The 72,089-nt window shown below is 42.3% G+C and overlaps 1 protein-coding gene across 1 annotated transcript; it reads right to left on the bottom strand.

Moving 5' to 3' along the window:
- Positions 1–28,684: 28,684 nt before the first annotated feature.
- On the bottom strand, positions 28,685–60,917 carry kif18b (kinesin family member 18B). The gene is made up of 16 exons (XM_008113223.3): positions 60,816–60,917; positions 56,982–57,318; positions 49,043–49,200; positions 45,860–45,964; positions 44,816–44,926; positions 42,671–42,868; positions 40,693–40,869; positions 39,120–39,194; positions 36,198–36,313; positions 35,844–35,967; positions 33,959–34,068; positions 33,479–33,702; positions 32,810–33,359; positions 31,686–31,784; positions 29,770–29,861; positions 28,685–28,991 (listed from the first exon to the last, which is right to left on the bottom strand). The coding sequence occupies exons 2-16, from the start codon at positions 57,304–57,306 to the stop codon at positions 28,954–28,956; spliced, it is 2,502 nt and encodes an 833-aa protein (XP_008111430.2). The 5' UTR covers positions 57,307–57,318; positions 60,816–60,917; the 3' UTR covers positions 28,685–28,953.
- Positions 60,918–72,089: the final 11,172 nt, after the last annotated feature.

The following is a 72,089-nucleotide window of genomic DNA, read 5'->3' as shown; positions in this document are numbered from 1 at the left end:
AAAAGGTTATGGTTTCTAAAAGGTCCTGCCTTTCCAAAACCCTCGCTGAGCAAGAGTTTGATCTCCAAAGTTATAACCCAATGCTCAAACTCATGTTGCTGACATCTTTATCTGTATAAATAAGTTAAAAACTGGGTTGTTGTATGTCTTTCGGGCTGTGTGGCCATGTTCCAGAAGCATTCTCTCCTGACGTTTCGCCCACATCTATGGCAGGCATCCTCAGAGGTTGTGAGGTATAGGAGCACTGGCAACTATCATTCCATACCTCACAACCTCTGAGGATGCCTGCCATAGATGTGGGCGAAACGTCAGGAGAGAATGCTTCTGGAACATGGCCACACAGCCCGAAAGACATACAACAACCCTGTGATTCTGGCCATGAAAGCCTTCGACAACAAGTTAAAAACTGATAAAATAAAGGGATCACAGACAGCTAAATAGTTTTTGATCAAAAACAGGAACAGCGACGGCATTGTCTGTAGCTTTAAACAGTTCTTCCTTTGTGCACGAGGCAGGACATTGTGGGCAAGCATAGAGATACTGAGTTGTTTGTTCTGCTTCACAGTCGCACAAGGTGGAGGATTCTTCTAGGTAGTACTATTTTGCCAGTTTGTCTTTTGACCTGCCAACTCCACTTCTGAGTTTTTTCAGGGTTCAGTCTTATTTCTGTTGCAATTGGCATTAACTTCCCATTGTAGATTGGGGTGTGGGAATGCAAGCTAGCTTATAGAGCAGGGGTCCCCAAACTAAGCCCCGTGGGCCGGATATGCCCCTCCAAGGTCATTTATCTGGCTCCTGTCCTAAACTTTAGACTCAGGGTTGACCTAAGTCTGAAACAACTTGAAGGTACACAACAACTATCCTAATTTTAGACTATTTCTTCATAGTCTGGCCCCCCAACAGTCTGTGGGCCCGTGAACCAGCCCTCCACTTAAAAAGTTTGAAGACACCTGTTATAGTCTATCAACAGGTTAAGGTTTAAGACATCCTGTGATTATTCTACATGTCTCATTCAGTGCTACATTCACCTGCTTTGCATGGACAGATTTATGCCATACTCAGGCATACTCAGCATTTGAGTCAGACAAGGCCAGGGCTGACGTTCTTATTAATTTTGGGTCTGCATCCCATGCGCTATTATTAAGTTTCTGCAGGATGTTATTGTGCACAGCTACTTTATGCTTGGTGTTCGCACAGTGTTTCCTAAATGTTAGTGTTCGATCTAAGGTGACACCATGTGGGGGACATGGAAAGAGTCTCCTTGAAGACTTAGTAAATGCTGTCGGGCATCCCCTGTGCATAGTTTCTTGTAAACGGCTAATTTTCCAATTCAAAAGCATTGCTTTACAACTTTGAGTAGGAAATGCCACATTTCAGTTCACTCATTTTTCCAACTATCTTCCTTTCTTCAATACCTGGAATTCCCTCTCAGCCTTTCGCAGGAGGGAATTCAGGGGTTTCTGCCTTTCAGAAGAGGATCAAAACCTGATTTTTAGGATTGGGCTCAATACTTTCAAATAATTGTCATTCATTTCCCTACATCCATTGTACTCACATGAAAAACAGCTGGTGATTTGTATGCTAGCAAGATGTTAATCTGCTCTGGCTTTCAGACTGAATTGTAAAGGAGCGATGCACAACAGCTATTTTCCCCCCTCAAAAGATTTATCACCTTTGATAGTTCATTTCAATCAGGCTGAAACTCAGATTAGATTTACTGACCCACTATCAAGGGTGCCACTAAGTGCAATTGAGCTATATAAGCCTGACTTCTTTACATTTAGTTGTTACCTATTTATGACATTAGTTCTATATAGCAAGCCTGCCATATTCACTGGGGTAAGGAATGGAGGAACCCTGTGAAAATGGAAAAAAACCTGCAATTTCTGGCACTAAATTTTTTTTCTATATAATTAAATATTATAAGAATAGCAAAGAAAGAATCCAGCAACATACAGATTTAGCATATATATCTAAAAAAGAAGGAAAGGAGGGAGGAAGAGAAAAGGCTATAAAGGAATGGATAAACACTAAATGTAGCCTGATGGGGACTAAGCTTGCTCAGAAGCAACACAATATTGTCTTACTGTTGAGAAGCTAGGAAAAAAACTGGACCAGAGGGGAAAAGAAATGGAACATCACATAAGAGGGGAAGCCTGGTTGGCTCCCTGAAAGTGAACACACCACATTGCACCAATTGGTTGCGGAGCTTACATCTGTATCTCCCAATGAAATCGGTCCCCTACACTGTCTGGTTAGGGTGGGTCGAACTGCATCAGTTTTGACCTGACCATGAACTGTTGGTAACCCTGGGAGAGAGCATGACTGGGCAGAGATGAGGCTGTGTGTGATTTATTATGTGCTAGAGGATTTGTTAAAGCATTGACCACCACGCTCACCCTCAGCAGGAGTTCTCCTGGGGATGCCAGTGTCTTTCTGACCCTTAGATTTTTCCACTACAAAGAGTATTCATAGTTCCTGGAACATCATACAGCCTGTTTTAAGGTGAGGGAACTATCTAAAAGAAGTTATTGTACAAAAATGATTTGTATGCAGGGGCACTGGCTGAAAGCAAGGATTGTGGCAGGATTGTATGTGTGTGCTTTTGAGACAATTCAAGGAAAGGCAAGTCATGCAGTGGTGCTGGTGGTATCAACATAAAGTGGAAAATTGAGAAAGTCCAGCAGAATGATTTGTACTGTTTTGGAATTAATTTAAAGGAGGGGTGTACAGACTTTTTGGTCTTCAGGAGCCAGTCTCCAAGTATTTCAGGCTGGCATGGAGCAAGTATGTCACAGTGCCAAGTTACTGTGGAAGTTTAGATTTAGTGCCGCAGGGTTCTATCCTGGGCCTGGTTCTGTTCAACATCTTTATTAATGGCTTAGATGAAGGGTTAGAAGGCATAATCCTCAAGTTTGCAGACGACATCAAATTGGGAGGGATAGCCAATACTCCAGAGTACAGGAGCAGAATTCAAAAAATGAAATGCAAAGATACAGAATACTGCCTCGACAGCAGTACGGGTGAAAAAGATCTTGGAGTCCTCGTGGACAATAAGTTAAACATGGCCCAACAATGTGATGTGGCGGCCAAAAAAGTCAATGGGATTTTGGTGTGCATAAATACCCTGTTTCCCCTAAAATAAGACATCCCCAAAAAATAAGACCTAGCAGAGGTTTTGCTAAATTGCTAAATATAAGGCCTCCCCCAAAAGTAAGACCTAGCAAAGATTTTGTTTGGAAGCATTAGGAAGAACTTCCTCACTGTGAGAGCTGTTCAGCAGTGAAACTCTTTGCCCGGAGTGTGGTGGAGGCTCCTTCTTTGGTGGCTTTTAAGCAGAGGCTGGATGGCCATCTGTGGGGGTGCTTTGAACGCGATTTCCTGCATCTTGGCAGAGGGTTGGACTGGATGGCCCATGAGATCTCTTCCAGCTCTATGATTCTATGATTCTAAAAGTTCTTATTTTCCAACTGGTGTATCCACTCAGCAATTTTAATGCAATCTCCTTATTAAAATAACTAGATGCTCCCAGCTATTGCAAATGTCTAGTAACATTTTACAGGCAGAACCTCTTTTACCTGGAATTCCAAAATCTAAAATACTCCAAGTATGACCACATAGGTGGCTGGGATAGTGACACCTTTGCCTTCCGGTGGTTTAATGTATCCAAACTTTGTTTCATACACAAAATTATTTTAAAATTGTGTAGAACATCAAATTCAGGCAATGCGTATAAGGTGTATATGAAACGGAAATGAATGTTGTGTTTAGACCTGGGTCTCATCTCCAACCTTATGTACGGAAATGCAAATAGAGGTGTTTCAAAATCTGAAATCTGAAATCTGAAATCCTTTGGTTCCCAAGCATTTCGGGTAAGGATACTCAATCTAGATTATAATTTCTGCACATCCCATGGTGTCACAGTCCTATCTTATTTTCAACATTTTGTTCTATCAGTCTCACATCACAGTCACTCTGGGACCAATTAGCAATCACTTTAACGAAGACATAAAAGCAGCTCCAGAAGACAATTCTTGCTTGTAACAACCTGGGGCTAGATTTGAACTGCTGACCTGAAAGTCCTCTTAACCCAGGATCGGATAACATGACTAACATTGAGCTGGGCCCAGAGGCTGGAGCTTCCTCAGAGTTGACTTCAGATGGACTTTGAAAGGAAACCTACCAGGGGACATTCTCCAGGGCTGGCTGGCTAAGTGCCATATCTCGTGGTGGCCTTCTCCTAGCTCACCCGGCCACATACCCCCCACGGTTTGTAGGACCAGCCCAGGAAAGGAGTTTGGGAGTCACTGTGACATCAAAATCAGCTCAAGGGAATCCGAGACACTAATGAGGATAGAGAACACACAAGGCTTTATTTATTCCTAGCCAAAAATTGAAGCAGGGAATGGCCTCTTTTGTTTTTCCTCTTGGGCGGCAGAACTGGTGGGAGCTGAACGAAACTGCCAGGAGAGGGAAAGGTGAGATTAGGAAACTGAGTGGGACGTGGGATAGATACTAGGAATCCTCTCCACTGGGCATTTTAAACAAGGACAAGAAAAGGACATCCAGTGTCTTGAGACCAGCTATATAACTATATATCTAATTGCGGATTGCTTTAGTTCTTTGAATTGTGTTAGTACAAGTGAGAAAGATTTTGCTCTTGATAGAATGGCAATCACATCCTTCTTTGAATGAGTAAAGGGGATCTGAAATTAAAGAAAAGATACTATAATTAACTGATAAAAAGCCTCATTTTTAATATTTACCTTTGACATTAATTATGGCATAAGTATAGGCACCATCATGATGTAATGGTATCTGCACATTGCATTATATGCCAGTGTAGATGGAATCAATGTCATTATTTGTTCGAAAAAGCAGCCTTCTTCAAGCCTCCACTAGTTATTTGTTATGTATATAATTCGCATTGCTTGCTGTATTGTATATGTGTATGTTGGTATGCAGTTTTCCTTAACTCTTTGTTGTGGGAGGGGTTGCAGACCATGCAATAAGATCTGGGATTTGTTCAGGACTCAGACTCCATTTTAGGAACAGTATGCTTAAAAACTGAGGGTTTTAAAAACAGACAAAAAATCCCAGGACTTCAGAAGAGGACCACATACAGGCCTGTTGGTCCTGGGATTTCTGCCTCCGTTGTCCAGACTTGCTGCTTTGTTCTGAGACTTAGAGGCTCTCAAGATGGTCACCATGAGGCTTCTGCCAGAAACCTCAGCAACTTTTTTTTTTTTTTTTAAAAAAAGCCCGGGATGTGATATATGGATATGAGGATATACAGATCTCTCCAAAAGTTCTGTACTTGGTCCTGGCCAGAAAAATTGTGTCCTCCGAACGCTTCATGAAGTATCTGCCAGACAGATTTGGTTGTGTAGTTGTGGCATGGGACATTAGGGTGCTGTGTCTGGCTGTTTCTATTGGCCACCCGCATGACCTTGGCTCTCACTGTTTACATTCCTCTCCAGCACATCCATGTCCCATTAGCCAGTGTAAGGTTTTGCCATTTACTAAACTGTACCCATGTTGTCAGCATACACCCAATGAGGATCCAACACATATAACCTGGCAACATCATCCTGTTGTACCTTGGCACAAGTACACCATGAAACCTGTCTGCATATATGGCCATACAACAAGATCTGACTAATTACAGTAATGATGACATTCTGTTCCTGGTTTGAAAGTGTCTGTTCCTGTTTCATTATGTACTACTTAATGTGAAAGTACTTGTTGCACCCCAGGAACTTCATTTTTCTGCCACAAACTTCATTAAACAGGTGAAGGACAAAGTTCCTCCTCCCGGGACAAATTTTTGCCTTCTACTCAAGTGTCAACTTCTTTTTAGGAGCCAGCTGAACAGGAACAAACATCTAAAACCCAGGAACATATCCAGACAAAAAAATCTGTGATTTCCAATTGCACGGACATACGGATATGCAAACATCCACATCTTCATCCAAAAACAGCAATATTCCCACATCTGGAAATCTCGCATTTTTTGCCTTTTGTAGTGATTGCTACAGTTTACAGAGAACGGCGTCTGGCCACCCTCCTGTTTGCTGCGGGAACTCCTGGGATAAAGGTACTGTCTGGATGGGCCCTGACTCCACAGTGACATATATCCCTTTGTCAGCACCACAGGTGTTGAGGACACTCGTGGCCATCGGCAGATTCCTCTGGTGATGATTTTTTGGTCTTTCTGCTGAATTGTGCAAAGGCACTCAGTGAAGGCCATGCCATCTCCAGAACTTTATAGCTAACTACCATGGTGACAAGTAACAATGCCTGGCAGGACTGAAATGGGTTTGGATCAACTGGGCAGTCTGATGTACAAATCAATCCCCACAAAGCCACCGGTATTCAAATTTGGGCATATTGGGTATTTGTGCCCAATTGGGTCCAGTGAATGAAAATACATCCTGCAGATCAGATTTTTACATCATGACAATAACAAAATTCCAGTTATGAAGTAGCAACAAAAATAATTTTATGGTTGGGGGTTACCACAACATGAGGAACTGTATTAAGGGGTAGCAGCATGAGGAAGGTTGAGAACTATTGATCTACACACAGAGGCAATGATTTTGTTTCCATCCCCTGAAGATTTGTATAGTTGACACTTCATAAATCCGCTCTTGGATCTCATCACAGTAAAGATAGGCAACCTTTTAACATTTTCAGAGAAAAAGAAAAAAATGTTGAATTGATAGCACTGGAATAATCTTTTATATGTTTCATCTTGAATATCTTTAAAGGTACATTTATTGAAGTGGTTCTCAACCTGTGGGTCCCCAGATATTTTGGCTTTCAACTCCCAGAAATCCAAACAGCTAGTAAACTGGGTAGGATTTCTGGGATTTGTAGGCCAAAACACCTGGGGAACCACAAGTTGAGAACCACTGGTTTATTGGGATGATTTTCCTATCTCAGCTTCTAGACAAAAATCAACATTTTTCTCTTTACAGAAAAATCAGGTGGGCATTCAATGCAAAGCTTCATCTTATTCTGACATAAATTTCTACCAGCTGATACCAGGACAAAAACCTAAGCTACTGATTGCTGAAGCTATCAGCCGTTTTGAGGGGACCTCAGATGGCTTCAGTGGCCGAGGAAGTGGCACTGACTTCACCTTCACTATCAATGATGTGCGTCCTGAGGATGAAGGGGAGTGTTACTGTGGGCAACACTACAGCACACCTCTGCAAGACTTAGCAGGACTCCTAACACAATAAACCTTGGGATCCAGAGGCAATAAGCACAACAAGTGATAACAATTCAAGAAATAAATTTATTAGAGAAAGAGACATGGTGACAAAAACAGAAGATTGAAGAGCCAAGCAGGTTCTCTTCAATCCATTGCTGGGAACCCCTTGAACGGCAACCAGAACGATCCCAGGCTGGCCACCGACATGCAGCATTCTCCCAGTCTCAGCCTGCATTAGTTCAGTATTAGGCTGAGATATAAGGATTTTTCTATCTTACTCAAGCCAGGAGGCTAATGGATCACATCAGTTTTACATCAGCCATCTGGACTCCCTCTCATTCCATTCCAATTCATTCTTAACAATGAAGTAGGCATAAGAAAGGAAAAAAGTGACATTTTCCCCTTTAAAAGATTTCATTCCTTTAGGGTCTCTTTTTAAGGGGTAATGGGTATGGAAAAATGGGACGACTGTGCACCCCACCTAGCTTGCCTCCTCGAGATAACAATAGTCTTCCGCGAGTGCCCCCTCTACTCCACCCCCTGGGTACACAGTGGTCCACTTCAAGCCCATTCGCCATCCGCCCTATTTGGTCAGATGAGGATTTGTATAAACTCCTTCAAAACAAAACTAGCCTGATTCCAAAGAATTGAGAAATACAATCTTTGGCCTGATATTATCCAACTGCCTGCCCTTGTAGCCTACTTGCAGGAGGGCTATGGCCACTTTTTCTTGCACAGACAGATGAGCTGGTATCCAAGAAGGCACTCGAAGTTTAATGTGTTGTAGAAGGTTTTCATGGCCAGAATTACTGGGTTGCTGTGAGTTTTTCAGGCTGCATGGCAATATTCCAGTAGCATTCTCTCCTGACATTTCTCCTACATCTGTGGCAGGCTTCTTCAGAGGTTCTGTTGGCAATGATGCAAGTGGAGTGTATATATCTATGAAATGTCCAGGGTGGGAGAAAAAACCCTCGTCTCTTAAAACAAGTGTGAATGTTGCAAATTAGCAAGCTTGAATAGCATTGTGTGGCCATGAACCTGTAAAGTCAATCAGTGAGAGTATCTGCATAGAGGTAGCCTGGGTTTTGTTGCCTGGAGGCATCCTCTGTTTGGGAGGTGTTAACTGGCACTTGATAGTTTGCTGTCTGGAGTTCTCCATTTTCTGAGTGGTGTTCTTTGTTTATTGTCTTGTTTCTGGTGTTTTTTTAAAAATGGCATCCAGATTTTGTTAATTTTCATGGTTTCCTTTTTCTGTTGAAATTGCCCATGTGCTTGTGGATTTTAATGGCTTCTCTGTGTAGTCTGACGTAACGGCTATCAGAGTGATCTAGAATTTCTGTGTTGACAAATTAAATCGGATGTTTGTTTCGAAGTTGTTGCTGTGGTCCAGGAACTTGTTCAGTTTTTCTTCTCTGTGGCTCCAAATGGTGAAGGTGTCATCAACATATCGGAACCATACAAGGGACTTTTTGGTGCTGTTTCCAGGGCTTTTTTCTCAAAGTGTTCCATGTAAAACTTTCTATGACACGGTTAAGAGGTCTCCGCGTGGCTGTTCCGTCTTTCGGTTCAAATAATTCATTGTCCCACTGGGAGTTGCTTGGGGCCATGCAGTGTTGAAACAGGGCTGTGATGTCTTCTGGGAAATTCCAATTGATGAGTGTTGGTTTTTCTGGTGATTTGATTGGTTTTTTTGCATGTTATGGGATCCAGGAGTAGTCTGATTTTTTTTCTTTGTGTTGTTCTGTTTTCATGATGACTTTGGCATTCCCCTTGTCTGCTGGAAAAATGATGATTTCTGGATCTGAACTGAGGTCTTTGATGGCTTTTTTTTCTTTTCTTCTTATGTTGCTGGAGGGACGCTTTGCTTCCTCAGGATCCTCAATGTTACCCTCTTAACTTCTGCCGCTTCTTCCTCCTTTTGCTCAGATGAATACTTCGCCGCCTAAGGGTTGCCCATCAATCAGATTAATCATGATCTGCAAATTATCCAGTTTAGAATAAAGTAGGAAAACGGTACATCCGGGTCACTGGCCTGGGGGGAGGGGAAGGTGAGAGCGTTTTCGCGGGAGGAGGCCATGGAACTGCTCGAGGCAGGGGAATTACTTTTTCTGGGCTCCACTGGTTTGTTCTCGGAGGTATCGTCAGGAGAAAGGATTGTTGTCTCGTCACTTCACTTTCTTCAATATTTGCCAGTCGGCGCACAAATCCAGTCTTGAGATCCTTTGTGATGGGATGGCGTTCCTTCTGGTCTTCCTCGAACTTCCCAAGGCCATGGGGCTTCTTGGATAAGATGGGGGGGCTCCTGTTTGGGCCTTCGCCTCTCCCTCTCCTCCTGCTGCTTCTTCACCTTCTCCCTCAGCAGTTTGGCTTGGGCCGCTTTTTCTGGGGCCAGTTCCCACAAGGGGCGCCTCTGCCTGCTCGGCCGCGGTTTCTGTGCGGGTGGCACTGGCCACTTGACGGGGGCTTCTTCCGGGTCAGGGGGGCGTAAATAGATCACCCTGATTTCTGGAATCAGCTGGCCGGTGCTCAGCATGTCATATGCTTCCATTCCGCTTCCCAAAAAACAAAAAGAAAACTCAAAGCAAAAACAAACAAAACTCAAAACAAACAAAAAAACAAAAAAACAACAACAACAACCAAATAATAAATAATATAAAGAAAATAATATAAACAAAATAAACAAAATAAAAAGGATACAAACCAATAAATACAAATAATAAAATAAAATAAATGTATACTATATACTAAAGATTCTAAACTCTAACAAATACTACAAATAAATTTACTAAACACCAACTTAATAATAAGAATAAGAATAAATAACAAACACTATGAAGAAATATATTCAAAAAACAACAAACTCAATAACAAAAACAATTAACAGTCTAAAAAGTAACAAACAAACCAATTATAAAAACAAACAACAAATACTACTACCACTAAAACAACAACAACAACAACAACAACAACAAAAAGCAAACCAATAAACAAAAACTGAACACAAATACCGGGAAGCGCAATAGAGGCAAGGACAGAGGCTAAGGGCAGGCAGGGCAGGGCAGCGATGAGCGGAGGACGAGGGCAGAATGAGGCCAGAGGAAGCTGGAAGAGGCCCAGAGGCAGCAACCGTCCAATCACCTGGGGAGACATTGTGACATCAGAGGGAGGGAGGGGGAGGGGAGGGGGAGGCATGGTGACATCAGAGGCGGAAGGGGTCTGCTGGCAGGGGTTCTTGGGGAGATGACTTGGGCATGTATAGAGGGTTGTTTTGTAACAAGTATATTACTATATCACCAAGTATTTGCATTTTGAAAGGACCGACGCTGGATCTACACTGCCCTATATCCCAGGATTTGATCTCTGAGCAACTGTCCAGAAATCATGAATTTGGACAGAAGTCATTGGACAGTAGCAGGGCCATAGCCAGAAAAAAATGGGGGGCGTTGAAACTTTTTTTTAGTAAATCATGAAGGCTATTTATTTATTTACAACATTTATATCCCGCCCTTCTCACCCGAAGGGACTCAGGGCGGCGTACAAATTGGCAACAATTCAATGCCTGCACATAATTAAAACAGCAATGAAAATCCAATAAAACAATTAAAACAATAGAAAAATATAAAACATATGATTAAAATCCATTCCTCCAAAATCCTCGTGCTGTAGCCGTAAATCAGTCCAGGGTCGTCTTTTATCATTGAATCTTTGAAAGCCTGGGCACATAGCCATGTTTTCAGGGCTTTTCTAAAACTCAGAAGGGTTGGGGCGTGCCGTATTTCTCTGGGGAGGGTGTTCCACAGCCGGGGAGCCACCACCGAGAAGGCCCTGTCCCTCGTCCCCACCAGCCGTGCCTGTGAGGCAGGCGGGACCGAGAGCAGGGCCTCTCCAGATGACCTTAGGGATCTTCCTGGCTCATAGGAGGAGATACGTTCGGACAAGTAGATTGGGCCAGATCCGTTTAGGGCTTTATAGGTCAAGACCAGCACTTTGAATTGGGCTCGGTAGCATATCGGCAGCCAGTGGAGCTGGCTTAACAAGGGGGTGGTATGCTCCCTGTAAGCTGCCCCAGTTATTAATCTGGCTGCCGCCCGTTGTACTAGTTGGAGCTTCCGGGCCGTCTTCAAAGGCAACCCCACGTAGAGAGCGTTGCAGTAGTCCAAACGAGCTGTAACCAGAGCGTGGACCACCGTGGCCAAGTCAGACCTCCCAAGGAACGGGCGCAGCTGACGCACAAGTCTTAGTTGTGCGAAGGCTCCCCTGGCCACCGCCGAGACCTGGGGCTCCAGGCTCAGCGATGAGTCCAGGAGGACCCCCAGACTGTGAACCTGTGTCTTCAGGGGGAGTGCGACCCCGTCCAGCACAGGCTGTAACCCTATTCCCTGTTCGGCCCTACGACTGACCAGGAGGACCTCTGTCTTGTCTGGATTCAGTTTCAATTTGTTCACCCTCATCCAGTCCGACACAGCAGCCAGACACCGGTTCAGGACCTGGACAGCCTCCTTAGTGACAGGTGGGAAGGAGTGACAGAGCTGGACATCATCTGCGTACAGATGACACCGGACCCCGAAACTCCGGATGATCTCTCCCAGTGGCTTCATGTAGATGTTGAACAACATGGGGGACAGTACTGAACCCTGCGGGACCCCACAAGTCAATGGTTGTGGGGCCGAGCAGGTGTCCCCCAATGACACCATCTGGGACCGACCCTCCAGGAAGGACTGGAGCCACTGCAGAACAGTACCTCCGAGACCCATCCCAGCGAGGCGTCCCAGAAGGATACCGTGATCGACGGTATCGAAGGCCGCTGAGAGGTCCAGCAGAACCAGCAGGGACACACTCCCCCTGTCCAGTTCCCGGCGTAGATCATCGACTAAGGCAACCAAGGCTGTCTCGGTACCATGCCCCGGCCTGAAGCCAGACTGTGCCGGATCCAGAAAATCGGTATCTACCAAGAATGCCTGGAGTTGTGCGGCCACCACACGTTCCATGACCTTGCCCAAAAAGGGGAGATTGGAAATAGGCCGAAAGTTCTCCAATTGAGTGGGGTCCAGTGATGGCTTCTTCAACAGCGGTTTGATCACAGCCAATTTCAGGCTCGCTGGAAATATGCCTTCCCGAAGGGAGGCATTCACCACCACCTTCACCCACTCGGCCAATCCCCCTCTGGCTTCTCTCACCAGCCAGGATGGGCAGGGGTCTAGGATGCATGTGGTAGCCCTCACCTCTCCAAGCACCTTGTCCACGTCCTCAGGCTGAACCAATTGAAATGAATCCATCAAAATAGGACAAGCAGGTGCTCGTGTTACATCCTCGGAGACTGCCGTTAATATGGTGTCAAAGCCAGAACGGATCAAAGCGACTTTGTCCGCAAAGAACCGAGCAAATGCTTCACAGCGGGCTGCCGAGTTGTCAGGGATCCCGTCTTGAGGGACGGGATATAACAAACCTCTGACAACTTGGAACAGCTCCGCCGGACGGTTCTTTGCCGACGCAATATTAGCTGCAAAGAAAACGTTCTTTGCAGCATCTATTGCCGCGGCATATGCCCTAAGATAGGAACACAGCCGTGTTCGGTTTGGCCCGCTTGGCTCCGAACGCCACACGCCCTCTAGTTCCCTCTTCTTTCGCTTCATCGCTGCCAACTCCTCAGTAAACCAAGGAGATGGTTTAGCTCGGGTACTCGAGAGGGGACGTTCTGGAATGATCGTGTCTATTGCCCTAGCCGCCTCCTTGTTCCAGAGGGTGACCAGAGCATCGACAGAATCACCAGCCGAGGTGGCGGGGAATTCCCCAAGAGCCGTCAGGAATCCATCCGGATCCATAAACCTCCTGGGGCGGACCATTTTAGGTCCTCCACCCCTGCAGAGGTTGGGGGGTGCAATGAGTCTAAACCTGATCAGGTGATGGTCGGTCCATGGCAACGGAGCGATGGTGAGCTCCTCCACACCGCCACCTTCCTCCCATCCCTGGCAGAAAACCAAGTCAAGTGTGTGCCCCGCTCTGTGGGTAGGGCCAGATACTAATTGGGACAGCCCCATGGTTGCCATGGCGGCCATGAAGTCCTGAGCTGCACCGGAGGGAGTGGCCTCGGCATGGATATTGAAGTCCCCCAGCACAATGAGCCGTTGGGACTCCAAAGCCAGGCCTGAGACCACCCCAGCTAGCTCAGGCAGGGAGACTGTAGTGCAGCGGGGTGGTCGGTACACTAGCAGAATCCCTAAACTGTCCCGGCTCCCTACCCTCAGATGAGCACACTCAAACAAGGTAGACTGCGGGATGGGGCACCTGGTCAGGGGGATGGACTCCTTATAGACCACTGCAACCCCTCCTCCCCTCCCTCCAGATCTTGGTTGGTGCTGCACGCTATATCCTGGTGGACAAAGCTGGATAAGGTTAACTCCCCCAGCCTCGTCCAACCAGGTCTCAGTTATGCATGCCAGGTCTGCCCGCTCATCCAGAATGAGATCCTGGATGATTGCAGCTTTACCGTTGACAGACCTGGCGTTCAGCAGCACCACCTTCAGATCGGAGGGTCCGCCAACCTGGGCACCCAACTTTACTATGTCAGGAGGTCGTTTTAGATCTACAAGCACTCTATTTCTCACCCTAGGCCGAATTAAGTTATGCCTCCCTTTCCCGTATCTCCCCCTCCCCTGGATAACTTCGATGGGGGCCCCCCAGCTGCTAAATGCACACCCTCTCCCTACATGGTCTACCATAGTGGTAGACTCACTTTCACATCCGAGGATCATATTACCGCTGCTTCCTACTCCTACCTCCTTGAGGGTTATATTGATGTTCTGATTGGAAGCAGTAGTATACTAAGCGTAAGGAGATAGGATGTTAATTTCTTTACCCCAACCCCTATAAAAGTGCTCCAGTGCTTCAGTGTTGTTTGTATTATCTGTGGATGGTAATTGCACTGGCCCAATAGCCTCTAACCACTGCCCTCCTTCCCACCCTCCTATTAGCCTCCCTGACCCTTAATTAATACCCTAGCTACTAACACACCTTGATCACTACAGATGTTGACTGTGGTTATAGCGACCACAGTGCCAAAGTGCTATAGTGCTTAATTCAAGTCCAAAGGAGGGTCCAGCAATAGGTATTTGATGTTATCATAATAAATATTTGATGTAATATAGGTGGTAAGCGGTTTAGTTCATAAAGTGCAGTGCAGCAGTTCACTTCTACTGGAAAGTGCTTATTGGTGTCCCTTCTACACTTAAAAGTGCTTTAATGACGACAACACTGTCCCCCCAAAGTGTTTGACAAACTTCTGGTTTTTAAAGTGCTCAGCAGGCAGCAGCTCAATAGGACAGAAGCTATACAAAGTTCTTCCCCCTCTGTTCTTATTCATTCCAAGGTGAAGTGAGGGAGGGAGTGAGGCTGCAGAGCTATAGCCAAAGGCAGGATGGTCCCTTAAAGTAAACTCCACTGCCCTCTTCCTCCAAGTTGTTTCTGGAGTTTGCGAAGTTCCCCTCCGTTCTTATCAACTCACCGGCGTGGAGTGTGGGAGGGAGGCTGCAGAGCTGTAGCCAAAGGCAGGATGGTCCCTTAAAGTAAGCTCCACTGCCCTTTTCCTCCAAGTTGTTTTTCCAAGACTAGTTCCATAATGCAAAATAATTAGAAATCAGGCTCCATCAATAAACTTCAGTGGACACTCTGGATCCAGGAAGGGCTTCATGAGAACCACCACTCCTCTTGATGTTCCTCCAGCAGCAGCAAGGGTGTCCCTCTGGGCAGCTAAACAGTAAATCCCAATTGGATAGCCTCCCACGAAGGTCTGCCTCCAGGGGCAAACCAGGAATGGGCAACTTGGAAGTCCCTGAACAGACTCAGAAGTGGAGTGGGCAGATCAAAAGACAATCTGGCAAGATGGCACTACCTGGAGGAATCCTCCACCTTGTGTGACTGTGGAGCAGAACAAACAACTCTGCATATGTATGCTTGCCCACAATGCCCTGCCTCATGTACGGAGGAGGAGTTGTTTAAAGCTATGGACAATGCGGTTGCTGTTGCCCGCTTTTGGTCCAAAACTATTTAGTTGCTTGTGATTTCCTTCCCCCCCCCCCTCCCCATCATTTTGAAATGTATTTGTTGTGCAATGCTTTTGACACGAAATAAATAAAGTGGACACTCATGGGGATTTGGTTAACCAGTTAAAATTTATGAGTAAACTAGTTTAAAAAAAAAAAAACCTGAAAATGTTCCGGAGGGGTTGAACCCCTAACACCCCCACCTCCCTTGGCAACAGCCCTGGACAGCAGATATTGTGGGATTTTCTGCCTTAATATTCTGGGTTATATGGCTGTTTGGAAGGGCTGATAGCTCAAACTTCTGCACCATGTTGGCTCTCTGGCTGTGGTTTGCAACCCTTTATTGGTGATGTCTTCTTTTGGCATGCCTATGTCTTGAATTGGCAGGCAGAAATCCAAAGGATTCACTATTTCCCTGCATTTATAACTAAAGAGTGTGTTATACATAACACTCATTCCATGTGGCAAATTCATCCCACATCTCTGTCCAGGATACATGTCAGGGCCTTGACTTTGTTTCCAGCATCCTCTGTTCTCTCTTGCTCTACTATCGCTGAAGAGTTCTTGAAACTTCATGTCCAAGCACATCTGGTCAAGTCCTCTCTTGGGGAGCGTGGCTGGCATCTGTGAAGAACGCCTGACAGATGGCAAAAGGCAGCCTGTCTGGTCAGTTTAAAATTGGACAGTTGCTCTTGTTAAAAAAAAGTCCATTCCCACAGCCGCATCAGCCAGTGTGTGGCCTCTTTAGAGAAGATTATCTCTATCGCCTCCCTTACTAACACCTTGGTTGATCTGCAGAGACATGCTTGGTAGAAAAAGAGAAAATATAAATACACTGAAGACGTCAATCAGCTGGATGGTATCTTTGAAGTGACTGGCTTGATCAATGGTCAGGGATGAGAGGAGGTAGAGTCCAACAGTATATTGGCAACAGGTTGCCAATCCTTGATTAAAACCAAAGAGGAATCACAGCAGCCTATTCTGGCCTCCCAAAAACTCCATCCCTTTTCTGCTCTCTTCATACCAGCAATATCTTGCACCTTTTTGCCACTTAGGGTGCATCTTTTTTGTTGTTTATTCATCCAGATGCTTCTGACTCTTCATAATCTCATCGACCAGCCCACGCCAGAACTCCCTCTGGGCCGTGGCCACCCCAGCTCCTTCAAGGTCAAGCCAATCACTTCAAGGATACAATCCATCCATCTTACCCTTGGTCGAACCCTCTTCCTTTTTCCTTCCATTTTCCCCAGCATCATCATCATCTCCAAGCTTTCCTGTCTTCGCATGATGTGGCCAAAGTACTTCATCTTTGCCTCTAATATCCTTCGGGCTTTATTTCCTGGAGTATGGACTGGTTGGTTCTTCTTGCGGTCCAAGGCACTCTCAGAATTTTCCTCCAACACCACAGCTCAAATCTTCTATCTTCTTTCGCTCAGCCTTCCTTATGGTCCAGCTCTCGCATCCATAGGTTACTACGGGGAATACCACTGCTTAAACTATGCATACCTTCGTTGCCAATGTGATGGCCCTACTCTTTACTATTTTACTGAGATTGGTCATTGTTCTCCTCCCAAGAGGTAAAGGGTGCTTCTACTATAGAATTAATACAGTTTGACACCACATTAATGGCCATGGCTCAATGCTACAAAATCATGGGAATTGCAGTTTGTTGAGGTATCGACACTCTTTGGCAGATAAGGCTCAAGACCATATAGAGTTCCAGTTCCCATGATTCCATAGCACTGAGCCATGGTGGTTAAAGTGGTGTCAAACTGCTTTTCTCTTCCCTAAGCCAGTTCCCTCCAAAAGCAGATGACTCAGGGCGCTTCCAGACAGCACCAAATTATGGGTTTTAAACGGATGTAAAAAATCCCAGGACTTCAGAAGAGGTTCACATACAGACCTGATAGTCCTGGGATTTCTGCCTCCGTTGTCTACACTTGCTGCTTTGTTCCGAGATTTAGAGGCTCTCAAGATGGCTGCTGCGGGACTTCCGCCGGAAACCTTGGCAGCTTTTTAAAATGCGGATACATGGATATGCGGATCTCTGCAAAAGTTCCGTTGTTTGTTCTGGCCAGAAAAATTGTGCCCTCTAGATGTTTCATGAAGTATCTGCCGCACAAACAAACCTCATGGGGTAGGACCACTTCTGCCCAAGTCAGCACTGCACAATGAAACAGTAACACACACTTTCAAGCCAGGAACAGAACGGTGTCTTTATTGACACTTTTTAGAGCCTGGCTGTCTGGCTATCTGTCCAGACAGTTTTAGTTGTGTACTTGTGGCATGGGACAGTAGGGCGCTGTGTCTGGGTTATACATGACTTTTTCTATTAGCCACCTGCCTGACCTTGGCTTTCACTGTCCTCCAGCACATCCATGTCCCAACAGCTAGTGGTTAAGTTTTTGCCATTTACTAAACTGTCCCCATGTTGTCAGCATACACCCAATGAGAATCCAACACATATAACCCAGCAACATCATCCTGTTGTTCCCTGGCACAAGGACAGCACGAAACCTGTCTGCACAGATGGCCATACAACGAAGTCTGACTAATTACAGTAAAGATGAAATTCTGTTCCTTGTTTGAAAGTGTCTGTGTCTGAAAGGTGGGGTTTCCCCTTTGCCGCTTAACCCTTTCTCTGCCTGCCTTCCTGATCAGGCAGGGAGGAGTGTCCTGCAGAAGTATTTTTTAATATTAACTCTTTACAAGGATCAAGTTGTGCAGGCCTGCTCTAACTGGATAGAAAATAATTAGAAAAGTTACCAATGAAATGCTTTTGGATTATCATTAGATGGCAGTCACGAGTTGCTTGCAATACGGAAAGTTTCATTTGCTTCTGTCTGGTGGGAGTACAAATCAGACCTCCTGGGGAGCCACAGTAATGATCATTTTCTTTTCCTGTCCCCTTTACCTTATCAAGCATTATCATCTTTTCTTTTCATATCTTGTATTGTCTAAAGTGTGACAGCCTCAGGGTGCATCTACACTGTAAAAGTAATACAGTTTGACACCACTTTAACTGCCAAGGCTCAATGATATGGAGTAATTAGGGGTAAACAGTGGCGTATGACAGCCCCATTGGTCATGGTATTTTTTATCTGCTGATTCCAAATATGGCAGCAGTTTTCCCTATCAGCTCTAATTATTGAGATACAGAGCATATGTCATATACCCAGAGCTGTCCTTAGGTATTTTAATGTAGTAGGTAAAGGTAATTTTTGTGCCCCCCCCTGCAGCGCTGGGGGGCAAGGCCACGGGGGTGGGGAGGGTGTGGGGGCGGGGCGCATGGCAAGGCCAGGCCACACAGGCCGCATGGCAGCAAGGTCCAGGCCATGGTGGCAAGGTCCAGGCCTCAGTGGGAAGAGCCAGGCAGCGGCGGAAAGGGCCAGGGCGCATGGGAGGCATGGCCAGGCCACACGGGCCGCATGGTGGGGGCAGGCTGTGTGGGCCGCATGGTAACAAGGCCCAGGCTGTGGCGGCAAGGCCCAGGCCGCAGTGGGAAGGCCCGTCCCGAAGATGGAGGCGGGGGGTGGCGCCACCCTCCCGGGGGCCTCGATGGCACCCCGGGACGATGGCGCCACAGGCAAATGTCTAGATTGCCTGGCGGTTGGACTGCTTCTGCATATACCAATCTTTATCTGCTCACCTATAGAATATCATAACTAAATCTAAGAAACTAGGGCGGATGCAGTCAATCCAGTGCAATTTTCTGAATCAGAGCCCCCGATAACCCCAGAAACAGGCCTAACAACCAAGAAACCAAGAATTTTTGTTGTTGTCGGGCTGTGTAATGTTTGGGGACAAACCAGAGGTGGATAATTGTATGTAAGAAGTGTTGACCTCAGAGGTACCATCCTTTCATTCTTAGCATAGCCTTCGCTAAACTGCCCAGGTCATTCTTTTGCATCTCGCTAAGATTGATGCATCTTTGGATTCTAGTTAATCAGAAAGTAGATCATGCAATCCTAATGTCTGTCCACACATGACCTAAAAATATCTCAAACTTTTAGCAACGGGCTGTGGTTTCATTGCAGACAAATGAATTTGGTCAGGGCTTTCTTTCCTGGGGGTTGTTTAAATCCACTGACCTACCTAAAAGGAGAATGAAAAAGAAATGTTCTGTAAATATGATGTAGGGAGTATGGAAACACAGCAGAGGAAAAGGCAGCTCTTTGGAGAGAGATGAAACAATATGGCCTGCTGTTGCACTGTAGTCCTGGAACACCTTTTCACCCAACATCACACAATGGCCAGATAATCCAATAAGTAAAGGTTTATTAATGAATAAGTATAAAAGGAAAAAGGCAAGTCAAAAATAGCATCAAAAGTACAAAAAGAAATTCCCAACGAGATCAAGAGTTCACCAGCTTTTGAACCTAGACATCAAAAAGCAATCCACAGAAACTTGAGTTAACACATAGCAAAATAATCCTCGAGAAGGATATTGTTCAAAAGTTATATCCATAAACATGAAAACAGGAACACAAAAAGGCAAAACCTACAAGAACATGAAGTCACAAACAGGAAACAAACCAAGAATCTTGAAAGACGGGAACCAGGAACTTAGGACTAGAAACCTGGAGCTGTTTCCCCTTTGTACAGTGATCTTCCCACTAAAGGCCTGAGAGCCCAGAAACCACTTAAAAGGCCTCAATCCCTCCCATGACGTCACTTCATGCACACCTGCTTTTTTTCTCTTTATCTCCAGGCCTCTGAGAAAAACGAGTTTGTCTTTGTTTTACATTCTGCCTTCTGATTTCAAGGTGACATTCTCCTCTGAAGGCCACTCTGGCCTATTCTCATGGGAACTGATAGCACTTTCTCCTGTTGCCTGGGAAGGGCCTGGAAATTCAAAAAATTATCTCCTGGCTCCTACTATCTTCCACAGACTCTTCAGGCATTACAGGTTGCAACCCTTCATCCCCTTCCTCATCTTCAGATCACTCCAAAAGCTCATCCAGTGCTTCCCAGGGCACACCTTCAGGTATTGTTGAAACCGTTTCTAGCAGCTCTAGCCAGAATAAGCTTTGTCTTTAATCCAGTGGTTCTCAACCTGTGGGTCCCCAGATGTTTTGGCTTTCAACTCCCAGAAATCCTAACCAGCTGGTAAACTGGCTGGGATTTCTGGGAGTTGTAGGCCAAAACACCTGGGGACCCACAGGTTGAGAACCACTGTTTTAATCTGACAACAGTTAGAACAGAGCTATCGAAACTGTGAGTCATGACACATCTGTGTGTCAGCTGCAGTGTGTAGGTGAATATATAAGGATAAACCTTGTGAGTTTTTATAAAAATAAGCAAGAAATTGCATATTTTTAAAAATATAAATGAAAGTTTTTCACAAGATATATGTTTGTCTTCGAATATTTCATTTATTATAATTTATGTGTGCGTTCGTATCTCTTACAAGGGGTTGGGTAACTTCTGGCTTGCTAGTAAAATGTACTGTGCTGTGGAAGGATGCATGTCTAAAATATATGTCACCAGTATGAAATGTTTGGAAAGCTCTAATCTAGGGGGGCACACATTCTTCAATTGTATATTTGAATTCAAAAACATAAGAGGTTCAATAACTAATGTCAGCCTTGTGGCTATTCCATTCCATAACCCCAGAATATTTTCACCTCTTAGTGTTGGGGTCAACAACTAGAAACCCTTGAGCATGGGTCAAATGTGGTCCCATCTGGTTCTATCTCCCCTTCCCCAACTGTCAATCCCTGAGGTGTGTGAATTGACAGCATTTAATGACAATGGGTCTTGACAGAAAGCCACTCTGGGACAAGGGTTTGAGGCTTCGGCTCTCCAAACATCCAATTCCCTTTGCAGACTGGAAAATGAGGATGTGTATTTGCTACAGTGATTTTTCACAAAAGAGATGTAGAATCAAACAATTCCTTGCAGACTCCCCACCTCTTAGATCAGTGGTATTCAACCTTCCTAATGCAACGACCCCTTAATACAGTTCCTCATAAAACCATAAAATTATTTTCATTGCTACTTCATAACTGTAATTTTGCTATTGTTATGAATTATAATGTTAATATCTGAACTGCAAGGATGTATTTTCATTCAGTGGACCAAATTTGGCACAAATACCCAATACGCCCAAATTTGAATACTGGTGGGGTTGGAGGGGGGGGGTGATTTTGTCATTTGGGAGTTGTAGTTGCAGGGATTTATAGTTTGCTTACAATCAAAGAGCATTCTGAACTCCACCAATGATGGAATTGAACCAAACTTGGCACACACAACTCCCATGACCAACAGAAAATACCGGACGGATTTGGTGGGTAGGAAAAGTTTAGGAAAAGTACTTTACCTACATCAAAGAGCACTGTGGACTCAAACAATGATAGATCTGGACCAAACTTGGCACAAATACACAATATGCTTAAATTTGTACACTGGTGGAGTTTGAGGAATACAGACCTTGATATTTGGAAGTTGTAGTTGTTGGGATTTATAGTTCACTTACAATCAAAGAGCCCCTTGAATCCCACCCATGATCGAATTGGGCCAAACTTCCCACATAGAACCCCCATGACCAACAGAAAATACTGGTCTTTGGCAACCCCTCTGACAAGCCCCTTGCAACCCGCCCCCAGGTTGAGAAATGCTGTCTTAGATATTCTGCACCTGCTCTTATGGCAGGTGCTGATTTCTTTTAAGCTAAATGGGTTAAGATACTCCTAATCCTAACAAGCAAGATGTAGCTAGCTAGGCTTTCCCACTTACTAGATTTATTTTAAATTAGAATAAAAGCCCAGCAAGCAGCAGGAGGGTGGGTTGGTGGGGTAAAAGGGCCTACAGACTGAAGAGCGTTGTCTTTTCCATAAAATTATGTAGCCAAAGCAGAATGATAGCCCAAAAAACTTGAGCCCCCAGTGGCACAATGGGTTAAACCCTTGTGCTGGCAGGACTGCTGACCGAAAGGCCGGCGGTTCGAATCTGGTTAGCGGTGTGAGCTCCCATTTGTCAGCTCTAGCTCTCTATGCAGGTACATGAGAGAAGCCTCTCACAGGATGGTAAAACATCAAACATCTGGGTGTCCTTTGGGAAACATCCAATTCTCTCACACCAGAAGCAACTTGCAGTTTCTCAAGTCGTTCCTGACATGAAAACAAAGCCCCAAAAACTTACCTGGAAACTTACTCTTTTCCCCAAATTAACAAGATAGCAATTTTATTCCAAATGAAGATAAAGGGGAGTGGGCATGGAAATTTGCCTTTTACTTATCTTATGTATAAATTGACTTCATATGTAAGTTGAAGGAAGAGTTGGGGATCAAATTTATGAATTTTAATATGACTGATAGATAAGTCAAGGGTCATTCCATGGAAAGCACCAATGGCACTTCAGGGGGTCAACGTCCCCCGGCTGCCAGCATTATTTCCCTGTCTAGGGATTCAAAAAAAGTCAAAAGTGGTGCCATAGGGGAGACATTAGAAGGGGTCAGTGCTTTTGCCTTTTGCGACTCTATTTTGAGAAGGAATTGTTACTTTTCAAAAAATAATAATTAAGGTATTAGTATTGCATTGCCCCATGAATAAGTTGATCCATTTTTGACACAAATTTCTAGACACATACATAAGTAAATAAGCCATTTATTTGAACTAATTATAGGCTATGAAAGCAGGAGTGGGCAACTTCAGCACATCTGGGACTCAATTTTTTTACCCTGGGATTCTTGAGAACCATTCAGACTACCTCTCTTAATGATATTAAATGATATTGGCTGAAAATCCTTTTTAGTTTTTTAAAAATATTTTGCAGTGCAGGGAATTGTTGGTCCTGGAAAATGTCCTGTCTTGGCAAATGTCCAGGTCTTGGCAAGTGACTTGAATCCTTTGGAAGCCCATCAGAATAACACAGAAGCAGTCAAGGAGATATAACCACCTGCCAAAGCAGCTACTCTACTCTACACTGCCATATAATCCAGAATATTAAGGCAGGTAATCCACATTATCTGTTTTCAACTGGGTTATTGAGTCTACACTGCCATATAATCCAGTTCAAAGGGGATAATCTGGATTTTATACAGCTATGTAAAAGAGCACATGATATAGCTATCATTGGTAACTGAGGCCCCTTCTACACAGCTGTATAAAATCCAGATGATCTGCTTTGAACTGGGTTATATGGCAGTGTAGATTCAGATAATCGGGTTCAAAGCAGATAATGTGGATTATCTGTCTTGATATTCTAGATTATATGGCAGTGGGGAATGGCCCTAATAGCCCAACACCACCTGTGCCATTTCCTGAAAGTATATTACATTTATTTTCTCTTATTTCTTTTGTAAATAAGGAGTTGATTGAAATTGGTGAAATAACATTTCTCACTTTCTTTGGACCAGCGTACCATCTTTTGACTAATCTCTTCTTTTAAGGGCCCTTCCACACAGCCATATAATCCAGAATATAAAGGCTGGGTTAGGGAAAATTTCAAATTTTCCAGAAAAGGCAAGGTCTTCCAAACCTGAAATACTTCAAAATTGGATTTTTTCTGACCCGCAGGGTTATGAAAAATCTCAAATTTTCCAGAAAAGGCAACATTTTCCAAACCTGAAATACTTTCAAAATCAGGATTTCTCTCATCTGCCGGGTTAGGAAAAACCATGGTAAGCAAGGCCTGCCCTGGTTCGGAATGGATGGGAGTCCACCCATGGGTGCTAGGCAGGGACGGGCCAGGTTCAGAATGGATGGGAGACCATCCATGAGTGTTAAGCAGGGCTGGCCCTGGTTCGAAATGGATGGGAGACCTCCCATGGGCACTAAGCAGGGCTGACCCTGGTTCGGAAAATATGGGAGACTGCCTATAGTCGCTAAGCAGGGTTAGCCCCAGTTCAGAATGGATGGGAGACCAACCATGGGTGCTAAGCAGGACCAGCCTTAGTTTCTAGTGGATGGGAGACCGCACATAGGTGTTAAGCAGGGCCGGCTCTGGTTCGAACTTGGATGGGAAATCCATCAGACCTAAGCAGAGCTGGCCTCATTTCGGACTAGATTTCCGTTTAGCAGGGCCGACCTCGGGTCAGACTTAGATGGGAGATAGGAAATGATATTTATAACCCAGGAGCAAAAATCATGTTACATAATGTGATGTGTTTCTGCATGAAAGGAATTTGGACTGGATGGCCCTTGTGGTCTCTTACAACTCTTTGTTTAAATGAAAATTACTCTCCGCTATGGCTGCCAACATCTGCCAGCTAGAGTGACTTGTAACCATCCTGTTTAGTAGTAAGAACTTTTCCAGGCTCTGAGCAGAGGGCAAGGAATGTATTCTCTTCCAGGTTCCTGGGCACCCAGTGATCTATCTTTCCTGCCATTCCTGCAAGAACATTATACCATTTTACAGCAGCTGGAAGAGCAGGGACTGAAACTTATCATTACAACAACCTTGTGGGGTAAATTGAACACAGAGATAATAACTGACCCAAGTTCTCCCAGCAAATGTCATAGCTGAGTGGGGATTCCAAAGCCAGTTCTCCCCTCTAACTGGGTTCTTTGAGTTACATTCCACTGGTTTCATTGGAAAACTTAAATTGTCAGAAATTACTGGACCTCAACGTACTTAAAATGGTTAGAGACTGCTCACATTTCCCTAATAAATCGAAAGTATTGGAGAGGCCTCTCCCGCTTCTCCCACCATGCTTTGACACACATAGCTGTAGTATTTAATTGCATCTCTGTGACACCTTCAAAGATTGTAGGTGGAGAAGAGGACTGAACCAAGACAGGTGTCCCTCCATTCTGCTTCAGCAGGCTTGTTATCTCAGAGGTGACGGCTTAGCGCTTGAGCAAGAAACGGCTTGCGATGTGAGAGTGTATTAAAAAAGAAAGGGAATGTATAGGTCTTTGGGGTGAGCCGCTAAAGCCTCTGCTAAACCTCCCTAGATATTTCCCCCTACCCATCCTAGGCAAGTGGGGATATATGTGCGCAATGTCTCTTGCAAGCCCCTCTCCGAAACCACAATAAAAAATGCCACTTATTTCATCCGGCAGAGGCAAAATTGGATCATCCACTCCCCACTGCCACCTAATGAGCAGCACCAACTCAAAGCAAGTTGGAAGTTTTAATTATAATCTTGCTGCCTCTAACAATGCAAAGCCGGGCCCCATCTGCAGCCAGTTTTCTCCACAAGACAAGCCCTCTTCTAAACTAGGTCAGGCATGGCGGGAGCCTGTGCGTTGCAGACTGGGGTGGGTACATCTCCCCAGAGGGAAAATGTTCAGATACAGATCTTTCCCTGATCCTGGGGCTAGCTGAAGACGGACGATGGGCTGTCAGAAGCGGTTGCATCAGGGACCGGTACATCAGGGAATTAAGGCTGCTTAACGTGCTTAGGACAATGAGAAGATTTAATAAATAGGGCTGATGTTTGGGGGCCTTTCTTCCCTTTGCCTTTGACAACACGATTTTTAGCACCACTGTTCCAGCAAATGTTTGGGCAAACTTTAATGTGCGGCTTAACAGATACAAGTAAATCACAATTGGAGGCAGCAATAATTGATCACTAGAGATTTTGCGGGACAGGGAAATATTTTCCATGTAGTGTTGAAGGCTTTCATGATCGGAATCACTGGAGTGTTTTATGGTTTTGGGATGTACGGCTGTGTTCTAGCAACATTTTCTCCTGACATTTCGCCTGCATCTGCTGCTGATCTTTTGAAGTTGACAGCCACAGATGCAGGCGAAATGTTAGGAGAAAATGCTGCTAGAACACGGCCATATAGTTCAGAAATCACACAGCACACCATTACATTCTATGTTGCTCCCATCCCTCTTGCTCTACTTGGCCCTCACTTTCTTATGTATGTATGTATGTATGTATGTATGTATGTATTTATTTATTTACAGTATTTATATTCCGCCCTTCTCACCCCAAAGGGGACTCAGGGTGGATTACAATGCACATATACATGGCAAACATTCAATGCCATTAGACATACGACATATAAATACACACAGAGGCAATTTATCATTTTCCAGCTTCCAGCCCCGTGTGGAATACATCTCACCACTTTAAAACAGTGGATGTGGCTCTTAATGAGACATGCCGCATTATCACAGCCAAACACCACTGGAGAAATTGTACTGTTTGGCTGGTATTGCATCACCTGACATCCGTTGGGCAGTAGCATCCAGTAATGAATAGACCAAGGTATTGACATTTCCAGCTCATCCTCTGTTCGGATATCAGCCAGCAAGCTAATGCCTTAAATCAAGAAATAAAATCTAGATACTCACATGAACACCTCAGCAAGTGAGAGTCCAAAGGTGGCAGGCTAAAATCCAGAACCTCCATCAGTGGCTGACGCTGGATGAGACACTCCCTCCTGGGCACACAGAAGACTGGGCCACTTGGAAGGCACTGAACAGACTGCACTCTGGCACCACGAGATGCAGAGCTAACTTTAAGAAATGGGGCCACAAAGTGGAGTCCACGACATGCAAGTGTGAAGAAGAGCAAACCAAAGACCACCTACTACAATGCAGTCTGAGCCCTGCCACATACACTATGGAGGAGCTTCTTACAGCAACACCAGAGGCACTCCAAGTGGCCAACTTCTGGTCAAAAGAAATTTAGTATAAAGCCAAGTTTTAAACTATTATACATTATAATAGTATTATAACTGTATTCTCAATTCGCGTTTGACATGATAAATAAATTTCAAACATACTCACTAGAGCAAAGGGCGGGCAACTGTGGAAGGTTGGGGGACATATTAGCCCCACAACAGAACTTGGAGGGTCACACCACTGCACTCTTTGCCCCACCTATGTTTTGGTGGGGGGCTCACTCTCTAGGAAGAATAGATTGCTTTTTTAGTGAGAAAAAGCCATTGATGTACTTGTTTTACAAGGCCGGCTTCTCCAGTGTGACAGAGCAACTACCCCCAAATATCTGGGAATAAAAATTATTTGATATTTAATGGGATCCTGTTGGCCACAAAAAAAGGTTGGGATTTATATCATTCCCAGGGCTACGCTTTACCCATTCTTGCACTAGAGTGTCAATTTTGCTAAACACAATGGGACTTGCCTCTGTTGTTGGGATTCTAGAACTTTTAGTTTAAGAAAATAACTTTGTAGATGTTAATGATCATGTCAAACTTTCTTTCGAAAAGTGTTGCGCATCTATTGAGCTTTTGTTCGCAACAGAAAATGTAGTAATTTCATTTATATCCCAATTTACTTTCAAGGTAGGATGCAACAAAAGAGAGATGTGAGATGCTGTGTGTCACTGCATGTCATAAGCAAACTGCAGGTGGCAGTCTTGACTCTACATTGACACTACACGTCCCTTTCCTCCTCTATATGTACATTAATACCATAAACACACTCAAGTTTAGCTTTCGCACAGCGAAGCCAGGTGTTTTACCTTTCCAGCCAACTGATAGTTGTGCTTACGATTTCTAGAGCTCATGTTTGTAGGGTTGCCTTCTGGATACCAAATCTGAGTTTTCATGGTATAGTAGTCTCAGGCCCCTTCTACACTGTCATATAAAATCCTGATTATCTGCCTTGAACTGGATTATATGGCAGTGTATTTATTCATTTATTTATTTGCGACATTTATATCCTGCCCTTCTCACCCCAAAGGGGACTCAAGGCAGCTTACAAATTATATGTACATACAATATGTCATATTATTAGCATAGTACAATATCATTATATATTACTATATTGTACTATATTACTATACTGCAATATTATTAGTAGCATTACATGTAATATATAATATACACTTATACTAATGTATTATTATTATTATATTGCATTACATTATAATATTATCATATAATATTATATAAAAGTGTAGACTCATATTATCCAGTTCAAAGCAGATAAAGTGGATTATCTGCTTTGATCATCTGGATTATGTGGCAGTGCAAAAAAGGGCCCAAGGTGTCACTGTATCTTTAGTAAAAAAAATATCCACAGTCTTTCTACTTTGCCAATGATGAGGCATAGCACCATGCACATTTTAAAAATATTTACCTTTAAAAAAAACAAATTTCTAGCTTTTCAAGATACTTGTGGCTTGCATCTTGTTGCTAGTTCAATCCAGTGAATTAATAAAATTTATAGAAGTGTTGACTTACAAAGTCTCCCTTGATTCAATAGGTCTGTTATTTTGGAAATTAACAATAACATTCATATCCAAGTTTGCACAAGCCAAGACAGACAGATTATATTTCAACATCTCTTTTTTTCTCTCTGACATTTTTTTCTTAATGCAAAAAAGCTATGGCCAGGAGAAGAATACAAGAAGCTACTTAACCCTTCTACCTGCTAAACCTTTCAGGAGACAAAAAGATATGTGGCCTCTGTCTCTCTCTCAAGTTTTGAGGACCCCTTCATCGAATAGATTCAGTAGACTCGTCACATACACAGTCCAGAGCAAAGATTTGTTGTTGGGTTTTTTGTTCTCTTGTTTATTTAAAAATATATGTTGTTATTACTCGCAAACTTTACACACACAAGATATGTTTATACAAGAGTAAAGTGAGGTAATTAATGTTATTCAAAATAAAAGAATATATATAAATTAGCATAGAAAAAGAGGATTTGAGAGTCCCCAATGGTGAGGGGCAAGATGTTTTGGGAGAAAACAGATATACAATATTTTCAACACAAGACACATCCAGAGATAGTGCTTGATTCTCCAGGAGATGCAGTGCCTTTCTAACGCCATTTCCATGCAAGAGTGCCAGGAGGTTTTCCTGTTGGAAGAATATAGATTAAATTGAGAAATGTTGGGCAAAGTGAGTTGATCCAAGATACCAAAAGCATTCCGATTTTCATTTTTTTCTGCTATAACTGATAACATGAGCTAGCTTTCTACCGTGACGGCACACATTGATAACTGCCAGCTCCTTGGATTTTGCAACACTGCAACCCCAATTAACCTTCACCCTGGTTAGACTGGGTAAGGCTGGTGGGAATTGCAGTCCAGCAATATCTAATTGCCAATCCCTATTCTAAAGTGACAAAACAACCGTAAGGAAGGTACTGTTTGAAGGAAACTGGGTTGCTTGGAAGAACACGTCATATAATGCCATATAATTCAATTCGAAGCAGATAATCTGGATTATACAGCAGCGTAGGGAGCCCCCCGATGGCGCGGTGGGTTAAACCGCTGAGCTGCTGAACTTGTTGACTGAAAGGTTGGCAGTTTGAATCTGTGGAGCGGAGTGAGCTCCCACTGTTAGCCCAGCTTCTGCCAACCTAGCAGTTCGAATATGCAAATGTGAGTAGATCAATAGGTACCACACCAGTGACAGATTTGTAGCATAATGCAATCTGAATTTTTTTAAAGATGATGGTTTGATGATAAGATAACAGAGAAAATTGTTGAAAAATAGTAAAATAGCACAGTTTAGCAACTATTTTTTCAACAAATGCTTGTGGGCCATTCTTTTGTCTTATAAAGATAATAAGAAATAATTATGTGCCAATTTGAAGACATCTGCAACCTGAAAAGGACTGTAGCCTTATTACCTGATGCCCTCCCAACCTGAGAAGACTTCACGGAAGGGCCTTTTGGGCGGGCAATGCGGCTGCGTGGTGCGCCCGGACAGTGGGAGGCAGAGCTGAAAAGAGAAATAAAAAAAGAGAGGGAAATAAGAAATAAGTCCTCACCACAATACAATTCCAATTACCAAGAAACATATTTATCAGTAGCACCAGATGAGATATTTTGCTGCCTGGTGCAGAGCAATAAAGACGTTCTTCCTATTCTAGTCAACATGCAGAGTAACCTGGGCCAGTCACGTTTTTTGAACACCCAAAGCAGAAAATCTTACAAGTCCCTTTCCTCAGCAGTAAATACACATCAGTAATGAATTACCGGTACTTCCCTAAAAATTTGCTGTGAGAAGCTGAACAAAGACAGAAATAACCAGCCCCCCCACAAATCCAAAAAACAAATCCACATCTACATTAAAATAACAACATATTATGCTGCAATATTACCAGTAATATTATATATGCAACTAGCTGTGCCCGGCCACGCGTTGCTGTGGCGTTGTCTGGTGGTGTCTGTATTTTATAGGCAGTGTGGAAGAGGCCTAAGTGAGGCCTAACTTTGCCTGTCACCTGGGCTGAGTGGGTTGCTAGGAGACCAAGTGGGCAGAGCTTAGCCTTCTAACTGACAGCAATTGGATAAAAACAATTATTCCTCTCCCTCCAATTAGGACTTTATTTTTCTTTTCTTTTTGTTGTATCAACCTAGAGGCATGGATGAGGGGTTGTGCTGTCAATTTTTGAGGTTGTGGGGTGTTTAATTTTGTTGTTTTGTCGGTTGCCAGAATTCCATCACTCTTTTATATATATAGATAGATATATTATATACAATTATCATATTGTTATATATGATTATATTGTACTATATTATTATAAAACAATATATATAATACACTACCAGCATATTATACTATTAGTATAATATAATATATAATATATTGTATTATATCATAAGGTGTAGTATATACAATATAATATATTACAACATTATTACTATTATATATAATATACTAGCACTATTATTCTACAATGTTATTATTTCTATATTGTATTGTGTATATATGAAAGCCTTTACCAATACAATAATAGTAATAATTCTCTGCTGTCTTTCCTTAATTAGATGTATTATTATTATATAAGAATGGGTATAATAATAATAATAATGGTTTGCCAGCCATTAAAGCCTTTACCAATACAATACTAGTAATAATTCCCTGTCTTCCCTTAGTTAGATGTATAATAATAATAATAATAATAATAATAATAATAATAATAATAATAATAATAGGTATAATAGTACTTTAATTATTATTTAATTAATGTAAATCCCTCCTGCTAATGACCCAACAGTATGTGTAACATAATGAGGTATTAGAGTGTACTATCCTATTCCAGACTATAATGAGGAGACTGCTCCTTCTGAATGGTTCCTGGCTTCTTTTCTAACTTTAAATTGTAATTTGTATTGTTTTTAGTGTTCTGCGACACTTTGAGTCTCATTTAAGAGAAGAATGCAGGAAATAAATAAATACATACATACATTTGTGTTTTTATTTTTAAAAATCCCTGCAGGTAAAGCAAATAAACATTAGAACATCAAGAAAAATTGTTTTGTCCTCATCACAAGTTTGTTTTTTTTACTTGTGGAAGCTGTTTTGACCCAATAAGAAGTTTCAAAAGCCCCAATAGTAGCCTGAAGTGGGGCAGTCTAGTTTCTGTGGCACATGTCAAGAGTCTCTGACCAATGAGGCCTCTGTTAACTGACTTTTGAAGTCAAAGGCAATCTTATTTATTTATTTATTATCAGAGTATACTAATAATAATAATAATAATAATAATAATAATAATAATAATAATAATAATAATAATAATAATAATAATGGCAATCTTACTTTGTGGTGTGCCTCCTCTTCTGAGTTGATGCTTTGGAAGTCAAGGATGTTGGCCGAGGGATGGAAGACCCTTTCATGGTGAATACTGGCATGCAGGTTCTGAAATTGACCCATGAGAAACAGTAAATGCAAGATCACAGAGGTAGTTTTGGCTGTGTGCCCTCATCAGATAAAGGGCACCACAAGGCCTGGTCTCACTCATGACTGCTGACCCACCATCATATGCAAAGCAATAATAATAATAATAATAATAATAATAATAATAATAATAATAATAATAATAAACTTTTATTTCTATCCCACAACCATCTCCCCGAAGGGACTCGGGGCAGCTAACAAAATACAGCAAAGTGCCATATGTAGACAATACATAAATCTAAAACAATAAAACCGTAGAATTACAATCATGCACATACGTAATTGTAATGTAAAACATTAAAATTCATAAAATGCAGTCATAGCTGTGAATAAAAACAAGTTGATTTGATTGACACAGCCCAGTGCCAACGTGATGTCCACTGTAAGTCCTCGGATTAATCCTTAAAAACCTACGCAAGATCAAAGGCTTACTTAAAAAGCCATGTTTTTAAGCTGGAACGAAAGGCTTGAAGCGAATGGGCTAGCCTGATCTCTCTAGGAAGGGCATTCCAGAGCCGGGACGCCATCACCGAGAAGGCCCCCCCTCTCATGTCCACCAACCATATTTGAGACGGTGGTTGGAATGAGAGAAGGGCCTCCCTGGCAGATCTCAATGCCCGTGCCAATTCATAGAAGGAGATGCGGTCTTGAAGATAAATTGGACCCAAAGTGTATAGGGCTTTACAGGTAATCACCTGCACTTTGAATTGGACCCGGAAACTTGTTGGGAGCCAATGGAGCTGCTTTAGGAGGGGCATGGTATACTCTCTAAAGCTTGCCCTGGTTAGTAATCTGGTTGCCAACCTTTGCACTAGCTGCAGTTTCCGAGTAGTCTTCAAAGGCAGCCCCATGTAGAGTGCATTACAGTAGTCCATTCTGTCACATTTCTTTGCATCATTGTCCCAACACATTCTTTTGGGAACACAAAGTGGAATGGCGCCTGATGCACCCCGCAAGGAAAGGTTTGCCACAACTCCGTTACCTACCTGGGTATGAGCGGTGCCCCGTTGGGGTGAGAGAAATGTGGAATGTTCTCCCAGGCAGGACATGCAGGAGCACTAGGCTTTGCATTTGAAGAGCAAGGATCCTCTCCGAGGTCAAAAGTGGCGTTCAGGCAGTGTGGGGGCACTGGAGTAGTGCAATTCTGGACTGCCGAAGTGCCCAAAGGCACTCGTCTCTTTGTCTCAGTGACAGGACAGGGCTGTGAGGAAAGGCAACTGGTTGGCCTTTGGGACACTGATTTCCCCACAATGGGGGTGCTGGTGAACTCCATGGGCACAAGAGCAGCCCATTCCTTCAAGGTGCCCACTTGCTGGGGAGATGGGCCAGCCTTCCGTCGACGTTTAGCCCGCCCCTGTGGGCCGGATGGGGTGCTCCTTTCAGATGGTGATGAGCGCTCTGTTGACTTCCTCCTCTTCTTCATTGGGTGGGAAGGTGTCTTGAAAGCTGGGCTTGGGATCAGAGAGACAGGTGAAACTCCAGGACCGCATGCTGGGTTGGTACTCTCAGCCATTGGAAGGGCAGCTGGAAGGACAGCTGAAAAGAAGCCACAATACAGTAATCAAACCTGGCATCCTAAGAGATGCAGGACCTATCCAAGCAAAACAATGCCATTCCCTGCTAGTTCAGTGCATCTCTCCCTCCCAAAATATTACCTTTATCCACAAGCTGCTCCATGTTCTGGTCCAGACTGACATGGGTGTCTGTCTCTGGTTTCCTGACTTGCTCTTCCATGGACATTTGGGGGGCTTTGCAAGATCCTTGTCGCACCATGTTGTCCAGTTCTTCAAATTCATCTCTCATATCAGGAGTGAGAAGATTGGAAGTTTTCAGAAGAGCGTACTGCTTTTGGGCTACATGAAGAGTCGCGATTGCTAGCCTGGAGTGAGAAAAAAAGAACAACTATGACTATTCAACTGGAGAGAGAACAATCTCTGAAAGATCATAGAATTCAGGGTAGAATTTTCTTTCCATCCACTCCCATAGAAAAAAGCAGTATTTCGTAAATGCTGACATGTCTGCAAAATTGACTGAACTAACAATGTATTCCGTATTCATAACAGGATATAAAATCCCAGGCTGAACAAGAAACCATTCACTCGCTCCTCGCATTGAACAGAAAGACACCAACTCACGTCTCCAGCTGTTTCTTGTCCATCTCCTGCAGCCAAGCGTTCAGCTTCTCCTGCTGTTCAACTGGATTTGAGGACCCCACGGAAAAATATCCAGGGTTTTTTCCTAGTTCCTGAATTTATGCAAGAAATACACATTGAATGAAATATGGAAATATGGCATATACGGGTATATTATACAGGAGATGCTAAAAGGCACCAGTCACATTCAAGGCCCACACCATTGGCTGAGTTGCTGTGACATCATGCAGCATTCTTCACTGCCATAAATACTAATAGGAAAGGAACATCCATTGTATGTCAGACAGGCACCCTTCAGCATACATGCCAGCTCATGATGGGCAAGTGCCACAGCCCTTTGATAAAAAGGATGCCCATTCAGGCCTTCTTGTCAATGCTGCAATTGAAAGGGTATAAGAACCATTACTGTTTCTTACTCCCTCCAATTTTCAGCATGATTGGGAGGAAAAGCTTGTGTTGCCTTTGCTATTCTTGCCAAGAGCTTGGAAGAAAAAGCAGAGGCCCTTAAGTGGGTTTGGAGATGATAAAGAGTAGCAGGAATTTTTTTTCCACTGATAGGAACAGCCAAAGATAGAAATGAAAGGAGTTACGTGCTCTTAATTTAGAGCAGCATTTCTCAACCTGGAGGTCACAAGATCATATTTCTGATGGTCTCATGAACCCATGTCCCTCCAGTATTTTCTGTTGGTCATGGGAGTTTGTGTGCCAAGTTTGGCTCTTTGATTGTAGGTAAACTATAAATCCCAGCAACTACAAATCCCAAATGTCAAGATCTATTTCCCAAACTCCACCAGTGTTCACATTTGGGCATATTGAGTATTCATGCCAAGTTTGGTCCAGATCCATCACTGTTTGAACCACAACTCCCAAATTCAAGGTCATGGGAGTTTGGTGAGCCAAGTTTGGTTCAATTCCATTGTCGGTGGAGTTCAGAATGCTCTTTGATTGTAGATTAACTATAAATCACAGCAGCTACAACTCTCAAATGACAAAATCAATCCCATCCCAACTCCATCAGAATTCAAATTTGGGCATGGGTATTTGTGCCAAATTTGGTCTGGTGAATGAAAATACATCCTGAATATCAGATATTTACATTACGATTCATAACAGTAGCAAAATTACAGTTATGAAGTAGTAATGAAAATAATTGTATGGTTGGGGTCACCACAACATGAGGAACTGTATTCAGGGGTTGAAGCATTAGGAAGGTTGATATGTAGGATGTGTTTTCATTCACTGGACCAAATTTGGCACAAATACCCAATATGCCCAAATGTAAGTACTTGTAGGGTTGGGAGGGGATTAATTTTGTCACTTGGGAGTTGTAGTTGCTGGAGTTTATAGTTCACTTACAATCAAAGAGCACATAGAACTCCAATGACCTACAGAAAATACTGGAAGGGTTGGTTAGCATTGACCTTGGATTTTGGAGTTGTAGTTCACGTACATCCAGAGAGCACTGTGAACTCCAAACAATTATGGATCTGGACCAAACTTGGCAAGAATACTCAGTATGCCCAAATTTGAACACTGGTGGAGTTTGGAGAAAATAGACTTTGACATTTGGGAGTTGTAATTGCTGAAATTTATAGTTCACCTATACTCAAAGAGCCCCTTGAACCCCACCAATGATAGAATTGGGCTAAACTTCCCACACAGAACCCCCATAGCCAACAGAAAATACTGGAGAAATTTGGGTTCCTAAGACCATTCGAAATATGTGTTTTCTGATGGTCTTTGGTGACCCCTCTGAAACCCCCCATGCGACCTCCCCAGGGGTCCCGGCCCCCAGGTTGAGAAACACTGCTCTAACTGTTAGATATTGACTGCCCCAGAAAATACTCCAGTAACATTTTTCTATTACCTGCTCCATGTGGCTTCTTCCTGAGCAGGAGGCACTAGCATTTTGTTTCAATAACTGCAGGATCACCTTTGTCTCACAATCCCCCTTAAGCTGCACTTCAGAACCCACAGCATCTTCCTTTGACCTATGAAAAGCATAAGAGAATGTTATTAATTCCTCAGTTCCGGTTTGTTAGAAATTCCAGACATATCTTTGCCTTTTGTCTTGGGCACATTTTAATTTTGTTTATGATTTTGATGGTAGTATATAGTGAGGCATAAGATGGCATGTTGTTAGATTGTAACTCCCATCATCCTTCCAATTAAAACACCACTTCCTGCCTTATTTCTCCCTCCTTTGAAACTGCAGGCCCACCTGAGATATTCAACCTGGTGTTCAGGACTAGAAGAAACGACAGCAGGTGGTCCACAGGAATTAGGCTCTGGAATGCTTTGCTCATATGCACGGAGCCTCCCTCTTAAATCTGCCACCTAAAAAGAAAAACATTGTTTATTTCAGGTACAGCTGAAAATTCCCTCATAGGCTAGACATAAGTGGGTCTCCAGTCTGCAATTTTCATCATGCTCAAATTGCACAGTCATTAGCAAACAATTCTGGGGGTGCAATGGTTTAAATCCTCGTGCTGCTGAACTGCTGGCCTGAAGGTTGGAAGTTTGAATCTGTGGGGTGGGGTGAGCTCCTACTGTCAGCCCTAGCTCCTGCCAACCTAGCAGTCCAAAAACATGCAAATGTGAGAAGATAAATAGGTATTGCTTTGGTGGGAAAGGCAAAAGATGCTCCAAGCAGTTATGCCGGCCACACAACCAGGAGGTGACAATGCAGGCTCCTCAGTTTGAAAATGGAGAAAAATACCTCCCCCAGAGTCAGAGATGAGAACCGCCTCCAGAGCCGGAAATGAAAGAAGCCTTTTCCTTTGTCTGTGTATGTGTGTCTCATTGTATTGTAACAAGGCATTGAATGTTTGCCTGTCTCTGTTTATATACTGTAATCCACTCTGAGTCCCTTCGGGGGGAAGGGAAGAATATAAATTATTATTATTATTATTATTATTATTATTATTATTATTATTATTATTATTCTGGGAATCACAGATTTGCACATTCTTGGCCTACATTTCTAATGGTGCATTTTCATGGCCAACGTCAAAACAGGGTGAATCTGGCTGAAATGTGGAGGAGTAATGGAACAGATTCCTCTCAGCCCTTGGACAAAAACACAATATGCACAATGGAACTTGCAAAGACACGTGCAAATAATACCACTGAGATGTCAGGGGCATAAAAAAGGTTCACAAATGCCATGTCAAAAGATGGTGTATCCCACTGGGATTAACAGTTATAAAACTCCACAACACAGCTGTAATTAACTAGTCTTCCAATGCTCTTCTTGGCATATTGGTCTATTACTTTCAGAATCCCTCATAGCCATGCTGGCTGGGGATATGGGATTCTGAGTGAAGAGTATTTGGAAAGTACCAAGCAAAGGAAAACTAAAGTCATCAGAAAGATCACAAGGACTTACTAGGGAAATCATGAAGCTTGCAAAAAAGAAGAAGAAGAAGAAGAAGAAGAAGAGGAGGAGGAGGAGGAGGAGGAGGAGGAAGAAGAGGAGGAAGAAGAAGAAGAAGAAGAAAAGAGCTCTTTCAGAACCACATGAAACAAAGGAAACTGCCTTACAAGTGAATTGGAAGATTGGATCATTTAGCTTAGCGTCACCCTATGTTGACTTGCAGCAGCTGTTGTATATCAGCCTTCTCAGCCTGTAATTGTGTCTGATGTTCATGATGGGAATGGGGATGATGTTCCTGATGGTAGGCCTGGGTCGGCTGGCAATGGAGAGGAGGGTTTGCCTGTGCCTGAGTTAGGCTCAGGCCCAGCAGGCTCAGGAAGATTCCCAAGGCCACATTCTTGGGAGAAGCCCTTCACAGCTTTTCTCAGATTTGTCAGGTGTGGAAGTTAATGAGAGCCAAGATAATGAAGGATAGATAGAAAGCAAAGTTTTTGTAAAGAGAGAGTGAGAGGCAAAGACTATGAGTTCATTTACAAGAAAAGAGAGATAAACAACCTTTACGTGGTAGTAAGGTCAAGAGAAATGCTTTCCTTTCGGTTTGGGATCTGGAAAAGCCTTATACTGAGTCATGGGAAAGAGTTGCTTCAGTTGGGTCAACGTTAGAATTTCATGACGGTCTAACTTTCAAGTGCTCTTAGTTTCATGTAGCAAGTGTTGTCAAGCTCCAGGCTGATATATGGGATTTTTCCTGCTGCCTTTTTTTACATGGATTTACATGCCTAGTTTCATGGATTTTTATGCACCTACGGATCTTGTTTTCTCTTGAAGCTTATGGACTATTTTATATATTGGAACTTTGCTGTTTTACTATTTTTTACTGCTTTGCTTACATATATTCTTCAATAAGAAGGGGGCCGGGTTGTGGCGCATGCTGGTGAGCAGCCAGCTGCAATAAATCACTCTGACCAAGATGTCATGATTTCGAGGCCAGCCCGTGGCGGGGTGAGCACCTGACAATTAAAAATAAAAAAAAGCCCCTGCTCGTTGCTGACCTAGCAACTCGAAAGATAGTTGCATCTATCAAGTAGTAAATTAAGGTAACACTTATAAAGTGGGGAGGCTAATTTAACTAATTTACAACTCCATAAAAATCATCCAGCCGCCATTGGAATGAGGAAGTGCCATCGCAGTGGATGATGAAGCAGCTGCTCCCCCTGTGGCCGGAATCGAACATCCCCTCAGGAGAAGGTTAAATTGCCTCTGCGTCTGTCTCTGTCTTTGTTCTATGTGTATATGGCATTGAACGTTTGCCTTATATGTATATACAATGTGATCCGGCCTGAGTCCCCTTTGGGGTGAGAAGGGCGGAATATAAATACTGTAAATAAATAAATAAATAAACTGCTTCCTGATTTTACTAAGCTGGTGTGGTGTTTAAGGTCAGAGGTGTGCCAGCCCTGGTGTACAACAGCAGCTCTTTAGGTTTTCAGTTTTAACTAGTCCTCTCTGGAAATGCCAGGAATTGGGCCCAGGACTTTTGCATACAAAGAATTTGCTACTACATTGTCTCCTAACATCACTATGCCAAAAGAGCCTGGAACCGCAAGAAGGCCCATTTAAATTTTAAACGGGAAAGAAGCCAGTCCATGGGTGAGAACAATTCTCCGTGGTATGGCAACACTGCAATGGTCTGGGCTCGGACCTAAGGAAGTATTCTGACCTCAGCACTGTGAGACAATCTCTTCTTCAAAAACCAGAACTCCTTACCTCTGTTCTGAGCTGCTCACAGATGACAGCATATTGGCTGAGAGAGTAGTCCAAGCTCACTACATTTCTTTTCATCTGTAGAACAGGACAAAGTACAGTCATGAGAGATGCTGAATACTGCAAGGCTTAAACAAGTTACTCTGTTTTCTCATACAGATATTCCAGAATACTGTTTCTTGAAGATACATATAACTGTGGCAAATTTAGTGATTCCGAAAAATGGACTGCGGCTTGTTTCCTAATCTACCAGAGCTTGGATTATTGTCCGCAGTCTTCCCTAGCCAATATGGCCACTGATCATGGTGGCTGAGGGATTTTGAGAGTTGTCATCTGCAAATGTAACCATTCCAATATGTGTCCACAACTTGCCTCTTCCTGCCTAAATTAAAGAGCTGAGGATCTAGCAAATTCCAGTGAAGTGAAAGGAAGTCAAAATTGAACTTCTTGAAAATGAGGACCATTTGTTCAATAAATTCCAAACTTCTACTGAATTTGTGAGCTGTGTGACTTATAAGTAGTACATTCTTTGGTTTGAGGAGAAGACAGTTTAGAACCCTCTTTCCTAGCCAATATTGCTAGAAACGTGCTATTTTTGAAAACAAAAACAGGTTTGAAAGAGATAGAATTCTTTAGCCTGTGTTCAACTTATCAAAACACAGAATACACAGTCCGCACAATTGGAAATGAATATTGGAATGGTCTGATCTAGCGTTGCTTTTCCCATGAGACTCTTCCAGCATTCATTCCTACTATTTGCCAAAACAGATGTACAGACGGTGTGTATTCTTTGTTCACATAGATTAAACCAATGATGGACTGTGCGGCCTGTGATTGCAGAAATTGCTATGAAATGTATAACCTGGAATTATTGCTCTGTCATTTATAAAAACAAGTCTGTAGCACTACTATGAAAAAAAGTTGGGGCCAGGTGGCACAATGGTTTAAACACTTGTGCTGCTGAACTGCTGATCTGAAGGTTGGCACTGAATCCACGAGACGGGATGAGTTGCTGTCTGTCAGCCCTAGCCCTTACCAACCTAGCCGTTCAAAAACATGCAAATGTGAGTAGATAAATAGGTACCGCTTTGGCATGAAAAGGCAAAAGACGCTTCAAGCAATCTTGCCAGCCACATGATTAGGTGACAAAACAGGATCCTCGGCTTGAAAATGCAGAAAAAGCACCCCCCCAGAGCCAGAGATGAGTACTGCCTCCAGAAGCCAGAAATGAAAGGAGAAGCCTTGCCTTTGTTTATGTTTTTGTGTCTCATGTGATTGTAAAGGCACTGAATATTTGCCATAAATGTAAATGCTGTAAACCACTCTGGGACCCCTAGGGGAGAAGGGTGGAACATAAATAAATTGTATTTTTGTTGTTATTATTATTATTATTATTCAAATTATAAATGCAATTTTGCTTCCATTGCGGCTTTTGAAAAGCATGAAGTCCATATAATTCCAGCAAAGAGCAAAATACCATGGACATTAAATATATTGAGTACACGCAGACAACAACAACTACTACAATGTTTAGTCAATGAAACATTAAGTTCAAAAATCTATCTACGGTACGCACTAAAAGTTTGATTTCTTTAGCCCGGTTGGCATATTTGAGGGTGTTGTATGTGTCTTCATAGGAAAGCGCAGAAGGACTAATTGCAGCAATCATGATGGTTCGGCAGTTTCCACCAATCGAATCCTTTAGAAGGCGCGTGAGCTTGCTGTCCCGGTATGGAATATGGTTCTTTTTGCTCTGTAGACCAACAGAAAGAAAGAATATAAAATTAATTTCAAAAGAAAAAAGCCTGAAGAATCTTATAATTTTCTATAGTTACAGTAACAGTCCTATGCATGCATATTTTGGGCCAGAATTTCTGCAGAACTTTTTCCAAAAAACATTTCAATGCTATATTTTTCATGTCTAGCCATCTATATCTATATTTATATATAGTTGTCTGAGCTGCTGTACTTCGATCAATCATTTTATGCCGGCTAAATATGGATATGAACTTCAAGTTATTTTTCTGGGGAAGCATAGCATTGACAAACACTAGTGATCAGAAAAATAGACTAACAAATGCACTGCTTAACTTTTTTTTGTTTTGCAATTTTCCCCCTCCATCATAAGTGTAAATAATCTAGAAAAATATGACAAGTTGCCCATGTCCACAGACACATCCATCCTTCAGTAAAATAGAATGTTCTAGTAGTTGTCTGCAATAATATTTTTCTCAAACTGAAATGGGACTGATAAATAGTGCAGAGTGAGTAAAGTTGAAGGTACTACAGCTAAGCTTCAGCAAAAGGTAGTTCTATTATTGATATAAAATATAATAAAAGTACAGTTCTCTATGTTTCCACAAAAAGGAAAATAGTATTCAAGTTTAGTTATATTTAAAATATAAGGAATATATACTCTAAGCTATTTACATTATTACAAACATTCAAATAAACTAACATTCACATAAAGTTATTTCCACATAAAACTCTACATGCATTTGAATGCAAATTAAACATGTTAAATCAGAAAGAATTAATTTAGAAAATTATTTTTATATAAAATGTTCCAGTTTCAATTTTTCTATTAATCCCATGTTGCTACCAATGAGTAAAGCCCACTGAAAGGTTTTTTTCTGAGTAAACACACAGGATTGCAGTATAAGGTTTATAACTATACCCTCTTGTGGTAAAACTGAAGTACATCTTTTAAGGGGAAAATACTACATTTTAGGTGTGAATTTTTCCATAAATTTCATTCAGTTTTTTATATTTAAAAAGCAAAAACAGAATATTTAACTCCACAAACATTAAAGAGAAATATACATCTTGGCAACATTTCTTCAGAAAACCAATCCCTCTAGATTTAAGCAGGAATGTAACATTTCGGCTCATATGTTCTTGGAATGACTGCTATCATAACTCTACTTTGGTTATGCTGGCTGAGGCTGATGGGCTTTGCAGTCCAACATCATTTAGTAGACCACATGTTGCAAATACCTTCTAGACATATTTTAGCTGTACAGATTGGGGAATCTAGATTTTTCTGGGTTGAAAAACAGGCATTGTGTCATTAAATGGTTCATGGGAATCCTATAATCTTTTAAGATGTCAGTTATGACTCTTAGAGATGTCTAGAAGAGGACGCTTTCTGACCAAAAATGACCAAATCTGGAATAGAAGATCACAAAAACAGTGTTTGCCCTTTCCAGATATAGATGGACAATTTGTGATGGCAAATAATAACACTGTGCTTGGCATCATTCTCCACTTCACACCATTAGTTATTGGCTGCAGGAAGAGGACAATGCATCATGCTATGATGTCAGAGCTTGATGTATGACATCATCACACTTTGTATTGTCCTGTACCTGCAGCAGATAATTCATGCCATGAGAATTGACACATGTATTTAGATACGTAACGTAAAAGAAAAGGCAGTAAGAGATTAAAGTGATCATTTAATGATAAGATGAGCTTTCTTGGAGATTAAATCTGGAGCATGGATTTAACACACCAACATATGCCAAGAGACAGGGAAAGTCACAAAACTGTACCTTGGCATCAGCCAGGCTATTAATGACATTGATGAGGGCCAGCAGAGAGCGGTTGATGTTGGCACCTTCTCGGAGTCTCTCCCCCTTGGTGTTTGCTACAGAGGCCCGCTCAGATCCTGCCAAGTCTATCAGGCTCATCTTGGCCACCTGCAAGTTGTGAGTTGTGCCTATCATACAATCCTGCTGCTTCACATAGATCTGCAAAAAGGAAAACAATGCACTCATTAGGACAAATAGCATGACACTAGATTGTCCAAAGAACAGAAAAAGGAGCTTCTCATTGAACCTCTGGACTTGCTTCTTTCAAATCAGGAGATCTTCCCAATGCGGTGAATCTTAGAGAGCATTATTTCAGCATTTTAATGCAATTAGTCATCTTAAAAGTACCTTGCCAAAGTTCTGCTTGCATCTTGAGGGAGTAGAAACAACTCTACCCAAACAGCAATACACTTACATTGTAAACCCAAGGGATTAGAGATCAATCCCAACCTTAGCTGTGAACTGTTCTTGGTTTATTGCCACTTCCCAAGAGATGAGGCAAAGCAATGCTCCAGTATAATAAAAAAATCGAGTTGCTTTCCAATTACCAACTGCAATCAACTGGTAATACAACTCTTCCTATCATAAATAAATAAATAAATAAATAATACATCTGCCCTATTGGTTAATTTTTATTTCTATCTCACATTTTGCCCAGAATTTGAACTCAAAGCATCTTAAAAAAACATTTAGAGACCCAGATAAAAACACACAAATGTAATCGTATTCAGTTAATACAATCATTACCCATATTGATTTGAAATTAGGTCAGCTAAACAACAAGTGCTCCTCCAAAACTGCGCTATACCTCGGTTAACGGCACATGTCTTTTCTAACATTTCTTCATCAGAAAATTTGGTACCAGAAGCAAAAATAATATGGAAAGAATAAAAACGAGTTCTTACACCACCAAAACAAACAGCTCAGGATATTTTTTGTAATTCTATCTCATGTCTGTGTTTTATGCCTAAGGCACTGTATAAGTGTCATTTGAAAGCCGCCTTGAGTCTCCCTCAGGGTAGAGAAAGGCGGGATATAAATATGGTAAATAAAAAAAATAAAAATAAAAATAAACAATAAGCATGTGTGATATGAAGTGTGAGAAAATAGCCTTGCAGAAACAAATAAATTATCGAGGGGTCACCTGAAGGCTTCATTCTAAATGCAACAGGGGAAGATTTTTTTGTTCACTAGTTTTCATTTTTCTTATGATTTCTATTTTGGTGGTCAAACTAACAGAGCTGTACATTTTTAAACATGCTCACAATTTTTGTTGTTCACACACAACCATTAAGGCATTCTAGAGGCAACTGCTGTTTCTCTTTCCTACTGTAGACAAGCAAACATGACTACAGTAGGATCAGCTAGAGTAGACACTGCCCTTCTGAGCTCAAGCTTTGCTTATTGTGCATTGGTTACTTCAAATGCACTGCTTCAATCCTGCACTGAAAATCTGTTTCTCCAGCTAACCTTCATCATCCTGCCAATGCAGCTTTAAAATTTCAGCTAGACAATAGATGCAAAAGTGGGAAATATAATTTTTTTTGGTAAAAGCTTTATTATCGGAGGTTTCGTTAACTGAGGCATGGCTATAATTAAATATTGTTTTAAAGGCAGCATCTGAGCCCACAAAAAGAACAGAGTACAAGTAAACAATGGGCAAGAGCACAAATCCATTTAGTCTGGTATTTTATTTCTGACAGTAATAATAACAACAATAATAATAATTTTATTTCTTACCTGCCTTTCCTCATGGCTTCAGACAGGTTACAACAAAGGTAAAAACACATAATCAACTCAAACATTCTATAAAATACACATATTAACACATATTTCTATAAAATACATAGAACAAAGATTAAAACACAATACGCGAGTTTAAAATTAACAATTAAAACTGACTGGATAGGCCTGATAGGTCTTCAGATGGGTTTTAAATTCAGACAGCTCGGCTCTCTTCCAGCAGTAGTCTCACAAGTGCCAGAAGCCACTCTGGGTAACAGACTTGATGAAAAACAGTAATACCGAGGAAGGAAAGAACCCCCTTCTGACTGCAGTGCCTCCTAATTTGCTGTTAAATGTTGCAACAGACCATGTCACGCTTACCTGGAAGACTGCATGGGACCGTGAAGACGTGGCATTAATATCTGTGGAGTGCTGTGTACGGTTCAGATTTCCTTGCCTTAGCATCTCCAGGAGCTGGGCTGCAGTTTTTGGCTAAAAGGAGGCAGAAACACCAGAGAGAAAGAGATGATGCTGATGGAACATGTCCTACAGCCATGGCCAATGGGGAGAGGCTTCTTACTCACTTTCTCATTCACAAGGGCTGGGGAAGGACTGGGGCTGGGGAATGAACCTCTCTTAAGCAGGCAATGGGCTCTTTTATACAGCATATATATTAAATATACTCTGGCAAGTTAGGATGCTATTTCTAGCCCCTTCACACTCTCAGTTTGTTACTGGAAATAATAAGGCACACCACAAAGCTGATCACAGGAAGACTCTTACCTGCATTAAAAATCTAGGTGGCCTTTAAAAACAAACCTTGACATTTTTAGAACGTTGACTAGAGTGTCCCTTACCCAATTCTGCAAGTAAGTGGCATATCAAGAAACATCCTAGGAATGAGAATATATGATCTCCAGATGTTTTTGGATTTCTACTTCTATCAGTCCTGGCTAGGACATCCAGTGATAAAGATTGCAGTCCAACAACATCCAGAAGGCTCAAACTTCCCCATCTCTTGAGATCTATCATGGTTATCTGCTGTCCACCTTGTAAGAAGATCACTATGCCATCTTTCAGCTGCTCCCACAAGCCAGTGCTTCACATCTTTGGCGCCTCCATAATTCCACTTTGCCTTGTCCACTGCTCTATTTTTATCCCAAGTTTTCACAATCATTCACTACAGTCCTATCTCTAGTCCCAATTGTCCCCTAGCTATACAACCAAATTCAAGGACCTGATCTCTGCCATATTTTGTACATCATGTTGCATAGTCCTAAGACTGCAATCAATATTAAGCAGGAGTAATCCTACTTTTCCACGCATGGGGCGGGGTGGCAGTGGCTATTTCTTCTGATAAATCTCCAAGACTTTCTTGAAATCCTCCCAGTATTGTTCTCTCTTTGAGCCAATCATCATACCCACCTGATGAAAAGAAAGACCTTGTACCACAACTCCTTTCTCTGGGTCTTCCCGGATGGCTAACGGTCCCTTTGGGTCCAAGAGGTCATGGATTTGTTCATTATACACCTAAAAGAAAGAGTTAGGTTTCAGTTCATTTAGGTCAGCCTCTTGGAATCACTTCTTTTCTGATGCTCCAACTTCCGCCATGTATAGCTCTGAGCTTGACAATGTAATTTCCTGGATTAGAACTTCTTGAATTGCCATCCAACTAGTCATTAGACCTGCTAGATCAGTGGTTCCCAACTTGTGGTCCGTGGGCCACCAGTGGTCCACAAAAACTAAAATATGGTCTTCAGCCTCATCTTTACTACACCGTTGCAACGAGAATGACTGGTCTCACGAAACTATCTTATAGTGCCAAGGCAACGGGGATGCCAGGAAGGGAGAGACTGACTACCCACGAAAGGCACGGCAACAAGCCTCCTGACTGCTGCTTCACCTCCTCTTCCCTCCATCTGAGTATCGTTCTATGTGGTGTCTGGAAACAGGAGCACCTTGGTGGCTTTGTTTTTTAGGCCTGTTCCTTGGGTTATTCGCGGTGCTGATTCAGAAAATAGACCACATCAGCTCTAAATTATTAAACATGGTTTTCTGTGGGCAAGCAGATGGCGACCACTGGATGGCATATGTTCTGTATCAGAAACTAGAGCTGATGTGGTCTATCCAATGAAATTTTCTGAATCAGCACCACAAATAACCAAACCGAGTCTAAAGTTGACCAAAAACTGATTCGTAATGTTGCAGAGTGGCCCCTGGTCAAAGTGGTTCCTGGTCAAAGAAGGATTGGGAACCACTGTGCTAGATGAAGGATTCCAGGAGTTTTTGTCTCAAAAAGTAAAATTTCTAAGTGCAGATATATGTCCATCTTCCATATCCAAACAGCAAGAGATTTTCTTCCAATCTTTCAGCTAATCTTGCTTTAGAAGCCCAGAAAAACAAACACCAGACAAGGGACACATTCCTTTGTTATTGGCACTGAGAAAACGGACACTATATTGAGTAGGCATCTTTAAAAAAACGAGGGTGGCTCCTTTAGAGCAAAACAAAAGGTACAGTCTCCTCAAAAGGATCAAATTTGGAAGAGCTTTTCTACCTCTGCTCCCACTTACAATTGAAACAATCCAGGGCAATGTTTTTGCAATACCTGCACAATGGAAGTTCACTCCTGTTCAAGTTCATTAGGTTAAGAATTTAAGATTATTATTATTTTTTGAAATGCTTTCACTTAAGTTGGTGATGGGTACTGGTATGTTTTGCAGACAAGGGGAATGCCCACCAGTCAAAAAGAAATGTTAAAATTACAATGGCAAGCTTTAGGTGTATAGCAAGCATGTTATGAGTATTATGTGATTGTATTACTTCACTCGGAGCGAGAAAGGACAGGAAATGTAATCTCTGCAAGTAGGTACATATAAATCTAAACTGCAATTAGTTATGCCACACAGAAGAGTTCACATCTGTAATAATTAGAGCTGTAACATGTAACAGTGTAATTAGTTAGCTCAACCAGTTAAAAGGTTTTTACAGCACAATTGAATACATGTCTATTTTGAAGTCCTATTGTGTTCACTGAAGCATGTGCCCAGGTAAGTGGATATAGGATTGTTGTTTAAAAAATGAAGTACTTGGATGACTATTGGCTAGTGCTAGTATTTTCACTTCTGTTCCCCCAGTCCTCATCACCAAACCGAGGTGCAATTTTTCAGCAATATTTTTTAAAAAATATTTCTCAATAGGCAGGGAGAGAAGATTAATCACAATTGAGGATGAACATAGGCACATCTATAAGGCTCTTTAAACTGAGGACCGTCCAGCTGACTAAAGGGAGGAAAGGATGATTGAGAACAGATCTAATGTTTGATTTGAATCTGTGCATATTAAAGGGAATAATAACACTATATAACACGATTTTTGTTCCTGGGTTATAAATGTAATTTCCTAATTGGTTCTATTTAAAAAGTGGAATAAGTTTATTAAACTGCAAAAACTTTGTTTTTATCGGACATTCTGCAGTATATTTTGCTATAGCAGTGGTTCTGAACCTGTGGGCCGTGAGACCTAAATGGTCTGCGGCTCTGGATGATTAAATATGGTTTTCTGTGGGCGAGCAGAAGGCGACTACTGGATGGCGTATGTTCTGTATCAGAAACTAGAACTGATGTGGTCTATCCAATGAAATTTTCTGAATTAGCACCCCAAACCGAATCTAAAGTTGACCAAAAACTGATTCGTAACTCTTTTGGTACTAATGTTAAAGAATGGTCCCTGGTCAAAAAAAAGTTGGGAACCACTGTGCCATAGTTTTTCAATAAATATTTCATAGAGTCTCAACCAATTCAGCGTAGTTTGAGGTAGCCACAGAAACAAAGCTTCTGGAGTATAAAAACTACTTTCAAAGTAAGTACCGGACAATTAAACAAAAAATAACACTTTCAAACTAGGAACTGAAAAAAAAATATCAAAATTTGTAAGAACAACAACAACAACAAACAATATTTTTATCCCACCTTTCTCCCCATAGGGACGCAAGGCAGCTAACAATGACATAATACAAAAGTGGGACTACATTGTGAGTACAAGGTCCACTGTAATGGATATTATGGTCACTGCGTGTTCAGCAAAACCCTGGGTCGATTAATCAGATGTTTGAGCAGTACATGAATATACACAGCCTGATTTTCCTCCTTCCTTTTCACAAGAAGGAAAACTAACCAGGATATAGGATGTAAACATAGTTTCTTGCTATGGCCAAACCAGGTTAAGTGCTTCAAAAGAAGCTAGTTTTAAAACAAGAAGACTATGGCCCCTTCCACACAGCTGGATAAAATCCCACATGTTCTGCTTTGAACTGGAATAAATGGCAGTGTGGACTCAGATAACCCAGTTCAAAGCAGATATGGTGGAATTTTCTGCCTTGATATTCTGGGTTATATGGCTATGTAGAAGGGCCCTTAGTTTCCGTCCTAGATCTTGCTAATTTTGGTGCTTACATAGGAAAAAAAGAGACTCATATACATGGCACACGGGTTTATCTCAGTTGATTAAACCAAGATTATGAGTTTCCCATGATGTGCAAATTGGATCTTGAGCTGTCCTTCCCCCCCAAGAGAAAGCCTGCTTGTAAAGGAACGGGAAGGGTAGTACCTCCTGATACGAGATGAGCACCTCACAATGCTTCTCCTCCTTCCTGGCCTCAATTTCCTTGTAGAGCTCCTGCATGGTGAGGTACATGATACCTGGTTCCTTCTCTGAGCCCAGCATGGTGTGGGTTTTCCCAGCACCTGTTGCGCCATAGGCAAAAACTGGAAAAAGAAGAGTAAGATCCACTGAGTTATTTTCCAAACTCTAGTAATAAAGCTGTACCTCATCCTACCCTTATCTGCCTTAGAATCATAGAATCATAGAATAGTAGAGTTGGAAGAGACCTCATGGGCCATCTAGTCCAACCCCCTGCCAAGAAGCAGGAAATCGCATTCAAAGCACCCCCGACAGATGGCCATCCAGCCTCTGTTTAAAAGCCTCCAAAGAAGGAGCCTCCACCACAGTCTGGGGGAGAGAGTTCCACTGCCGAACAGCCCTCACAGTGAGGAAGTTCTTCCTGATGTTCAGGTGGAATCTCCTTTCCTGTAGTTTGAAGCCATTGTTCCGTGTCCTAGTCTGCAGGGCAGCAGAAAACAAGCTTGCTCCCTCCTCCCTATGACTTCCCCTCACATATTTGTACATGGCTATCATGTCTCCTCTCAGCCTTCTCTTCTGCAGGCTAAACATGCCCAGTTCTTTAAGCCTCTCCTCATAGGGCTTGTTCTCCAGACCTTTGATCATTTTAGTTGCCCTCCTCTGGACGCTCTCCAGCTTGTCAACATCTCCCTTCAACTGTGGTGCCCAAAATTGGACACAGTATTCCAGGTGTGGTCTGACCAAGGCAGAGTAGAGGGGGAGCATGACTTTTCTGGATCTAGACGCTATTCCCCTATTGATGCAGGCCAAAATCCCATTGGCTTTCTTAGCAGCCGCATCACATTGCTGGCTCATGTTTAACTTGTTGTCCACAAGGACTCCAAGATCTTTTTCACATGTACTGCTGTCTAGCCAGGTGTCCCCCATTCTGTATCTTTGATTTCCATTTTTTCTGCCGAAGTGAAGTATCTTGCATTTGTCCCTGTTGAACTTCATTTTGTTAGTTTCGGCCCATCTCTCTAGTCTGTCAAGATCGTTTTGAATTCTGCTCCTTTCTTCTGGAGTGTTGGCTATCCCTCCCAGTTTGGTGTCATCTGCAAACTTGATGATCGTGCCTTCTAACCCTTCGTCTAAGTCATTAATAAAGATGTTGAACAGAACCAGGCCCAGGACAGAACCCTGCGGCACTCCACTCGTGACTTCTTTCCAAGATGAAGACGACGCATTGGTGAGCACCCTTTGGGTTCGTTCGCTTAGCCAATTACAGATCCACCTAACCGTAGTTTTGTCTAGCCCACATTTTACTAGTTTGTTTGCCAGAAGGTTGTGAGGGACTTTGTCGAAGGCCTTACTGAAATCCAGGTACGCTACATCTACGGCATTCCCTGTATCGACCCAACTCGTAACTCTGTCGAAAAAAGAGATCAGATTAGTCTGGCATGACTTGTTTTTGGTAAATCCGTGTTGACTATTAGCAATGACTGCATCTGTTTCTAAGTGTTTGCAGACCACTTCCTTAATGATCTTTTCCAGAATCTTGCCTGGTATCGATGTGAGGCTGACCGGACGGTAATTGTTTGGGTCATTCTTTTTCCCCTTCTTGAAGATAGGGACCACATTCGCCCTCCTCCAATCTGCTGGGACTTCTCCTGTTCTCCAAGAACTCTCAAATATGATCGCCAGTGGTTCTGAAATAACTTCCGCTAGTTCCTTCAGTACTCTTGGATGTAGTTGATCTGGCCCTGGCGACTTGAATTCGTTTAGAGTGGCCAGGTGTTCCTGGACAACTTGTTTCCCTATTTGGGGTTGGATTTCCCCAAATCCTTCGTCCATTTCATGTTGCTGAGGTTGAATCATAGAATCATAGAATCATAGAATAGTAGAGTTGGAAGAGACCTCAAGGGCCATCTAGTCCAACCCCCCGCTAAGAAGCAGGAAATCGCATTCAAAGCACCCCCGACAGATGGCCATCCAGCCTCTGCTTAAAAGCCTCCAAAGAAGGAGCCTCCACCACGGCCCGGGGGAGAGAGTTCCACTGCCGAACAGCCCTCACAGTGAGGAAGTTCTTCCTGATGTTCAGGTGGAATCTCCTTTCCTGTAGTTTGAAGCCATTGTTCCGTGTCCTAGTCTGCAGGGCAGCAGAAAATAAGCTTGCTCCCTCCTCCCTATGACTTCCCCTCACATATTTGTACATGGCTATCATGTCTCCTCTCAGCCTTCTCTTCTGCAGGCTAAACATGCCCAGCTCTTTAAGCCTCTCCTCATAGGGCTTGTTCTCCAGACCCTTAATCATTTTAGTTGCCCTCCTCTGGACGCTTTCCAGCTTGTCAGCATCTCCCTTCATCTGCGGTGCCCAAAACTGGACACAGTATTCCAGGTGTGGTCTGACCAAGGCAGAATAGAGGGGGAGCATGACTTCCCTGGATCTAGACGTTATTCCCCTATTGATGCAGGCCAAAATCCCATTGGCTTTTTTAGCTGCCGCATCACATTGTAGGCTCATGTTTAACTTGTTGTCCACGAGGACTCCAAGATCTTTATGAAGATGGCTTTCTTTTTGTGAGAAGACCGAGGCAAAGAAGGTATTAAGCAGTTCTGCCTTTTCCCTGTCCCCTGTTGCTATCACCCCATCTTCTCCTCGCAGAGGCCCTATCGCCTCCTTTTTCTTCCTTTTTCTACCAACGTAAGCAAAAAAGCCTTTTTTGTTGTTTTTAATGTCCCTGGCAAGCCTGAGCTCATTTTGCGCTTTAGCCTTGCGAACCTTTTCCCTACAGGAGTTGGCTATACGTTTGAATTCTTCTTTGGTGATTTCTCCCCTTTTCCACTTCTTGTGCATGTCACTTTTGAGTTTTAGCTCAGTTAGAAGTTCTTTGGACATCCATTCTGGCTTCTTCGCATGTGCCATATTTTTTTTCTTTGTTGGCACTGTTTGCATTTGCGCCTTGAGTATTTCACTTTTAAAAAATTCCCATCCATCGTTAACTCCCTTGTCTTTTAATATTGGCATCCATGGAATGCTGCTCAGTATTTCCTTCGGTCATTAAGGTCATTAAGCCTTACATTGCTTAATGACCAAGGCCTAAACATATCTGCAAGATTACCTGCCCCTGTGTGAGCTTACCATCCAGTTCTGGCTGCAGAACTCTGCAAAGTTAACTTTTAGGGCTACGACCTCTAAATTCCTCCCTGGGGGAGCCATTTTTGAGAAGCTCCCTGTGAGATAGTTTATCTTTCTCCCTCCTACTGCCATCCCAGTGTGTTAATATCATTTCAAGGGAAGGCTCCCTTGGCAACAAAGCAACAAAATGCAAAATTAGTTTCAGAAAGTGATGTTTGATAGGGCAAATAGTAGAAGGAGTTAAACTTCAAATGTCTCTCATCCTCCACAGCTGAGGCAGCTGATCTGGATTCCCTGTGGCTGCTATTTACAAAACAAATAATGTCCACATTAGTTGCATTTGCACACATAAATGTCAGCTCTAGTTTGGATTTCAATTACAATCCATAACCTCCCATAGCAATGCTTTTATTTTAGATATTTGGCATTTCAGACACTTACATAAGGACCGTTGTTTTTGGGACGTCTTTTGGTTTCATAAAGGTTTGTCAGAGGTACAATTTTGTTTGATACACTTCTGATCACTTTGTTGTCATATGTCACAGTTACAAAGGGACATGGTTACATGTCATGTGAGTTTTGATTTCATTTGTAGCTTTTAGTGCACTGGGAAGCATGTGTTCCTCGTGCACTCAGGTAAGCACAGAGTAATGGGTACATTAATATACTTGAAGTCTTAGATCAATTTATAATTATAATTTAATTATAATGTATAATAATTTATAAATATATAATATATTGTATATATGTTATATTGTATATAATATTGATAATATTATAATGTAAAGGCCCGGGCTGTGGCGCAGGCTGGAGAGCAAGCCAGCTGCAACCAGCTGCAATGAATCACTCTGACCAGGAGGTCATGAGTTCGAGGCCCGCTTGGAGCCTATGTTTGTCTTGTCTTTGTTCTATGTTAAAAAGGCATTGAATGTTTGCCTATATGTGTAATGTGATCCGCCCTGAGTCCCCTTCGGGGTGAGAAAGGCGGAATATAAATGCTGTAAATAAATAAATAAATATTATACTAATAATAATACAATATAATAATATTAATTATATATTATATATTAAATGTAATATTACTAATAATATTACCATATAATGATATAGTACAATATAGTAATTTAATGCTTATATTGTGCTATGCTAATAATATATTGTATGTACATTTGATTTGTATGCCGCTCTGAGTCCCCTTCGGGGTGAGAAGAACAGGATATAAATGTAGTAAATAAATAAATAATAGATCAAGGTACAAGGAAATGTTCACAAATAAATGGTATCTGAAGCCGCTCAAATTCAAGAGAATTATAAAGGGAGGAGGTCAGCTTAGTATGGTGGTTTGAGCATTGGACTACAATTCTGGAAACCAGGATTCAAACATCTACATGAAACCGTTGGGTGAGGTCATCCGGAGTTTGGGAGTTCGGTGTCATCTGTACGGAGATGGAACACAACTCTACTACTCTTTTCCACCAAAATCCAAGGAAGCTCACCAGATCCTGGACCAATATCTGGCAGTTGTGATGGGCTGAATGAGGGATAACAAACTGAAGCTTAAATCCAGACAAGACAGAGGTCCTCCTGGTCAATTGTGAAACCGATTGGGGTATAGGGTGGCAACCTGTGCTCGATGGGGTTACACTCCCCCTGAGGGCACAAATCTACAGTTTGGGGGTCCTCCTGGACTCAGCGCTGGCCCTGGAGCCCCAGGTATCATCGGTGGCCAGGAGGGCTTTCGCACAATTAAAGCTTGTGTGCCAACTGCGCCTGTACCTCGAGAAGCTGGATCTGGCCACGGTGGTCTATGCCTTAGTTCTGTGGTTCTCAACCTGTGGGTCCCCAGATGTTTTGGCTTTCAACTCCCAGAAATCCTAACAGCTGGTAAATTGGCTGGGATTTCTGGGAGTTGTAAGCCAAAACACCTGGGAACCCACAGGTTGAGAACCACTGCTTAGTTACATCTTGTTTGAATTACTGCAATGCACTCTGCATGAGGCTGCCTTTTGTTGGGAATGGAAGAGCCGTTAAGCTCTAATCACCCTCTTTTATGAGGCAAATTCCCATTAAAATAGCAGAGTAAAGAATTGCAGCAGCGTGTGACTTACACGAGTGTGAGTTTTGAAAGGCCTCTGTGTATTCATCAGGAAGGCAAAAGGGATGCAAAGTTAGCTTTAAAGATTAAAAGCATTTATTGAGGTAAAAAGAAATCAATTAAAGGATAGAAAAGGTTTGGACCTAACTAGCTAATCTATCCTGTTCTAATACACATAGATGGATTAAAATAACAAAGCTCTATAGATAGGCTACATCTTGACTATTAGAGGACAGAGGTACGTCCTCTCTGGAACAAAGCAGGAAGCTGGAATGGCGGTCAGCCTCGTGGGTCTGGTCGCTTCTTCTCTAGGGCCATAAACATTCCAAAGGACCAAATTGGGGAAGTTACGTCAGAGCCCTAGGAGAGATTACATTTCTAGGAACATCAAAGGGTGGGCTGACCTAAATAGGATGGGAACCAGGAAACAATGGTGAATCCTATCTAGGCATGTTTTGGAAACGGGGAAAGGATTCCCTCAATCTAACCTGCACTTTGAATTGGGACTGGAAACTTATAGGCAGCCAGTGGAGCTGCTTTAATAGGGATAGAGTATGTTCCCTATAGCTTGCTCCCATGAGGAGCCTACCTGCTGATCTTTTCACTAATTGCAATTTCCGAGCCATCTTCAAAGGTGTTGGGATTCATCCTGGACTACTCAAGTCTAAATGTAGTCCGATGTCCACGACCTGAAAGCTCCGTATTGTTCAGAATGTGGCAGCCAGGCTACTCACAAGAACACCCATGAAATGCCACATAACACCAGTGCTGCAGCATCTGCATTGGCTTCCAACTGATTACCGTGGTCTATATAAGATGCTAGTTCTGACCTTTAAAACTCTTTACGGCCAGGGCCCATCGTACCTTAGGGACAGTCTCTCCTTCTCCCATCATCGGAGGTCGCAACGACCATCCCAACAAGACTTACTTTATGTACCGGGTCCTAGAGAAGTGCACTTGGAAAGGACCAGACGCAGAGCTTTTTCTATTTCTGCCCCTACCTTATGGAATGCCTTGCCGCCCTATATGAGAGCCATGCGTGAGTTAGGGCCTTTTACCCTAGCACTCAAGACCTGGCTCTTTACTAGAGCTTTTAATCTATGTTAATTTTATCAATATTTGTATGTATATATTTTTATCCTTTACAATTTTATCTTGTAAATCACCTAGAGCATCTTGGATGGAGGGCGATTAATAAGTAATTAAATGATGATGATGATGATAGATGATAATCTGACTATATTTAGACTTGAGTAGTCCAGGATGAATCCCAACACCTTTGAAGATGGCTCGGAAATTGCAATTAGTAAAAAGATCAGCAGGCAGGCTCCTCATGGGAGCAAGCTATAAGGAACATACTATATCCCTATTAAAGCAGCTCCACTGGCTGCCTATAAGTTTCCAGTCCCAATTCAAAGTACAGGTTATTACCTACAAAGCCCCATACGGTTTACGAGACCCCATCTCCATCCTATGAACCTGCAGGGCTCTAAGACCGCTGGAGAGGCCCTCCTCTTGGCCCCACCTTGTCACAAGCGCCGTTGGTGGGGAAAAGGGAGACAGCCTTCTCGATTGCGGCCCCCAGGGTTCTCCCCAGGGAGATCAGGCAGGCCCCCAAACTTCAAACTTTTCAGAGAGATCTGAACACTTGGCTATTCAGTCCTTCAGTAATGGCTAATAGAACCTCCAACAATTGAAGGACCTAACTTGGGTGAAGTTTACCCTGGTGTTGATATTAATTTGACTCGTGACTGGGTAGTCCAAATGAAAGCAAACAACAAACAACAAAAACAATGAAATAAAGGAAGGGTTATAAAATCACACATTTCCCTTGCATATATTCTTAACAAGCTGGTTTGTCTGTTGATAGAAAAAAACCCACCCCCTTTTTCCCCTTTAGGGAGTTTCTTTCAAACAGTGTGTAGAGAATTTCTCTCTTTATGTGACCACGAAAGTGACTAGCTTAAAGTCTGCCTCACAATCACTATGGCTGTAATCCACTTCACACTTACAGTATGAGTTAAATCTCAGTAAATATGCAGACAATTGTAGTACAAGTGGGTGAAACCTCAGGGTCAAGCTGTAAGTATGAATAGCCAGCCTCAGCTACTTAGAAGTCATCCTTCCACTCACATATCTGATGCTGAATATTAAAATGAGAAGAGGGAGAGAAGACGTAGTTGAGCCATTAGAAAGGAAGATTATTTGGACCAGAGATAGAGTGCAAGTGTGACGCACATCTTGCTCTCTTAGTATAGAAATATTCCAAGTGGTCCAAGTCCAAACACTCTCCTAATGAGTCCTTCCAAAATTAAACTGAAGTGGGGAGAGTGTGCTATTTTAAAATGCTTGTCAATTAGTATGGGGACCATAGAAAGATAGGCACAAAGTAGTGTCCTGTTTTGGTCCAAAGGGGGTCATAAAGCCTATGAAGTCTTACAATTCAGTCCACAGGTGTCAACAAATGAGTATAATTTGAGTCTTTTTCTTAACCATGGGGCAGTCGTCCTCAACCTGGCACTCTTCAGAAGCACCTGACCATCACCTCTCGTAAGTATAAACTGTGTTGTCAAGAAATGATGTGCATTACAGTCCACTACATTACAGTCCACTACAGTGATAGTTGTGCCACCTATTACACTGTAAATCCCCACCACTAGTGCTACGATCACCAAACTCAGCTCTCATCTTACCAGAGCAGTTGTACCCATTCAGGACACTGTCCAGGATGCCTTTGGTCGTATTCTCAAACACCTCTGCTTGGGTAGAGCTCTCTCCAAACACTCGGTCAAAAGCAAAAATCAGGTTCTTGCCCTTCCTTTTGGAAGCTGAGTCCTGGGTTTGGAAATTCACAGGGAAGCCCGGCAGGTTGGACTCTTCCGGGTCAAACACTAGCATGGTGTTACCAGCCACTTGCACCACACTTTGGCGATTTGCTTCCTGCTCCCGCGGGGTCTGTGGACGCACCCGCACCACTACTGTCACGCTGCCTTCTTCGGCAGGCGGTGCAGGCACCATCGTTGCAGAGGCCTGTGTCAAAGGGAAGATGGGAAGACATCAACATATACCATACAAACCTAGAGTCATATCCATATATAGATCCCAATACATTAGTGGAGCACTTTTGAAAGAGTTCTCTGGAAACAACAATTGCATGTGAGATAAGTGAAGACAAAATAGAAACCAAAAACAACACATATTTATGACAGAAAATTACTAATAGTTCTTATTGTATTGAACAAATAACCATGTAGCTTTCCCCCGAGTTCTTGCCAATGTCCCTACTATCTTTCTGCATTTCAGGGCCCAAAGCAGGACAATAAATTCATCTTCGTATTCAGCGCTGCTAAGGGAACAAATTTACAGCTGTCTTCCGCCACAAGGGATTAAGGGCCAAAGACATCCATGGATTGATTGTATGGGCTAATCAATGCATTCATTTGTTGCAAGATTATAAATGTGGGTTTTAATAAAAGCTGCCCTCTCGGGAAAGAGCAATCACTTCTGAAAGCCTTGTAGTAAGGCAGCCACTGTTTATTTACCTTTACTATTCAGAACATGCTTGCACTGCCGGTTTCCTAAAGGGCCCTTTTCCCATTTCTTTTCTCTGACATGTGGCCGGAATAGTTTAGAAGCCTCCCCAAATGGAAGAAAACATGCCATCCCCTGTTGTCGAACATGTGGTGCTTCAAAAATATAGTATAAATTTGGAATCAATCAATCCTGCAATTTGGAGAATCCAACATTTTGGAATTCCTTCCCAAGGAATCGAAAGTGATGTAATTTACAATTTTCATCACAGGCAAAAAAAAAATTTTTCCTTTGAAATTAAATACATCTGTCATTATGGCTAAACTTGAATCTGTTGTTAATCTATGGTTTGCATGAAAAAGTTGCATTTCTTGAAACATAGCAATATAATTTAAGAAGCTGGTACATTTCAATGAACATAAGGGTCCTTCCACACAGCCACATAACCCAGAATATCAAGGCAGATAATCAACAATATCTGGTTTGAATTGGACTATCTGAGTCCACGCTGCCATATAATCCAATTCAATGTGGATTTTATACAGCTGTATGAAAGGGGACATAGTTAAGCTCAATCCCATGTATGGACAACACTGCAAAGCTAAAACAGGAAGGAATGTCTCTAAATTCCTCCTAGGTCTTCTACACTGCCATATAATCCAGATTATCAAAGCAGATAATCCACATTGAGTCTACACTTGTCATATAATCCAGTTCAACACAGATAGTCTGTATTCAGAAACTGGGTTATATGGCAGTGTAGATCCATTCTAAACTTGCAGGTTTTGTGTGATAGTAACATTATTTAAAAGCAGTGTTGATGTGGCCTAAGGGAAATGTTTACAAGCCTCACTGTCTGCTCTCGTGTATCAGTGCAATTGATTTGGAATGGGAGGGGGAATCAATTTGATTTCAAAAGACAAAAATCCCTTGCTGGTCAACTAGAGGCAATCTTCATTAGCCAGTAGTAGCTAGTAACAAACAATGGACAGAAATAATAAGGATTTTTTTTTACTTTTAGTTGTTTTGGGGATTGACATGTTCTTATTAACTCCAATTAGACTAAGGATGTATATGTGTGTGTGAGAGAGAGAGAATAATTATAATGACACTGGCATTACAGTTTTTCTGCAAAGAGCTCAGAGTTGCTAAAGCCATTAAATCCATTAAAGGTCTATACCCTCTCATTTTTTTTCAATCTTGTTTCATAGGGTCCAGTCACATCAACCTTCACTGGGCAGTGTGAAGTGCATTAAGATATGACAGGACAGTACCATAATGTATATTGTTTTAAATGCCTTTTAATGATTTATCTTGATTGCTTGCAATGTTTTATATTTATATGTTTGACTGCTGTTTGATTTTGTATTGTATTCATAACATGTTGGAAGCCGCTTTGGGTCCCCACTGTGGGAGAAAAGCAGCATATAAACTACAACTTCCAAATGACAAAATCAATCCCATCCCAATCCCACCAGTATTCAAATTTGGGTGTATCGGATATTTGTGCCAGATTTGGTCCAGTGAATGAAAATACATCCTGCATATCAGATTTACATTAAGATTCATAACAGAAACAAAATGACAGTTACGAAGTAGCATCAAAAATAATTTTATGGTTGGGGATCACCACATCATGAGGAATGTATTAAGGGGTCGCGGCATTAAGTAGGTTGAGAACCGCTGCAATAGGTTATGATCCTAACAGGTCATAATCCTCATTAGGTTTTGGATCACAACAGGTCATAATCCAATAGCCCAATAATTCAATCTGGATTTGAAATGGCAATGTAGAAGAGGACAGAATCCCTGTCCTATTGGGACTGTTGAGTGTATTTTAATGCTCCCTGCACCATCCTCCCATCTTATGGCTTCCATATGAAGCCCTAGGTGCATCTACAGTAGAGTCTCACTTATCCAACATAAACGGGCTAGTAGAATGTTGAATAAGCGAAAATGTTGGATAATAATAAACATCAAATTACATTATGATTTTACAAATTAAGCACCAAAAATTCATGTTCTACAACAAATTGACAGAAAAAGCAGTTCAATACACCGTAACGTTATGTAGTAATTACTGGATTTACGGATTTAGCACCAAAACATCACAATGTATAGAAAACATTGACTACAAAAACACTGACTACTAAAAGGCAGACTGTGTTGGATAATACTGAACGATGGATAAGCGAAGGTTGGATAAACAAGACTCTACTGTACTCTGCAGAATTAATGTAAGTTGACACTTTAACTTCCCTGCTCAATGCTATAGGAGTCTGGTATCTGAAGTTTGGTGAGGCTCCAGCACTCTTTGGCAGAGACATTGTAAAACTACAACTCCCATGATTTAATAGTATTGAGCAAGGACAGTTAAAGTGGTGTCAAACTGCATTAATTCTAGTGTAGATTGACCTTTAGTTTCTTACCCTACACAGGATCCCTGTGTTGGCCAATTATTTTTTGCAGCACTTCGATATACTCAAGTCAGACAGTGAGATCCCAAGGAGATCTGTTAAGAGCTACGTGATCTGTAAAATAACAGATCTCCACCTTCTCCAGTTGATCTCCACAGAAGCTTGGCTGAGAGCAGGAAAGGCAACTTTCCAGCCATTTGGGTCCATATTGTAGACTTAGAGCAGTCTGACATTATGTCAGAATACACTAAGTAGGCTGTTAGGAATTGTGGGAGTTGAAGTCCAAAACACCTGGAGGGCCCAAGTTTGCCCATGCCTGCTATAGAATGATGGGAAATGTAGTTTCACAAGGTCTTTAGTCTTCTTTGTCAAATAATGCTGGTGCCTCACTACACTACGAATTCCAGGATTCCATAACTTTGAGCCATGACAGTTAAAGCGGTGTCAAACTGCGTTGATTCTACAGTTCAGATGCACCCAGATTGTCTCCCTCCCTGAAGGATCTTCTGTCCCCATAACAAAGGAATGAATAACAATATATCCCTCGCCCCATATAAATATCATCTCCCGCCCCCTTACCGTAATCCCGCACGCGATTCAGCCTTCTCACCGCTCCAGTTCAAATCTTTAGGCACCGTCTACTCGCTTACTTCTGATTGGTCGGTTGGTCTTCGACTAGCGCCGCCCCGTTTCCTCTAATCCAATGGTTCTCAACGTTTGCGTCTTCAGCCGCTTTGAACTTCAGTTCCCAGAAGCACTAGCCAGCGCAAGCAATGGCAAAGGATTCTGGGAGTTGAAGTTCAAATCATTTGAAGAGCCTGACGTTGCGAATCTCTGTTCTAATCGGTCATTAGCCTTCTAGGTGACGCAAAGCACGTCTTAACTATGCGTTGAGTTTTCCGGTCTGCTAGGCAAGTGGAGTTTATATATCTGTGGAAAGAACTCTTGTCTGTTTGAGGCAGGCGTGAACGTTACAATTGGCCACCTTGATTAGCATTGAATAGCCTTTCAGCTTCGAGGTCTGGCGGGGGAGGGGGGATCTTTTCTTGGGAGGTGTTAGCTGGCCCTAATTGATTCATGTCTGGAATTCCTCTGTTTTCTGAGTAGTGCTCTTTATTTACTGTCCTGATTTTAGAAATTTTTAATACAGTAGAGTCTCACTTATCCAAGCCTTGCTTACCCAAGTTTCTGGATTATCCAAGCCATTTTTGTAGTCAATGTTTTCAATATATTGTGATATTTTGGTGCTAAATTCGTAAATACAGTAATTACAACATAACATTACTGCGTACTGAACTGCTTTTTCTGTCAAATTTGTTGTATAACATGATGATTTGGTGCTTAATTTGTAAAATCATAACCTAATTTGATGTTTAATAGGCTTTTCCTTAATCCCTCCTTATTATCCAAGATATTCGCTTATTCAAGCTTCTGCCAGCCCATTTAGCTTGGATAACTGAGACTCTGCTGTACTTGCATTAAGCAGCCAGACCTTGAAGCTGAAAGGCTATTCAATGTTAATCAAGGTGGACAATTGCAACGTTCACACCTGCCTCAAACAGACAAAAGTCCTTTCTCCCAACCTGGGCTTTCCACAGATATATAAACCCCTCCTGACTAGTTTCCAACCTCAGAGAATGCCTGCCATAAATGCAGGCGAACGTCAGGAAAGAATGCCTCTGGAACATGAAAGCCTTCGACAACACACGTCTTAACAGTTTACGGGCAGGAAGGGGAGAAATTAGTCCTTCTCATTGCTTTCAGCAACTTATTAATTCCTTTATTTATTCTTATCCTGCCTTTGTCCTGATTCAGAGACTCAAGATAGCATACAGCATGACACCATGCAATTAAGAGCAAAGCAAATGCATTAAAATATGACAATAAAACATATCTTATGTGCCTTGAATCATAATAATATTAAAACACAATTAAACCTACATTTAAAATGGATTCACTCCTTCCCCACTAATGCTGTAATTAGTGTTGGATATCCTCCTCTTTTTTCCTTAACTGGATTATAAAATACAGTTTAATAGCAAAACGTGCTGCAGGATGTCCCACAAAAGCAAAGTTTTTGCAGTTTAATAAACAGTCTCCATGTTTTTATCATAGAACTACAGTAGAGTCTCACTTATCCAACACTCGCTTATCCAACGTTCTGGATTATCCAACACATTTTTGTAGTCAATGTTTTCAATATGTCGTGATATTTTGGTGCTAAATTCGTAAATACAGTAATTACTACATAGCATTACTGCTTATTGAACTACTTTTTCTGTCAAATTTGTTGTATAACATGATGTTTTGGTGCTTAATTTGTAAAATCATAACCTAATTTGATGTTTAATAGGCTTTTCCTTAATGCCTCCTTATTATCCAACATATTCGCTTATCCAACGTTCTGCCAGCCCGTTTATGTTGGATAAGTGAGACTACTGTAATTAGGAAATGACATTTATAACTCAGGAACAAAAATAGAGTTATATAGTGTATCCAACGTTCTGCCAGCCCGTTTATGTTGGATAAGTGAGACTACTGTAATTAGGAAATGACATTTATAACTCAGGAACAAAAATAGAGTTATATAGTGTAATAAATCAGCATTTGCAAGACTTGCGAAACGAGCACAGCTGAAGCATTTTCTGCAGTCTTGTAAACACTGAATGTTGTGGCTAACAGATTTTTGTACATGGGTGGCATTCAGAAACCTTTTTACTGTTGCCAAATTTTTCGTGACGCCAACATTGAGCTGAGCGGACCCTACTAGGGTCGGGACCCACAGTTTAGGAAGCACTGATTTGAACAACCAAGAACCATTGTAAGACAATTACCTTCAAAGGGTCCTGGCTCAGGAAGGAAATCAGGCAGAAAAACTCAGTCTTGTGAGAGATGCAAAAAGCAAAGTCTATTTTCACCACAGCTGTGAGAAGGCAACAGTCGTACATACCCCAGAGGGCTGTATCATGAAAATGGCCATCGCCAAGGCACATCACAGCAAACAAAGAATTTATACCTTTTGCTTATCTAAAATTGACCAATGGCTGAGGGTCTTCCTCACCTTCTACACCCACTTGGCATAAGTGATACCTGTGACCTCACTTGTTGATTTCAAGCTAACTTTTGGTCTTGGAACTTTTTGGAGAAAGGCACCAGCTCACAGGAAGGGAGGGGCATATGCAGAGGCAAAGCTACATAGGCAAAAGTTTACTATTTTCTGGCTTATGGTCCCTTCACCATGATTCAATTTTCCTGGTGCTCTCTGCTGCAACATTTTGAGCATCATAGTTTATCCAGGCCACTGCACACTGCAGTATTTTTCCTCAGGTATTGCTATCACCTTGACTATATTATCACCTCCGCTGGAGTGAGACCTGCCAATGAAACATCTCACACTTTCAGTTTTGGGAGCATTGTAGCATATCTTACAGCCAGCAGTCAAAATATAACCCTGCTGAGATATATATATATAAGGAAGGAGGAAAATGTTTAATTATAGATGTTTACTAGCTGTGCCCGGCCACGCATTGCTGTGGCTTAGTCTGGTGGTGTTGGTCAGTCTACATTAGGTTGTATTTATGCTGTGACCTCCACCCTTCTTTATACTCACATTAGTAGTAGTATTTGAAGTCTGTTACCTTCTTCAATTTTTGTGTTGATAATTGCTTGAGATCCCTGTTGTCTTTGGTTTGTTGTTAATCGTGATGTCTGATTCTGCTGAGTGCGGTTTACATCTTATTGTGGTACAATAATCTTTTTTTGTTTTGCCTGTGTAGGTGTTTATTATTGTTGTTGTTGTAGTGGTCATGAAGGCTGGATAAGTTAGATGCTACTGTATTGTTTTTTGGAGGCCCAGTGTAGCACTGACTGGCCTCTCAGCCTCAGTGCCTGGCTGCTTCTTGCCTGTGATGGTGTAGATTCTTGTTGTTGTTGTTGTTGTTATTATTGTAATTGTTTTTTTGGAGGCCAAGTGTGAATGTAGGGATTGGGGAGGTGGATGAGCACTGAATGGCCTTGTAGACTCAGTGCATGGCTGATTCTTGCCTGTGTAGGTGTTTATTATTAGTGGGTGAGTAGATGGATAGATGAGTGGATGGATAGATAGAGTGGGTGCTCTCCTTGTTTCCTTTATTCCTATGCTGATCCCTTTCTCTGCTCCGATTCTGAGCTCGCTGATAAGAACACACTGGTCAGAAAGGGGGGTAAATATAACTGGATCAGTGGTCTTTCTCTCCCTTTTGCTCTTGGCCTTCCGGGCAGAGAGGGAGGGCTCTTGTACTTGGCGTCCTTTCACTTCCCTTCCCTCCCTCCTTCCTTCGTTCTATCCGTCCCAGCCTTTCCTGCCTGCGGAGCCATGGAACTGGGTCAATGGGTTGGATGGCGGGGAAAGGGAAAAGGAAGAGGCCTCTAATTGAAATGCATGGACTCCATGCCATGGGGTGCTGGGATTTGTAGTTTGCATCCAGTCCAACCCCTTTCTTTCTTTTTGTCATGGAGGAAGAACCCACCCAAACCCCTCAGACAGATGGCCATCCGGTTTAGTTGTGTTGTTATAGTCACAATGCGTTGTTGTGAGTTTTTTGGGTCCAGATTGTGGTTTTGTGGTGTGGTTGTGTTGTTACAACTGGGAGGGAAGGCTTTTGTGTTGTGTTGCCAAGTTTCGTATTTCTGGGGCGTTTAGTTGTGTTGTTATAGTCACGATGCGTTGTTGTGAGTTTTCTGGGTCCAGATTGTGGTTTTGTGGTGTGGTTGTGTTCTTACAACCGGGAGGCAAGGCTTTTGTGTTGTGTTGTCAAATTTTGTATTTCTGGAGCATTTAGTTGTGTTGTTATAGTCACGATGCGTTGTTGTGAGTTTTGTGGGTCCAGATTGTGGTTTTGTGGTTTGGTTGTGTTGTTACAACCGGGAGGCAAGGCTTTTGCATTGTGTTGTCAAGTTTTGTATTTCTGGGGCGTTTAGTTGTGTGCCAAGTTTTGTATTTCTGGGGCGTTTAGTTGTGGTGTTATAGTCACGATGCATTGTTATGAGTTTTGTGGATCCAGATTGTGTTTTGTGGTGTGATTGTGTTGTTACAACTGGGAGGCAAGGCTTTTGCATTGTTTTGTCCAATTTTGTATTTCTGGGGCGTTTAGTTGTGTTGTTATAGTCACTATGGTTTGTTGTGAGTTTTGTGGGTGCGGATTGTGGTTTTGTGGTGTGGTTGTGTTGTTACAACCGGGAGGGAAGGCTTTTGCGTTGTGTCGCCAAGCTTCGTATTTCTAGGGTGTTTAGTTGTGTTGTTACAGTCATGATGTGTTGTTGTGAGTTTTGTGGGTCCGGATTGTGGTTTTGTGGTGTGGTTGTGTTGTTGTAACCGGGAGGCAAGGCTTTTGCATTGTGTTGCCAAGTTTTGTATTTCTGGGATGTTTAGTTGTGTTGTTATAGTCACTGTGCCCGCAACTTTATCCTTTTATATATATAGACTAGCTGTGCCCGGCCACGCGTTGCTGTGGCTTAGTCTGGTGGTGTTGTTCAGTCTACATTAGGTTGTATTGATGCTGTGACCTCCAACCTTCTTTATACTCACATTAGTAGTAGTATTTGAAGTCTGTTACCTTCTTCAATTTTTGTGTTGATTAATAATTGCTTGAGATCCCTGTTGTCTTTGGTTTGTTGTTAATTGTAATGTCTGATTCTGCTGAGTGCGGTTTATATTTTTATTGTGGTACAATAGTCTTTTTTTTGTTTTGCCTGTGTAGGTGTTTATTATTATTGTTGTTGTAGTGGTCATGAAGGTTGGATAAGTTAGATGCTACTGCATTGTTTTTTGGAGGCCCAGTGTAGCACTGACTGGCCTCTCAGCCTCAGTGCCTGGCTGTTTCTTGCCTGTGATGGTGTTGATTCTTATTGTTGTTGTTGTTGTCATTGTTATTATTGTAATTGTTTTTTTGGAGGCCAAGTGTGAATGTAGGGATTGGGGAGGTGGATGAGTTGTGTTGTCAAATTTTGTATTTGTTATAGTCACAATGCGTTGTTGTGGGTTTTGTGGGTCCGGATTGTGGTTTTGTGGTGTGGTTGTGTTGTTACAACTGAGAGGCAAGGCTTTTGTGTTGTGTTGCCAAGTTTTGTATTTCTGGGGCGTTTAGTTGTGTGCCAAGTTTTGTATTTCTGGGGCGTTTAGTTGTGTTGTTATAGTCACGATGCACTGTTGTGAGTTTTGTGGGTCCGGATTGTGGTTTTGTGGTGTGGTTGTGTTGTTACAATTGGGAGGGAATGCTTTTGTGTTGTGTTGCCAAGTTTCGTATTTCTGGGGCGTTTAGTTGTGTTGTTATAGTCATGATGCGTTGTTGTGAGTTTTGTGGGTCCAGTGTGGTTTTGTGGTGTGGTTGTGTTGTTACAACTGGGAGGCAAGGCTTTTGCATTGTTTTGCCAAGTTTTGTATTTCTGGGGCATTTAGTTGTGTTGTTATAGTCACGATGCACTGTTGTGAGTTTTGTGGGTCCGGATTGAGGTTTTGTGGTGTGGTTGTGTTGTTACAATTGGGAGGGAATGCTTTTGTGTTGTGTTGCCAAGTTTCGTATTTCTGGGGCATTTAGTTGTGTTGTTATAGTCATGATGCGTTGTTGTGAGTTTTGTGGGTCCAGTGTGGTTTTGTGGTGTGGTTGTGTTGTTACAAATGGGAGGTAAGGCTTTTGCATTGTTTTGCCAAGTATTGTATTTCTGGGGCGTTTAGTTGTGTGCCAAGTTTCGTATTTCTGGGACGTTTAGTTGTGTTGTTATAGTCATGATGCATTGTTGTGAGTTTTGTGGGTCCGGATTGTGGTTTTGTGGTGTGGTTGTGTTGTTACACCTGAGAGGCAAGGCTTTTCTGTTGTGTTGCGAAGTTTTGTATTTCTGGGTCGTTTAGTTGTGTGCCAAGTTTTGTATTTCTGGGGCGTTTAGTTGTGTTGTTATAGTCACAATGCATTGTTGTGAGTTTTGTGGGCCCGGATTGTGGTTTTGTGGTGTGGTTGTGTTGTTACAATCGGGAGGGAATGCTTTTGTGTTGTGTTGGCAAGTTTCGTATTTCTGGGGCGTTTAGTTGTGTTGTTATAGTCATGATGCGTTGTTGTGAGTTTTGTGGGTCCGGTGTGGTTTTGTGGTGTGGTTGTGTTGTTACAACCGGGAGGCAAGGCTTTTGCATTGTTTTGCCAAGTTTTGTATTTCTGGGGCATTTAGTTGTGTTGTTATAGTCACGATGCACTGTTGTGAGTTTTGTGGGTCCGGATTGTGGTTTTGTGGTGTGGTTGTGTTGTTACAATTGGGAGGGAATGGTTTTGTGTTGTGTTGCCAAGTTTCGTATTTCTGGGGCGTTTAGTTGTGTTGTTATAGTCATGATGCGTTGTTGTGAGTTTTGTGGGTCCAGTGTGGTTTTGTGGTGTGGTTGTGTTGTTACAAATGGGAGGCAAGGCTTTTGCATTGTTTTGCCAAGTATTGTATTTCTGGGGCGTTTAGTTGTGTGCCAAGTTTCGTATTTCTGGGACGTTTAGTTGTGTTTTTATAGTCATGATGCATTGTTGTGAGTTTTGTGGGTCCGGATTGTGGTTTTGTGGTGTGGTTGTGTTGTTACAACCGGGAGGCAAGGCTTTTGCATTGTGTTGTCAAGTTTTATATTTCTGGGGCGTTTAGTTGTGTGCCAAGTTTCATATTTCTGGGGCATTTAGTTGTGTTGTTATAGTCACGATGCGTTGTTGTGAGTTTTATGGGTCCGGATTGTGGTTTTGTGGTGTGGTTGTGTTGTTACAACCTGGAGGGAAGGCTTTTGCATTGTGTTGTCAAGTTTCGTATTTCTGGGGCGTTTAGTTGTGTTGTTATAGTCATGATGCGTTGTTGTGAGTTTTGTGGGTCCTGTGTGGTTTTGTGGTGTGGTTGTGTTGTTACAACTGGGAGGCAAGGCTTTTGCATTGTGTTGCCAAGTTTTGTATTTCTGGGGCGTTTAGTTGTGTTGTTATCGCATGATGCGTTGTTGTGAGTGTTGTGGGTCTGGATTGTGGTTTTGTGGTGTGGTTGTGTTGTTGTAACCTGGAGGCAAGCCTTTTGCATTGTGTTGCCAAATTTTGTATTTCTGGGATGTTTAGTTTTGTTATTATAGTCACTGCGCAAACAACTTTATCATTTTATATATATAGATGAGGAAGAATAGCTGTTGCCACCAAGTAAAACCAATAGTTATTAAGTGTTGTGGTTAAAGTAAAACTTGGAAAAAAGAGGATGACTTGAAGGTCTCTTATTCATAGGGGCGCCATAAGTCAAAGGAAACTTGATGGCAGTTAACAAGCCAAATAAGGCTGGATCTACACTGCCCTATATCCCAGATTATCTGGCAGTGTAGACATATAGTCCAGTTCAAAGCAGATAATCTGAGATCAGATCCTGGAATGTAGGGCAGTGCAGATAATCTGAGATCAGATCCTGGGATTTAGGGCATCCTATGTCAAACTTCACCATTAGAGAACCTGGATATTCTCAATATGAATGAAATCTAGTCAGGTGTTAAATCTCTGGATTTGGGCATGTGATATCTGTTTTTTACACACAAATAAAGGGTGCTCCCACAATATTCTGTTGTGGGGACATGCATCTTTTATGATGATTTTTGCTTATTTATAACACATATTTACATAATATGCCTAAATACTCTGAAAATAAGTAGTTTTGGCCCTAGGTGGCACCTGGGTGGGAAATATCCAATGAATACAACGTGCAGTAGGCTATGTTTCAGAGGAATCACCTCTGAATAATCTTTGCCTAAAACAGCAAAGATTCACGAGGTTGCCATAAATTGACATTGACATTGTTCCTGACTTTAATTCAGAGTTCTTCTAGCTCCTGGCACATAATTAGATTTATTTTATATTTTTTCATGTGAGGAGTGCCTTGGGAAACTGCAAGTTGGTCCTGGTGTGAGAGAATTGGCCACCTGCAATGATACTGCTCGGATGTTTTTGATGATTTTAACATCTTTGTGGGAAGCTTCTCTCATGTCCCCGCATGGAGCTGGAGCTGATGGAGTTCATCTGTGCTCTCTCCTGGTTTTGAACCGGCAACCTTCAGGTCAGCAACCCAAACTTCAAGTCATCAGTTCTGCCAGCACAAGGGTTTAACCCACTGCGCCATCGGGGGCTTCATTTGAAGGCATATACAGGCAGTCCCCAAGTTACAAACAAATTACATATACTCATAAGAATGACATAGTCTCCTCTCTCCTGCCATTTCACAGATCAGCAGGCTCTCCCTGGCATTCATTTGGATTCTTTGCCATTTTATAAAAAGGGTGCTATTTTATGATACCACTATATATAATGGACATTGGGTATTCACATTTTTTTTTGTATCCGCAGGGAGTTCTAGTACCGAACCTGAGCACTGTAAGATTATTGGCAGATCCAATAAATATGAGGTTCAATGCCATAAGAACAAAAACACTTGACCTTCGAGCGATCATAGTTTTATAAACTTTCATCATCTGTCTTCTTGTGGAGTATGTGTAAAGTAGGGTTTTCCCACTGACATTTTCTTTGGGAAGGCTGAAAAAGAGTTTGCTCCCGTGCAGAGCTGGACACAGCTGCCTGCCCATATGGTCTCCCCCATTCCCTTGTGCAAGGCTGTCTAGTGAAGTATCCTCAGGAAAGGAGGGACGATTCCTGCCTTAAGCAACCCAATGGTGTCTGTGCAATCCGACTGGTATCCATCATTTTGCATTAATCCAGGTTATGTGACTCCACAGTCCCCGGACAATTCCAGGCCATAAATGCTAAACGTAACCTCCATAAATAGAAGCAGTTTTTTTCGGAAGGCCAGATCTAGGAGTAAACATGTAAAGGCTGTCTCTGCTCTACTGGTGAAATATCCAACATTGGGCATTTTGGGGAGAGGCATGAATAACCTATGCTAGTTTTTTAAAAATAGATTTACTCAAAACAAAATTTGGATTCAACCTAGAGGGCTGAACTGAATGGATATTTGCTCTGATCCATCCTTAGGAGTTTCTGGGCCCTTACAGCACTAAATCATGGGTTTTAAACAGGGGCAAAAAATCCCAGGACTTCAGAAGAGGTCCACATACAGATCTGTTAGTCCTGGGATTTCTTCCTCCATTGTCCAGACTTGCTGCTTTGTTCCCAAGATGGCCACTATGGAACTTCCACCAGAAAGCTTGGCAACTTTTTAGAAAAAGCCCTGGAATGCGGATATATGGATATGCGGATCTGTAGATCTCTGCAAGAGTTCTGTTCTTTGTCCTGGCCAGAAAAACTGTGCCCTCCAGACGTTTCATGAAGTATCTGCCACACAAACAAATATTATGGGGTAGGACCACTTCTGCCCAAGTCAGCACTGCGCAATGAAACAGGAACACACACTTTTAAGCCAGGAACAGAACTTTGTCATTATTAACACTTTTTAGAGCCTGGCTGCCTGGCTATCTGTCCAGACAGTTTTGGTTGTGTACTTGTGGCATGGAACAGTAGGGTGCTGTTCCTGGGTTATACACAGCTGTTTCTGTTAGCCACCTGAATGACCTTGGCTCTCAGTATTTACATTCCTCTCCAGCACATTCATGTCCCAACAGCCAGTAGTATGTTTTTACAATTCACTAAACTGTACCCATGTTGTCAGCATACACCCAATGAGGAACCGATATGTATAACTTGGCAACATCATCCTGTTGTTACCTGGCACAAGTACACCACGAAACCTGTATGCACAAATGGCCATTCCACAAGGTCTGACTAACTACAGTAATTATGACATTCTGTTCCTGGTTCGAAAGTGTCTGTTCCTGTTTCATTGTGTCCTACTTAATGTGAAAGTACTTGTTGCACCTCAGGAACTTCATTTTTCTGCCACAAACTTCATTAAACAGGTGAAGGACCAAGTTCCTCTTCCCAGGACAAATTTTTTGCCTTCTACTCAAGTGTCACCTTCTTTTTAGGAACCAACCGATCAGGAACAAATATCTAAAACCAGGGAACAAACCCAGATGAAAAATTCTGTGATTTCTGATTGCAGGGACATACAGACATACAGAGATTCGGAGATTCAGCTAAAAACCGTGATATTCCCAAACCTGGAAATCTTGCGTTATTTGACTTTTGTAGTGATTGCTTCCAGGTTAACAGGGAACAGGGTCTGGCCACCCTCCTGTTTTCTGCAGGAGCTCCTGGGATAAAGGTACTGTTTGGATGGGCCCTCTGTATCTATACTTGCTTTCTTGTGGTTCAAGTAGACAAGGTGATTGGTTCCGCATTTAGGAGTGTTGGTTTCTTAATTGATAAAAGACATCTAATTGTTCCAACATGAGCATTCTTCACCTTGACGCTTCACAAATTAGCTTGTTTGACGGCTGCTCTCTGTGAAGTAAATACTGCTTCATTTGCAAGTCTGATTGCTTAGGCACAAAGTTCGGGAGGAATCGCATAGCTGGAGGGGACGTGTGCCATCCGCTTTGAATGCTCAGTGTCTAGCTTAGCTTTGCCCTTAGTGACCTTGAATACAGCCAGAATCCGGTAAGTATGACAAGATCATTTACTCCAGACCTCTGCACTGGCATTCCTTCAGCAACAGAAGCTTGTAATGGTACCAGCAGAGTTGAAGAGAGTAATGATAAGTGAATACAGATATCTCAAAACTCCATCTGAAAATATCCATCTTTGAGGTTGCCAGATTGAAAACTGGAGAGTGTTGCTGTCTTTTTAATGGTTGTGTAGAAGAAGGAATTTTAACAGGTAATGTGTGCTACCTGATTGCCTGACATTCAACTCTCATTGAAATTTCCTCTTCTGAACAATCCTTAACAGTCTGGTAACTCTATCTACATTTCGTCTGCTTTTCTAC

This window comes from Anolis carolinensis, chromosome 6 (assembly GCF_035594765.1).
Source record: "Anolis carolinensis isolate JA03-04 chromosome 6, rAnoCar3.1.pri, whole genome shotgun sequence".
Classification (NCBI taxonomy): Eukaryota; Metazoa; Chordata; class Lepidosauria; order Squamata; family Dactyloidae; genus Anolis; species Anolis carolinensis.
The sequence above is the reverse complement of the archived record's forward strand: the minus strand, read 5'-3'. Positions and strand labels throughout refer to the sequence as shown.

Coding starts and splice junctions, on each gene's coding strand:
- kif18b (XM_008113223.3), bottom strand. CDS start 57,306: ATGGTGCCTGCACCGCCTGCCGAAGAAGGCAGCGTGACAGTAGTGGTG. Junction 40,870..42,670: donor ATAGCCTGGCTGATGCCAAG/GTACAGTTTTGT, acceptor GTTGGTCTACAG/AGCAAAAAGAACCATATTCC. Junction 29,862..31,685: donor AAGAGGAGGCACACCACAAA/GTAAGATTGCCA, acceptor TTCTCTTTTCAG/CTCTGCCTCCCACTGTCCGG.